This window comes from Panthera leo, chromosome A1, assembly GCF_018350215.1.
Source record: "Panthera leo isolate Ple1 chromosome A1, P.leo_Ple1_pat1.1, whole genome shotgun sequence".
NCBI classification, from domain to species: Eukaryota; Metazoa; Chordata; class Mammalia; order Carnivora; family Felidae; genus Panthera; species Panthera leo.
The window spans coordinates 85,728,046-85,800,134 of NC_056679.1; positions in this window are offsets into that span (position 1 = coordinate 85,728,046).

Sequence of the window (72,089 nt, forward strand, 5' to 3'; positions counted from 1 at the left end):
TTGGGTCCACAGTCAGACTGGTGTGTACCTTATCTTCCCCTTTTCAGGGAAACGACTCATTTTGGAGTGGTGTGGTCCCTGTCTGGGCTACTTGCACATTGCCAGGCTTGTGGTGCTGCTTCTGTGGGATCTGGCTTATTAGCTGGGGTGGACCCGCAAGGTACACAGGTGCGGGAGGGGCAGGCTCAGCTCGCTTTGCTTCAGTGGTCCCCTGTGGGAGAGGTCCTGCGGCATGGGAGGAAGACAGACCTGTCTGTGGGATGGATCCACAGAAGCACAGCACTGGGTGTTTTCACGGTGAAAGCAAGTTCCGTGAGGGCAACTGGTTCCCTTTGGGATTTTGGCTGGGGGATGGATGAGGGAGATGGTGCTTCCCAGTGCCTTTGTTCCCCGTGGAGCTGAGCTCTGTCCTCTGGGGCTCAGCAATCTCCCTCCTGTTGCCTTCTAGCCCTCCTGGTCTCTGAGCAGAGCTGTTGACTTATAACATTCCAGATGTTAAGTCCAGCCACTCCGTCTGGCCCCTCCACTTTTGCGAGTGAGAGTCAGGTGCTCTGTGTTGCCAGGCAGGCTGCCCCTCCACCGCCCAGCTCCCTCCCACTGGTCCGTGTAGAGTGCACCACCTCTCCACCCTTTCTACCCTCTTCCGTGGGCCTTTTATCTACACTTGGCTCTGGAGAGTCCGTTCTGCTAGTCTTTTGGTGGTTTTTTGGGTTATTTAGGCAGATGTGGTGGAATCTAAGTAATCAGCAGGACTCAATGAGCCCAGCGTCCTCCTATGCCACCATCTTCAATCCTCTGATCTGTAAATACCTTTTTTTTTTTCTTTTCTTCTTTATTCTTTAATCAGTCAATGCACACCTGGGCTGTTTCCATAATTAAGCTATTGTATATAATGCTGCTATGAATATTGGGTGCATGTATCCCATTGAATTAGTATTTTTGTTGTATTTGGGTAAACACCTAGTACTGCAATTGCTGGATCTTGGGGAAGTTTTTTTTTTTTTTTTAATGTTTATTTATTTTTGAGAAAGAGATAGAGCATAAGCAGGGGAGGGGCAGAGAGAGAGGGACACACAGAATCCGAAACAGGCTGCAGGCTCAAACTGTCAGCACAAAGCCTGATGCAGGGCTCAATCTTATGAACCATGAGATCATGACCTGAGCTGTGAGATAATGACGTGAGCTGAAGTCTCACGTTTAACCAACTGAGCCACCCATGCGCCCCAGGGTAGTTCTACTTTTAATTTTTTGAGGAACCCTCATATTGTTTTCCAGAGTGGCTGCACCAGTTTGCATTTCCACCAACAGTTTCAAGTTTTCCCCTTTCTCTGCATCTCACCAATGCCTATTGTTTCTTAGGTTGTTGATTTTAGCCATTCTGACAGATGCAAGGTTTTTATTTGCATTTCCCTGATATTCAGTGATATTGAGAATTTTTTCATGTGTCCGATGGCTATTTGTATGTCTTTTTTTAGAGAAACATCGGTTCCTGTCTTCTGCCCGTGTTTAATTGGATGATTCATTTTGGGGGTGTTAAGTTTTATAAGTTCTGTGAATACATTGGATGATAATGCTTTATCAGATATATCATTTTAAAGCATCTTATCCTATTTCATGGGGTGGTTTTTAATATATTTTATTATTGATTTTGTCCTTCACTGTGCAGATCCTTTTTGTTTTGATGAAGCACCAATAGTTTTGCTTTGTTTTTGTTTTTGTTTTTGTTTTGTTTTTGCTTTTATTTTTGTTATTGTTATTGTTATTGTTATTGTTATTGTTATTGTTATTGTTTTGCTTTTGCTGCCTTTGCCTCAGGAGTAATATCTAGAAAGAAGTTGCTTATGGGGCGCCTGGATGTCTCAGTCATTTGAGTGTCTGACTTTGGTTCAGGTCATGATCTTGTGGTTCATGAGTTGGACCCCTGCATCAGGCTCTGTGCTGACATCTCAGAACCTGGAACCTATTTCAGATTCTGTTTCTCCCTCTCTCTGCCCCTGTCTTGTTTATGCTCTGTTTATCTTTGTCTCTCAAAAATAAATAAACATTAAAATAACTTAGAAAAAACAAGTTGCTACAACCAAATTCAAAGAAGTTAATTTCTGTGTTTTCTTCTATAATTTTTATGGTTTCAGGTCTCAAATTAAGGTCTTTAATCTATTTAGAATTTATTTTGTGTATGGTGTATGAATGTGGTCCAGTTTTATTCTACTGCATGTTACTGTCTAGTTTTCCCATGTTTACCATTTGTTGAAAAGACCATCTTTTTCTCACTGGATATAATTTCTTGCTTTGTCAAAGCCTAATTGACCATACAATTGTGGGTTCATTTCTGGGTTTTCTTTTCTGTTCCATTGATCTATTTTTATTTTTATGCCAGTGCCATATTATTCTGATCACTAAAGCTTTGTCATATACCTTGAAGTCCAGAATTGTGATGCTTCCGGCTTTACTTTTGTTTTTCAAGGTTGTTTGGCTATTTGTGGTCTTTGTGGTTCCATATAAATTTTTGGATTGTTTCTTCTAGCTCTCTGAAACATGCTGTTGGTATTTTGATAGGGATTGCATTAAAAGTGTAGATTCTTTGTGTAGTATAGATATTTAAGTAATATTTGTTCTTCCAATCCATAAACATGGAGTGTCTTTCAATATCTTTGTGCCTTCTTCAATTTCTTTCATCAGTGTTTTATGCTTTTTTAAAAAAAATTTAAATGTTTTATTTATTTTTGATAGAGGTAGAGATAGAGCATGAGTGGAGGAGGGGCAGAGAGAGAGGGAGACACAGAATCCGAAGGAGGCTCCAGGCTCTGAGCTGTCTGAGCCCTGTAACAGGGCTCGAACTCACAGACTGCGAGACCATGACCTGAGCTGAAGTCGGGCACTCAACAGACTGAGCCACCCAGGTGCCCCCAGTGTTTTATACTTTTAAGAATACAGGTCTTTCACCTTCTTGGTTAGGTTTATTCTTAGGTATCTTATTGTTTTGGGTGCATTTGTAAATGGGATTTATTTCTTAATTTCTCTTTCTGGTGCTTCATTATTAGTGTATGTCTATAAATGAAACAGGTATCTGTGTGTTGATTTTTTGTCCTGTGTATTTTCTGAATTCATTTCTCACTTCTAGTATTTTGTTGGTGGGGCCTTTCAGGTTCTATATAGAGTATCATCCCAGCTGCAAATAGTGGAAGTTTACTTCTTCCTTGAGGATTTGAATGCACTTTTTTTGTTTTGTTTTGTTTGTTTTTGTTTTTGTTTTGTCTTGTTTTGTCTTGTTTCGTCTTGTTTTGTTTTGTTTTGTTTTGTTTTGTTTTTGGTCTGATTACTGTGGCCTGGCCCTCTACTCTTCTACTACTATGTTTAATAGCATCGATGAGAGTGGACATCCCTGTCTTGTTCCTGACTGTAGAGGAAAAGCTGTCAGGGTTTCCTTATTGAAGATGATATTTGATGTGGGATTTTTATATATGGCCTTTATGATGTTGAGATATGTTTCTTCTAACCATACATTCTTGAAGTTTTTTTTTTTTTTTTTGTCATGAATGGATGTTTTACCTTGTCAAATGCTTTGTCTGCATCTATTGAAATGCTTTTCAGTATTCTCCTTTCTTTTATTAATATAATGAAATTCATTGATAGCCTTGCAAATATTGAACCAATCTTGCAACCCAGGAGTAAATCCCATTTGATCATGGTGAATGTCTTTTTTTAATGTAATATTGGATTTGTTTTTCTAGAATTTTGTTGAGAATTTTTGCATCCATGTTCTTCAAGGATATTGGCCTGTGGTTCCCTTTTCTAATGGTATTTCTATCTGGTTTTGGTGTCAGGGTAATGCTGGCCTCACTGAATGGATTTGGAAATTTTCTTTCCTATTCTACTTTTTGAATAGTTTGAAAAGACTAGATATTAATTCTCCTTTAAATATTTAGCATAATTTGCCTGTGAAACCATCTGGCCCTGGACTTTTGTTTGTTGGTAGTGTTTTCATTAGTGATTCAATTTCTTTGCAGGCAGTTGGTCTGTTCAAGTCTTCTATTTCTTCCTGTTTCAATTTGGTAGTTTATGTTTCTATAAACTTACCTATTTCTTCAAGGATGTCTATCTTGTTGGCATATAGTTTTTCATGATATTCTCTTATAATTCTTATTTTCTGTGGTGTCAGTTGTTATTTCTCCTCTCTTAATTGTGATCTTATTTATTTAATTCCTTGTTTTGTATTTTTGATAAGTCTGGATAGAGGCTTATTATCAATTTTCTTTTTTTTTTTCCCCAAACAATCAGCTCCTGGTTTTATTGTTGTGTTCTGTTGTGTTTCTTTTTTCTTTGAAGTTTTATGCCATTTATTTATTGTTTGATCTTTTATTTATTTATTTCCTTCTGCTGGCTTTGGGCTTTGTTTTTTGTTATTTTTGTAGCTCCTTTAGGTATAAGGATAGGTTGTTTATTTGAGATTTTTCTTGCTTCTTGAGGTAGATCTATAGTGCTACATACTTCTCTCCTGATACTACTTTTGCTGCATTTCAAACTATTTCAATCATTGCTGTTTCATTTTCATTTGATTCATGTATTTTTTAAATTTACTTCTTGATTTCCCGGTTGACCCATTCATGGTTTAATATCATGTAACTTAACCTCCATGTATTTGTGGTATTTCCAATTTTTTATTGTGGTTAATTTCTAGTCATAGCATTCTGGTCAGAGAATGTGAATGGTATGACTTCAGTCTCTTTGCATTTGTTGAGGCCTGTTTTGTTACATAACATGTGATCAAATCTGGAGACTATTCCATGTGCACTTGAAAAAAAAAGTGTATTCTGCTGTTTTAAGATGGATTGTTCTGAATATAGCTGTTAGGTCCATCGGGTCCAGTGTGTCATTTAAAGCCATTGTTTCCTTGTTGATTTTCTGTTTAGATGATCTGTCCATTTCTGTATGTGGGGTGTTAAAGTTCCCTACTATTATTGTATTATAATTAATTAGTTCCTTTATATTCCTTACTAAAAATTTTATGTATTTGGGCACCTCCATGTTGAGTGTATAAATATTTATAATTGTTAGATCTTCTTGTTGTATTTTTCCCTTTATTATGATGTCATGCTCTTCTTTGTCTCTTGTCACAGTCTTTGTATTAAAGTCTAGTTTGTCTGATATAGGTGTTGCTACTCTGGCTTTCTTTGACGTCCATTTGTATGATGAATGATTCTCCATTCCCTCGTTTTCAGTCTTCAGGTGTCTTTAGGTCTAAAATGAGTTTCTTTTAGGCAGCGTATAGATGGGCCTTTTTTTTTCTTTTTTCTTTTTGCACATCTTGACACTGTATATCTTTTGACTGGAGAATGAGTCTATTTACATTCAGAGTAATTATTGATAGATATCTATTTATTGCCATTTTATTACTTGTTTTGTCATTGTTTCTGAAGATTTCCTCTGTTCCTTTCTTGTTTTTGTTGCTGTTGGTCTCTCCTTTCCACACAAATCATCCCCGTTAGTGTGTCTTGCATTGCTGCTTCAGTGGTCACAAACTATTTTAGTTTTTGTTTGTGTGGGAAGTTCTTTATCTCTCCTTTTATTCTGAATGATAGCCTTGCCGAGTAGTTTTCTTGGTTGCAGATATTTTTTTTTTCCATTCAGCACTTTGAATATATCATGCCACTCCTTTCTGGCTTGCCAAGTTTCTGCTAAGAAACCTCCAGCTAGCCTTGTAGGTCTTCCTTTATAACTTAAGGACTTATTTTGTCTTTCTGCTTTTAAGATTTTTGCTTTATCACTATATTTTTAAATTTAATTACAATATGTCTTTGTGTTAGCCTACTTTTGTTGATTTTGATGAGAGTTCTCTGTTCCTCCAGGATCTGGATGTCTATTTTCTTACCCAGATTAGGGATGTTTTGAGCTATTATTTCCTCAAATACATTTTCTGCACCATTTTCTCTCTCTTCTTATTCTGGAATTCCTATGATATGAATGTTATTACACTTGATCAAATCACTGAGTTTCCTATATCTATTCTCAAGTTCCACAATTCTTCCTCCTCACTTTTCAGCTTCATTATTTTCCATTCTTTTGTCTTCTATGTCACTTATTTCTTCCTCTGCCTTTTCCATCTTAATGTTCATTGCATCAAGCCTGTTTCCATTCATAGTTTTTGCATTCTTAATTACTGACTTATTATTTTTACCTCTTTTATCTTTGAGGTATGGGTCTCTTTAATGTATTTTATTATTTTCTTAATCCCAGTGAGTATCATTATGATTGTTGCTTTAAATTCCCCATCAAGCATGCTACTTATATCTGTTTTGCTCAGTTGTTTGGCCCTGACTTTATCTTGTTCTTTAATTGGTATGGATTTCTTTGTATTGGTGTTTTGTCTAACTCTCTGCCTTCTTCTGTGTGAAGTAAAGTCCTTTATATCTCCTGCTCCTGAGAGTAATGGCTTTATGAAGAAGAGATCGTGCAGTGTCCAGGGCCTCATTCTTCAGGGAATGTCTCTGGTGTGTGTTGTTTGCACTCTGCTATTGTGTTTTGGCTGGTGAATCATTCAGATAAGCTGTCTGCAGAGGCTTTCCTTGCCTGCAGTTTTCAGTGTTTGGTTCTTCATAAGAATGTGGTGATTTTTGACTAGACGTCCTCTGCTTATTAAATGAACCTTGCCCTGCAGACCTCTCTGGTTGGGAGATGTAGTGTGGGCAGGAGTTTGTGTTGGTCTTTACAGGAAGGGGTCTATGCACTTGGACTGAGGCAAGCTTGACTGAGAAAGACAATTCTGTCAGGGCAAAGGGGTGTGGAGTTTGATGTAACCAAGTTACATAGCCAGTGTTGTCACTGCACTATTTCCAGCAGGTGGCTCTGTGGTTGTGCTGACGGGTGCTGAAGGGAAATTGTGCTAGCCAGCTCCTTTGTCCCTGAAGAGGTGTCTCCATGAATTCTGACTTTCAGGGACGCTCTCCAAAAAAAAGCAATCTCTCTCTTGTATGTATCAGCTGATTTTCAGATTGTTGTTTCCACACTACCTGCCTCCTAGTTGTTTGCCTGCCTCTCTCTAGAGGTAGCACAGTGCCCTCCAGACTGCCTACCCCTCAATCCTACTGACTTTTAAAACCCCAGGAATTAGGGAGGTGGTGTGGAGAGGGGCTTGCCCTGGTCTTCTGGGGAAGGGTGCAGCTGCATTGAGGCTTAAATAAGCATGACCAAGAAGGGCAGTCCCAATAAAGCAGAGGAGGGTGGGGCTAAGTATATGCAAGCTAGGCAGCATGTGTAAACCCTGAGTTCCTTCCAACAGGTGGCTTTGTGCTTATTGACAAGCAGGGGAGAAAATTCTCTCCAGCCAGCTCCTTTATCTCTGGAAAGGAGTCTCCATGAATGCTGCATCTCAGGGACATGTGACAAAAAGAGTGAATAATCACCTCCCTGTGTGCCCCAGGTATTCTTTAAATTGCTGTTTCCATGATGTCTGCCCCTGGGATATTTTCCTGCCTTCTCTCCAGGAACAGCACAGTGACCTCAAGGCTCTATCCCGGTTGAACCTAGTACCTTTCAAACTCTAGATTTAAAGCCCTACTAGTTTCAAGAACTCAGGCAAATCAGCCCTTCTCATTTTCCCAACAACAAGTTTAGGAAAATGTTCTCCTTGTGTGCTTCACTTTCTCATGTCCTTCTCTGCATCCATGGCTCCTTCCACTTTTCATCATTTCTGATCTGTGCCTCCTGACCCATGTCTCCATACTTCCTAACTTCTTTGAGGTGGTTTCTTTCCCTTTAGTTGTGAAATGTGTCCTGTCATTCTTCAGGTTGGTTTCTGTGATATTTAGAATAATTTGTTAGTTACCTACTTGTATTCATGGGTTGAAAGGAGCCTAGGGTCCCTTATTCTGCTGACATCTTCCTGAAGCTCTGTATAGATGCCTTTTGCTGCCTGCCACTCTCCACTTCACCAAGGTCTGAGCCTGCAACCTTAGGATTAAAGATTTCCAGTGAGTCTCTAGCCCACACAAATGACCTGTCCAGTGCCTTTAGGCCTTCACCAGGATTTTCTGCTAAACTGCATCCAATGCTCTAGCTTCCACATTACCCACTAGAAGTGCAAACTCTGAATGATTTATTTAATATATTGGTGGATTTGGTTTGCTAATATTTTATTGAGAACTTTTGCATTCATGGTTATCAGAGATTTGGATTTGTAGTATTCTTTTTTATTGTGTTTTGTTTTTTGTCTCAGAATGATGCTTGCATAGAATATTTGGCAGTTTTCCTTCCTCTTCATTTGTTGTTAGTGTAATTTGAGAATAGGTATTAATTCTTCCTTAAATGTCTCTTAGAATTCACCTGTGAATCCATCTATTCTTCAACTTTTGTTTATTGGGTTTTTCAGTGGTCTACATGTATATATTTTTTTTCTTTTATGATTTCTTTTTTGACCCATTTATTGTTTAGTAGCATGTTACTTAGCCTCATGTATTGATGTCCTTCCAATATTTTTTCATGTGGTTTGATTTCTAATTTCATAGCATTGTGATCAGTAAAGATACATGATATAATTTCAAAGTTTTTTAATTTGTTGAGTCTTGTTTTGTGGCTTAACCTGTGATCTCTTCTGCAGACTGTTCCATGTGCATATGAAAATATATGTATTCTGTTTTGGGTTAGAAAGTTCTTAATATATTTGTTAGATTCATCTTGTCCAATGTGTCATTCAAAGCCATAGTTTCCTTTTGATTTTCTGTCATTGGGAAATCCATTGATGTTAGTGGTGTGTTAACAACTCGTACCATTATTTTATTTCTGTCACAATCTTCCTTTATGTCTGTTAATAATTCTTTTATAAGTGAGGTGCTCATGTGTGCATAAATTTTTATACTATTTATGTCTTTTTGTTGATTTTTATAATTATGTAGTGAATTTCTTTGTCTCTCTTTTTGTTAATGTTTATTTATCTTTGACAGAGAGAGAGAGACATAGCATAAGCAGGGGAGGGACAGAGAGAAAGGGAGACACAGAATCCGAGGCAGGCTTCAGGCTCTGATCTGTCAGCACAGAGCCCAACATGGGGCTGGAACTCACAGACTGCGAGATCATGACCTGAGCTGAAGTCAGATGCTCAACCAACTCAGCCACCCAGCCACCCCAGTTCGTCTCGTGGTACAGCCTTTACTTTAAAGTTGACTTCGTATGATTTCACTACTGTTTAATTACTGTTATACCCAACTCTGCTAATTTTTAATAAGGTTGGGGTGTGTGTGTTGAGTTGTACAATCTCTTTACATATATATTGAAGATTAACACTTTATCAGATATGTCATTTGTAAATATCTACTTTTTTTAGTAGGTTGTGTTTTGTTTTTGTTTTTTGTTTGTTTGCTTGCTTTCATTCACTGTGAAAAGCATTTTATTTTGATATATATTTCTTATAGTTTATTTTTGCTTTTGTTTTCACTTCCTTAAGAAGACATATATGGATAAATGTTGCCATGCCTTATGTTAAAAAAAATAATTCCTGTTTTCTATTCTAGCATTTAATGGTTTCAGGTGATACATTTAGGTCTTTAATCCATTTTGATTTTGTTTTTGTGTTTGGTATTAACAAGTGGTCCAGTTTAATTCTTTTGCATGTAGTTATACACTTGTCTCAGCATGAATTATTGAAGAAGCTGTCTTTTCCCCATTGTATATTCTTATTGTTATATTTTAATTGACCATATAATGGTGGGCTTATTTCCAGATATCTTAAAATCTGGAATTGTGATACATCCAGCTCTGTTTTTCTTTCTCAAGATTACTTTAGTATTTCAGGGTCTTTTGTGGTTCCATGCAAATTTTAGTGTTATTTCTTTTATTTTTGTGAAAAATATTGTTTATATTTTTACAGGTTTTGAATTGAATCTGCAGATTGCTTTGTGTAGTATGGACTTTTTGAAAATATTAGTTCTTCCAATCCATGAGATGAAATATCTTTCTATTTGTTTGTGTCATCTTCAATTTATTTAATTGGAGTTTTATAGTTTTCAGTGTACAGATTTTTCATCTCTTTGGGTAAGTACATTCATATCTGTTTTATATTTGGGGAAACAATTTGAATGGACTCATTTTCTAATTTCTCTTTCTCTTTAAAACATTTTTAATGTTTTATTTGCTTTTGAGAGAGAGAGAGACAGAGACAGAGACAGAGACCGAGTACAAGCAGGGAAGGGGCAGAGAGAGAGGGAGACACAGAATCCAAATCAGGCCAGGCTCTAACTGTCAACACAGAGGATGACACAGGGATTGAACTTGTGTACCCTGAGATCATGACTTGAGTTGAAGTTGGATGCTTATCCAACTGAGCCACCCAGATTCCTTTATAATTTCTCTTTCTGCTACTTCATTATTAGTAAATAGAAATGGTACAAGGAGGAGGGAGGACTTAGGGTGGCAAAGGAGAAGGGAGACTCTAAGCTTGTCTCATCTCTTGAACACAGCTAGATAGATATAAAATCATTCTGAATGTCAAATAAATCAATTGAAGGCCTGAATGAATAAGAACTGCAACACTGCATGTAGAAAAATAGGACCACTTTTTGGAAGGTACAACGTGCAGACAGTTTACCAAGGGAGATAGTGCTCTGGGTCCAAGCCACAGGGAGGTTACCACATAGTAGTATAAGCAGCAGAGCACAAAATCTGAACTTTTAGCAGTCTGTTACTATGGGGGAAGTGCCTGGCTTAAAGGTGTTCAAGTGGTGAAGAAGGGTAGAATCCCTGGAGTGACAGTGTGGTCTGAGGATCACTTCCTTAGGTGGCCACAGAAACAGGTTGTGCCAAGTGTCAAAGTTCTGTGTTGTTTCCAGGCTTCAGAGAAGAGATTTGCCCTATATGAGGGCTGCAAGCAGGGGTACTGGAATTCTGCTCTGTTTTGATATGAACTTTGAACAGCTGTATAGTCCTATCACTACTTTTTCCCACAAGCCAGTGAAAACATGGCAAGACCCTTCCCTAGATGAATATCATAGGTCCACACCATGGGATCGTTAAGATTTGTAGTTTTGAAACTCAGTGGCACACCTGAGATTAAAAAAAAAAAAAGTTTGGACAGAGTGGTGCTTAGTTGGGTAAGTTAAGTGTCTGACTTTGGCTTGGGTCATGATCTCACTGTTCATGAGTTTGAACCCTATGTCCAGCACTGCACTGACAGTATGGAGTCTGCTTGGGATTCTTTCCCTCTTTCTCTCCTCCAACCCCCATCACTTGTGCTTTCTCTCTGAAAATAAATAAATAACTTAAAAAAAAAGAAAGGACACTGGCTGGGAGAACATGGGGTTCTTATGGAAACTGGGGACAGAAGGCTGGTGACTAATTGCTCTTCTATGAGGTTTCCTTGAAGAGTGGGGGCAGTGTGCAAACTCAGCTCCTGGACTGTAGAGCAGGGTGTGGCCATATTCATTCAGCCCTGCAGAGCTGAAAGCCTTCAGGGAGCAAAACAGTACCACTTAGTGGAGGATGGAGCCACTTAAGCCAAGCCCCTCCCCCCTATACCCAGGAGATGCATTTCCTCTGAAACAGGTCAGCCTGAGAATTAGAGAACATCAGGCTCTTCTCCCCAGAAGACCAGCACAAAAATCTCCCTTCCACCTAGTGTACAGATCATAGTGCTGTAAAGCTTCAGCTCTAGGGGAAATAGTATCAAACTTCTGTTTTACTTTTATTCTTTATACTTTTTTCATTTATTTTCTTATTTTTTCTATTTATTTTTTACTTAATTTTTACTTAACGTTTACTTAGTTTTACTATTAGTATTTTCTTACCTTTTATTTTTATACATACAAATTTATATATACATGTTCTTTTATCTAGATTGCTTTAACAAGCAGACCAAAACACGTCTTTATTTTTGTTTTTTGTTTGATTTCTTTTCTTTCCTTTCTTTGCTCTTTTCTTTTCTGGACAAAATAACGAAATGGAGAACATCACCACACACACACGCACACACACACACAGGCAATGATATTCGTGACCAGTGATTTAATGAGCACAGATATAAGTAAGATGACTGAATGAGATTTGAAACCATTATTATAAGAAGACTACTAGAGATTGAAAATACCCTAGAAGACACCAAAAAAACCCTTTCTTCAGAGATGAAAGAACTAAAACCAATCAGGCTGAAATTAAAAATTATATAACCAAGATGCAATTTAGAATGGATGCTATGATGGCAAGAATGGATGAAGCAGAGTACCAAATCATTGATATAGAAGATAAAATTATGGGAAATAATAAAGCGGAAAAGAGGGAAACAAAGGGAAAAGACCATGATATGAACTTCGAGAATTCAGCAACTTATTAAAGAGAAATAACATTCATAGCATAAGGGTCCCAGAAGATGAAGAGAGAGAAAAAGGGCAGAAGTTTTATGTGAACAAATTATAGCTGAAAACTTTCCTAATCTGGGAAGTACACAGGCATCAAGATCCAAAAAAATGCAGAGAACTCTTACAAAATCCCACAAAAGTTGGCTATACTAAGGCATATCATAGGCAAATTCAAAATAAAATACACAGACAAGGAAATAATTCTGAAAGCACCAAGGTAAAAAAAAAAAAAAAAGCTTTAACCTACAAGGGAAGACATAACAGGTTTGTTGCAGATATGTCCACAGAAAAATGGCAAGCCAGAAAGAAGTGGTGGGATATATATTAGGTGCTGAATAGGAAAAAATATCCAGCCAAGAATTCTTTACCCAGAATGCCATCATTAAGAAAAAGAGATACAGAGTTTCCCAGAAAAACAAAAACTAGTAGTTCATGACCACTAAATCAACCCTGCAAGATATTTTAAGGGGAACTCTTTGAGTAAAGGAAAAAAACAAAACAAACAAAAATGACCAAAGTAACAAACACTGTAAAGGACTACAGAACATCACCAGAAATACCAACTCTATAGGCAACATAATAGCACTAAATTCATCTTTCAATAATCACTCTGAAGGTATATGGACTAAATGCTCCAATCAAAAGACACAGGTAATCAGAATGGATAAGACAAACAAACAAACAAACAAACAAGATTCATCTATATGCTGCCTACAAGAGACTCATTTTAGACCAGAGGACACCTGCAGATTGAAAGTGAGGGGCTGGAGAACCACCTATCGTGCTAATGGGCATCAAAAGAAAGCTGGAGTAGCCATACTTATATCAGACAAACTAAATTTTAAAACAAACTGTAACAAGAGATGAAAAAGAACATTATATCATATATAAGGGGTCTATCCATCAAGAATATATAACAAATTTAAATAATAATTCCCCCAACTTGGACGAAACCAAACATATAAATCAATCAGTAGCAAACATAAAGAACCCAATGATAATAATACTGTAATTGTAGGGGACTTTAAAATCCCACTTAAAGTAATAGTCACATCATCTAAGCAGAAAATCAACAAAAAACAACAGCTTTGAATGTTACACTGGACCGGATGGACTTAGCTTATATATTCAGAACATTTCATCTTAAAGCAGCAGAATACACATTCTTCCCAAGTGCACATGGAACATTCTCCAGAATAGATCACATACTGGATCACAAATTAGGCCTCAGTGAGTACAAAAATATTGAGATTATACCATGCATATTTTCACACTAGAATGCTGTGAATCTTGAAGTCAACCACAAGAAAAAAAAGGAAAAACCTCAAGTACATGGAAATTAAAAAACATCATACTAAAGATTGAATGGGTTAATCAGAAAATTAAAGAAGAAATTATATATATATATATATATATATATATATATATCCTGTCCATATTATATATATATTAATTTCTTCTTTAATACACACACACACACACACACACACAAGGAAGACAATTAAATGGAGATATATATATATATATATATATATATATATATATGGAAGACAATTAAAATGGAAAGACAAAGTCTTTCCAAAATTTTCAGATGCAGCAAAGACAGTCTTGAGAGGGAAATAGATTGCAATACAGGTATATTCAAGAAGCCAGAAAGTTCTAATACAAAACCTAACATTACACCTAAACGAGTTAGAAAAGTAACAGCAAATTAAGTCTACAGCCAGCAGAGAAAGAGTAATAACAAAGATTGGAACAGCAATAAATGATATAGAAACAAACTCTTAAACAAAAAACAGAAGAGATCAAAGAAACTAAGAACTATTTATTTGATAGAATTAATAAAATTGATAAACACTCAGCCAGACCTAACAAAAGAAAAGAAAAAGGACCCAATCAAATAAAATCATGAAGGGAAAGGAGATATCAAAACCAAAACATCAGAAATTAAAAAGGAAAATTATAAGATAACACTGTGAAAAATTATATGCCAACAAACCGGGCAATCTAGAAAAAATTGACAAATTTCTAGAAACTCACAAACTACCAGAAAATAAATAGAAAGTTTGAACACACCTATAAACAGCGAAGAAATTGAATCTGTAGTCAAAAATCTGCAAACAAAATCCAGGACCAGATGGCATCTCAGGGAAATTCTACCAGACATTTAAAGAAGAGATCATATCTATTCTCAAACTGTTTCAAAAAATAGAAATGGAAAGAAAACTTCCACTCATACTGAGGCCAGCATTGCCTTGATTCCAAATCTAGACAAATAACTCACTAAAATGGAGAATTATAGTCCAGCATCCCTGATGAACATGGATGGGAAAATTCTCAATAAGATACTATCAAATCAAATTCAACAGTACATTGAAAGAGTTATTCACCACGTTCAGTGGTATTTTTTGGTGCGTTGTAGGTTTGATTCAATAATCACAAATGTAGCCATGTGATACATCACAATAATGAAAGAAAGGATAAGACCATATGATCCTGTCCATATATGCAGAAAAATTATTTGAGAAGATGAAGCATCCTTTCTTGATAACCTTCAACAAAGTGGGGATAGACAGAACCTGCTTCGACATCAAAGAGGCCATATACAAAACACCCACATCTAATATCATCCTCAATTAGGAAAAATTGAAAGTCTTCTCCTTAAAGTCACGAACAAGACAAGAATGTCCACTCTCACCATTACTCTTAACATAATACTGAAGTCTTAGCCTCAGCAATCAGACAACAGCAACGAAATAAAAAGCATCAAATCACCAGGGAAGAAGTCAAACTTTCACTGTTTGCAGATGACATGATTCTTTATGTAGAAAACCCAAAAGACTCCCCACACAAAATTCCTGGAACTATACATAAATTCAACAAAGTTTCAGGATATAACATCAACATGTAGAAATATGTTGCATTTCTATACACTAATAAAGTAGCAGAAAAGGAATTCAGGGAATCAATCCCATTTACAATTGTACCAAAAGCAATTATATACCTAGGAATAAACCCAACTAAAGAGTTTAAAGATATATACTCATAAAACTATAGAAAGCTTATGAAATAAATTGAAGACACAAAGAAATTGCAAAAACATTACATGCTCATGGAATGGAAGAACAAACATTTTTAAAATATCTATACTATCCAAGAAATCTACACATCCGATGCAATACCTATCAAAATATCACCAGCATTCTTCAAAGAGCTAGAACAACACCAATCCTAAAATTTGTATATGGAACCACAAAAGATCCTGAACAGCAACACAATTCTGAAAAAGAAAAACAAAAATGTAGCATCATGATTTCAGATTTCAAGCTATAGTACAGAGCTGTAACCATCAAGACAACATGGTGCTGGCATAAAAATAGACACATAGATCAGTGGAACAAAATAGAAAACACAGATATGGACCCAAAACTGTATGGTCTACTCATCTTTGATAAAACAGGAAAGAATATCCAATGGAAAAAACTGTCTCTTCAGCATATGGTGTTGGAAAAACTGGTCTTTGACATGTAGAAGAATGAAACTGGACCACTTTCTTACACCATACACAAAAATAAATTCAAAATGGTTGAAATATCTAAGTGTGAGACAGAAAGCCATCAAAATCCTAGAGAAGAACAGCAGCAGCAACCTCATTAACTTTGGTTACATCAAGTTCTTAATAGACACTTTAACCAAAGCAAGGGTAACAAAAACAACAACACAAATGAACTATTGGGACTTCATCAAGATAAAAAGCTTCTGCGCAGCAAAGGAAACAATCAATAAAACTATAAGGCAAGCTGTGGAATGCAAGCAGATTTTTTTTCAAAGACATATCTGATAAAGGGTAGTATCCAAAATCTATAAAGAACTTAACAAACTTAACATCCAAAAAACAAATAACCTAATTATAAATGGGAAGAGGACATGAACACTTTTCAAGAGAAGACATTTAGATGGCTAACAAACACATGAAAAGATGCTAAACACCACTTATCATCAGGGAAATACAAATGAAAACTATGATGCGAAACCACCTCACACTTGTCAGAATGGCTAAAATGAACACAAGGAACAATAAGTTTTAGCAAGGATACATAGATAGAGGAACCATCTTACCCTGTTGGTAATTCAAATTGGTGCAACCTGTCTGGAAAGCAGTATGGAAGCTTCTAGGAAAACTAAGAATAGAACTACCCTATCATCCAGCAATTGCACTACTAGGTATTTCCCCAAAGGATATAAAACTCGATCCAAATACAGATTCAAAGCCCCCTGTTTATAGTAGCATTATCAACAATAGGAAAGGTATGAAGAGACCCCAAATGTCCACAGACTGATTAATGGAAATATAATATGTGTGTGTATACACACACACACACACACACACACACACACACACACACAATGGAATGTTACTCACCCATCAGGGAGAATGAAATTTTGACATTTGCAATAATGTGGATGGAGCTAGAATGTATTATGCTAACAGAAATAAGTCAGTCAAAGGAACACAAGTATCATATGATTTCATGCCTATGTGGAATTTAAGAAACAAAATAGATGAATGTTTAGGAAGGGGAGAAAGAGGAGAGAGGAACACAAACGACAAGAGACTCTTAATGATAGAGAACAAACTGAGCATTGATGGAGGGAGGTGGGTGTGGAATTTGCTAGATGGGTGATAGGTATTAAAGAGGGCACATGTTATGATGAGCACTTTCTCTTGTGTGTAAGTGATGAATCACTGTCTACTACTGAAGCCAATATTACACTGCATGTTAACTAAGTAAAATTTAAATAAATAATAAATAAATAAATATAAAAAATTATTACTTTGGCTATTTGGGGTCTTTGGTGGGTCCATACAAATTTTAGGATTGTTTTTTCTAGCTCTGTAAAAAACTCTACTTGTATTTTGATAGAGATCTCACTGAATGTGTACATTGCTTTGGGTAGTATGATTTATAACATTTGTTCTTCCAATCCATAAGCACTGAGTGTTTTGTTCTTTTCTATATTTTGTTCTTTTTATCATTTTATTTCTGTTTAAAAAGTTTCTATTGACCTATAAATTTGCTTATTTTCCCTGTTTTGTCCAGTCCACTGATCAGTCCATCAAAATACTCTGTATTTTACTTCATGATTTTTATTTATGGTTTTTATTATTTATTTTAAGTGTATTTATTTATTTTGAATGTGAGAAAGAAAACAAAAAAGCCTGGAAGGGGAGCAGGGAGAGTGTGGGCAGAGGATCCAAAGCAGGCTTTCTGCTGACAGCAGAGAGTCTGACATGGGCTTAAACTCATGGGGCTTAAACTCATGTAATATGACCTGAGTGGAAGTCCAATGCTTAACCAAGTGAGTCACCCAGGGATCCCTTTCTTTGTGTTTTTGATCTAAATTTACCGTTGATTTCTTCTTATACATTCTATCTCAATAATTGCATTACACATCTGATTTAGCATGTTGCCCACTTTTTCCCTTAGAGCTGTTGACATATAAATCATAGCTATTATAAATGCCCTTTCTGATAATCCAATATCTGTATTATGTCTGAATCTGCCTTTGGGTCTTATTTTTTCTCTTGAGACTCTGTTGCTGTTTTATTTTATTTCCTTTTAGCATGTCTTGTATTTTTTTTTTCTTGAAAACTGGATATATTGTACCAGGTTATAGAAACTGTTTTAGTTTGAAATGGAGGAGGGGAAATGTTCTATAATCTTACAATTAAATTTTATTTATTTTAGTGGGTCTCTTTACTGGCATGTGATCTTCGTGTTTCTTATCTTCCTTTCTTGTGTTGCTCAAATAATATAGAGATTTAATGCAAACTCAAGGAAATCAGCTTTAAAATAATGAATTAATTATTTTGTTTGTTTATTTATTTTTTAGATGGAATTTGAAAAGTGAGTAGTAAAGGCCATATCTATAATATATAAATATTAATAATATTATATTTCAGGGGCACCTGGGTGGCTTAGTGGGTTGGGCTTCCAACTTCCACTTAGGTCATGATCTCACAGTTCATGAGTTCGAGCCCCATGTCAGGCTCTGTGCTGACAGCTCAGAGCCTGGAGCCTGCTTCAGATTCTGTGTCTCCCTCTCTTTCTGCTCTTTCCCTGCTCACATGCTGTCTCTTTCTCAAAAATAAATAAAGATCAAAAAAATTAAAAAAATATTATATTTCATTAATTATAAAGTTATATATGAAAAAAGTAATTCTGACTGTGGCAACATCACAAAACAAAGGGTAGAAATATTTTTGTTTATAATAAATAAGAACTTTTTAAGACATAATTCATGAGTGCCAACCAATATGAAAAGAATATTCTTTTTAATCCATAATACTTGGATTTGCAACTAAATATAAAAGATCAAAATAATAATTCTTTGGCACACCTGGCTGGCTCAGTCCATGGAACATGTGATTCTTGATCTTGGTGTTGTAAATTCAAGCCCTACGTTGGGTGTAGAGATTACCGAAAAATAAACTCTTATAAAAATAATAATAATGTATTCAGAAGCTAATAGAGGAGAATGTATTTATGATGTCTCAATGGCAAATATCTTTATATTATTTTAAAAATATTTCTATTGAAGTTTATTTGACACACAATATTAAATTAATTGCAGTTGCACAACATAGTGACTTGACAACTGTACATTATTCTATTCCCACCACAATATAAGCAAACATTTTAAAATTTGTAAAAAGCACTAATCTTAAAAACCTTGACTACTTTCTTACATTAAAATTGAAGACATTTATAAATAAATTAGTAAAACATTCACAATGTGAAAGGATATCTGTAATAGATATAAAATAACAAAGGCTCTGTTTATGGTCTATTAAAAATAACTCCCATTAATCAACAAGAAAACAAATTCACAGATACAAACTGTGACAGTACCTTGAACATTTTACAAAGGAGATATAGAAATATGCTGATACATAAGACAATGGGCAAAGGACTATGCTAATTGATGTCTTTTTATAATTCAGTACAATGATAACCATGAATCAAACTGACAATAACAAATTTTGGCCTTTATAATTTCATTAATTAATGCTACAAATATAACAGCAGGAGAATTTTCCACGCTGACTCTCTTCAATGTATGTGAACTAAAGGATTGATTTTTTGATTTATAGAATCATAAATTATGCACTTTTTTTGTGAAAATTCACAATGTGTTAATTGGAGAGGCATATGAAAAGACAAACATAAAACAAAGCTAAGATATTCTTTTAATTAATCAAGGGCAAAGGATTTGTTTTAATATAATTACAAAATTCCAGTAATTGGGATTGTTTTCTATATGCAAAAGTGATAGACAGACTCAGGAACAAAGTAAACTGGCCATAATGAAAAACATAGATATATAGATAATTTATAACAAAAAATACACTTTATGAAAGTTGGAGGAGAAGATATTTTTCAAATAATAGTGTGAATTAGATATCTCCTTTTAAAAATAACAAATTTGATATTAATATTACCCAATTCCAAAATAATGATTTCCAGACTTGTCATAAAACATATTTGAGAGGAAAATTTGGTAAGAGGTCAAAGAGGAATAGATTTTTGACTGAAGGATATAAAATAAATTATTGGATAGTATACATGAACACTAACCTTGAAAAGGGAAGGAGTGATTAATATGACATTAATGGCAATTATAATTGTTCACATGTCTCAGCATTAAGAACATGAGAACCCAGATCAAAGAGATGGTAGTATAACTGTAACATGGGTAATCATAAAATGCTCTGTATCTAGATTCTGTAAAAATAATAAATAAATAAATATTTTAAAAAACCCTTCTAAAATCAACAACAAAACACCCAATCCAATATTTTTTAAAAGAGGCAAAGTATTTGAATGTAACTTCTAAAACAACAAACGACAATGAAAAATAAACATATTAAGTGTTGCAAAATTTTATTAGTAACCAAAGATATGCAAAGTACAAGGCGATATAGCTACACAATCATGATATAAGTAGAAATTTAATTGAAAATTAAGTATTTTTTTAAGATCATCAAATAATAGTAATTCACACAAAAATGAATTAAATGAACACAATCACTTATGAAACCATTTGGCATTACCTAGTTTAGTGGGTTAAATGATGTCTCATGATGTGTCTCCAAAACATTATGTCTCTACCCTAAAACATTAGAATGTGGTCTTTGGAAATATGTCTTGGCATATGTACTTAGTTTGGGATCTCAAGATGAAATCATCTTAGATTCAGAATGGGCCTGAAATGAGTGAGTTTTTTGTGTTTTTTGTTTTGTTTTGTTTCGTTTTGTTTTGTTTTGTTTTGTTTTGTTTTAAAGAGGAAAGGACACATAAATATATCCAGAGGGAATAAAGCCATGTTCAGATAGAGAGATTGACATTCTGCTGCAAAAGCCAGGAAACATTGAGTGCAAGCAGAGACTGGAAGAGACAAAGCATTGCCTCCCTTAGGACTGTTATAGGACCCTGTCAACCCCTTGAAGTAAAATTTCTGGACTCCAGAACTTTGAGAGAGTAAATTTACATTGTTGTAATCCACCAAATTTTCTTGTGATTTTTTATATCAGCATTAGGCAGCTAATACATCCAATAAATTTTAAAATTTTCAGACTTTCTACCTACCAATTCTACTCATACTCATACCTCAAAAAATTCACGTATATTTGTGATAGAACACATATAACAAATACTGATAGAGAAGTTATAATTATAAAAAAATTCCTCCAAATTCAGAAATATTATATATTGAAAAAATATATATATAATGAATATTATTCAAGTATGGAAGTAAACTATAAATAAGTTAGAATATTGGAAACAATGTTACAAGCAAAATGTCAGGCAAAGGAAATAAGACACAGCATAGATACATATAATAATTTTCAATTTATATTTGATTTAAAATTCAAAAATTTTACTTTATATTTTAGCATGGCAAATAATATTGCTAAATATTAAAAAAAATAAAAATGTGATTATATAAGATTCCTTGCAATCATTAATTTGGGAAGTGGGAGGTGTTTCCACCAAAAAGAAATATACAAAATATCATGTGTGGCAATATTATTCTAATGTTGTATGAGGATTGATGGTTCCAGGGGTCTTCTATTATTTTTATCTGTTTGGAAAAATATGTTCATAAGAATTATATTTATTTCTAAATAATAAATGATGTAATATATTAAACATGTAAGCTAAAAATTGTATTTTAAAATAGGATATATTGACTTAAACAGAATTGTGTTTGTCAGAAAAAGAAAGCAAAATAGAAAATTATAAAATTATGTAATTAATAAATCTGTTTTAAGCACTAAACAATATAAATAACAAGTAAGCATTTTGTATGATAATAAGTTATATTTTATTTACTACCAAGAAATATTCACAAAAAGAAACTTTATTCCAAAGAAAGACATATTTAATCAATTTTTTTAAATTTTTTTTTAATATATGAAATTTACTGTCAAATTGGTTTCCATACAACACCCAGTGCTCATCCCAAAAGGTGCCCTCCTCAATACCCATCACCCACCCTGCCCTCCCTCCCACCCCCCATCAACCCTCAGTTTGTTCTCAGTTTTTAACAGTCTCTTATGCTTTGGCTCTCTCCCACTCTAACCTCTTTTTTTTTTTTTTTCCTTCCCCTCCCCCATGGGTGTCTGTTACGTTTCTCAGGATCCACATGAGTGAAATCATATGGTATCTGTCTTTGTATGGCTTATTTCACTTAGCATCACACTCTCCAGTTCCATCCACGTTGCTACAAAAGGCCATATTTCATTTTTTCTCATTGCCACGTAGTATTCCATTGTGTATATAAACCACAATTTCTTTATCCATTCATCAGTTGATGGACATTTAGACTCTTTCCATAATTTGGCTATTGTTGAGAGTGCCGCTATAAACATTGGGGTACAAGTGCCCCTATGCATCAGTACTCCTGTATCCCTTGGATATATTCCTAGCAGTGCTATTGCTGGGTCATAGGGTAGGTCTATTTTTAATTTTCTGAGGAACCTCCACACTGCTTTCCAGAGCGGCTGCACCAATTTGCATTCCCACCAACAGTGCAAGAGGGTTCCTGTTTCTCCACATCCTCTCCAGCATCTATAGTCTCCTGATTTGTTCACTTTGGCCACTCTGGCGTGAGGTGATATCTGAGTGTGGTTTTGATTTGTATTTCCCTGATAAGGAGCGACGTTGAACATCTTTTCATGTGCCTGTTGGCCATCCGGATGTCTTCTTTAGAGAAGTGTCTATTCATGTTTTCTGCCCATTTCTTCACTGGGTTATTTGTTTTTCGGGTGTGGAGTTTGATGAGCTCTTTATAGATTTTGGATACTAGCCCTTTGTCCGATATATCATTTGCAAATATCTTTTCCCATTCCGTTGGTTGCCTTTTAGTTTTGTTGGTTGTTTCCTTTGCTGTGCAGAAGCTTTTTATCTCATAAGGTCCCAGTAATTCACTTTTGCTTTTAATTCCCTTGCCTTTGGGGATGTGCCGAGTAAGAGATTGCTACGGCTGAGGTCAGAGAGGTCTTTTCCTGCTTTCTCCTCTAAGGTTTTGATGGTTTCCTGTCTCACGTTCAGGTCCTTTATCCATTTTGAGTTTATTTTTGTGAATGGTGTGAGAAAGTGGTCTAGTTTCAACCTTCTGCATCTTGCTGTCCAGTTCTCCCAGCACCATTTGTTAAAGAGACTGTCTTTTTTCCATTGGATGTTCTTTCCTGCTTTGTCAAAGATTAGTTGGCCATACGTTTGTGGGTCTAGTTCTGGGGTTTCTATTCTATTCCATTGGTCTATGTGTCTGTTTTTATGCCAATACCATGCTGTCTTGATGATGACAGCTTTGTAGTAGAGGCTAAAGTCTGGGATTGTGATGCCTCCTGCTTTGGTCTTCTTCTTCAAAATTACTTTGGCTCTTCGGGGCCTTTTGTGGTTCCATATGAATTTTAGGATTGCTTGTTCTAGTTTCGAGAAGAATGCTGGTGCAATTTTGATTGGGATTGCATTGAATGTGTAGATAGCTTTGGGTAGTATTGACATTTTGACAATATTTATTCTTCCAATCCATGAGCAGGGGAATGTCTTTCCATTTCTTTATATCTTCTTCAATTACCTGCATAAGGTTTCTATAGTTTTCAGCATACAGATCTTTTACATCTTTGGTTAGGTTTATTCCTAGGTATTTTATGCTTCTTGGTGCAATTGTGAATGGGATCAGTTTCTTTATTTGTCTTTCTGTTGCTTCATTGTTAGTGTATAAGAATGCAACTGATTTCTGTACATTGATTTTGTATCCTTCAACTTTGCTGAATTCATGTATCAGTTCTAGCAGACTTTTGGTGGAGTCTATCGGATTTTCCATGTATAATATCATGTCATCTGCAAAAAGCGAAAGCTTGACTTCATCTTTGCCAATTTTGATGCCTTTGATTTCCTTTTGTTGTCTGATTGCTGATGCTAGAACTTCCAGCACTATGTTAAACAATAGCGGTGAGAGTGGGCATCCCTGTCATGTTCCTGATCTCAGGGAAAAAGCTCTCAGTTTTTCCCTGTTGAGGATGATGTTAGCTGTGGGCTTTTCATAAATGGCTTTTATGATCTTTAAGGATGTTCCTTCTATCCCGACTTTCTCAAGGGTTTTTATTAAGAAAGGGTGCTGGATTTTGTCAAAGGCCTTTTCTGCATCGATTGACAGGATCATATGGTTCTTCTCTTTTTTTTTTGTTAATGTGATGTATCACATTGATCGATTTGCGAATGTTGAACCAGCCCTGCATCGCAGGAATGAATCCCACTTGATCATGGTGAATAATGCTTTTTACATGCCGTTGAATTCGATTTGTTAGTATTTATTGAGAATTTTTGCATCCATATTCATCAGGGATATTGGCCTGTAGTTCTCTTTTTTTACCGGGTTTCTGTCTGGTTTAGGAATCAAAGTAATACTGGCTTCATAGAATGAGTCTGGAAGTTTTCCTTCCCTTTCTATTTCTTGGAATAGCTTGAGAAGGATAGGTATTATCTCTGCTTTAAACGTCTGGTAGAACTCCCCTGGGAAGCCATGTGGTCCTGGACTCTTATTTGTTGGGAGATTTTTGATAACCGATTCAATTTCTTGGCTGGTTATGGGTCTGTTCAAGCTTTCTATTTCCTCCTGATTGAGTTTTGGAAGAGTGTGGGTGTTTAGGAATTTGTCCATTTCTTCTGGGTTGTCCAATTTGTTGGCATATAATTTTTCATAGTATTCCCTGATAATTGTTTGTATCTCTGAGGGATTGGTTGTAATAATTCCATTTTCATTCATGATTTTATCTATTTGGGTTATCTCCCTTTTCTTTTTGAGAAGCCTGGCTAGAGGTTTGTCAATTTTGTTTATTTTTTCAAAAAACCAACTCTTGGTTTCGTTGATCTGCTCTACAGTTTTTTTAGATTCTATATTGTTTATTTCTGCTCTGATCTTTATTATTTCTCTTCTTCTGCGGGTTTAGGCTGCCTTTGCTGTTCTTCTTCTATTTCCTTTAGGTGTGCTGTTAGATTTTGTATTTGGGATTTTTCTTGTTTCTTGAGATAGGCCTGGATTGCAATGTGTTTTCCTCTCAGGACTGCCTTCGCTGCGTCCCAAAGCGTTTGGATTGTTGTATTTTCATTTTTGTTTGTTTGCATATATTTTTTAATTTCTTCTCTAATTGCCTGGTTGACCCACTCATTCTTTAGTAGGGTGTTCTTTAACCTCCATGCTTTTGGAGGTTTTCCAGACTTTTTCCTGTGATTGATTTCAAGCTTCATAGCATTGTGGTCTGAAAGTATACTTGGTATTTCAATTCTTGTAAACTTATGAAGGGCTGTTTTGTGACCCAGTATATGATCTATCTTGGAGAATGTTCCATGTGCACTCGAGAAGAAAGTGTATTCTGTTGCTTTGGGATGCAGAGTTCTAAATATATCTGTCAAGTCCATCTGATCCAATGTATCATTCAGGGCCCTTGTTTCTTTATTGACAGTGTGTCTAGATGATCTATCCATTTCTGTAAGTGGGGTGTTAAAGTCCCCCACAATTACCACATTCTTATCAATAAGGTTGCTTATGTTTATGAGTAATTGTTTTATATATCTGGGGGCTCCGGTATTCGGCGCATAGACATTTATAATTGTTAGCTCTTCCTGATGGATAGACTCTGTAATTATTATATAATGCCCTTCTTCATCTCTTGTTACACCCTTTAATTTAAAGTCTAGTTTGTCTGATATAAGTAGGGCTACTCCAGCCTTCTTTTGGCTTCCAGTAGCATGATAGATAGTTCTCCATCCCCTCACTCTCAATCTAAAGGTGTCCTCAGTTCTAAAATGAGTCTCTTGTAGACAGCAAATAGATGGGTCTTGTTTTTTTAATCCATTCTGATAGCCTATGTCTTTTGTTTGGCGCATTTAATCCATTTACATTCAGTGTTATTATAGAAAGATACGGGTTTAGAGTCATTGTGATGTCTGTATGTTTTATGCTTGTAGTGATGTCTCTGGTACTTTGTCTCACAGGATCCCCCTTAGGATCTCTTTAGGGCTGGTTTAGTGGTGACAAATTCCTTCAGTTTTCGTTTGTTTGGGAAGACCTTTATCTCTCCTTCTATTCTAAATGACAGACTTGCTGGATAAAGGATTCTCGGCTGCATATTTTTTCTGTTTAGCACACTGAAGATATCGTGCCAAGCCTTTCTGGCCTGCCAAGTTTCAAAGGAAAGATCAGTCTCGAGTCTTATAGGTCTCCCTTTATATGTGAGGGCACGTTTATCCCTTGCTGCTTTCAGAATTTTCTCTTTATCCTTGTATTTTGCCTTTAATCAATTTTTATAGTTCAGATCACAATTCTTTCAATAAACAGATACTAAACAAATAGAAACAAATGAAGATTTCTTGAGAACTAAAATTGTAAGTTTAAGTTGTCAACATCCTAAACATCCTAAACAAAAATTATCTAAAGTTTTTCCAGTAATAAAATTTAATGTAATAGTTACAAATACAAGGTCTGAAGAGTTAATTCAAAATAATATATAAAAACAAAATGGACACATTCAACCCATACCTCAGTAAATAACATTTTATAAGATGAATATAAACCATAACAAAAGCACAGGTGTCAATATTCATCTTAGAAAATTGGAATCACAAAACACAAATAATTTACCACTAAGATCTTTGAAACTAAATGAAATAAAATGCCTCTTAGATAAATGTTGTTTTGAAGATATATTATACACTGATTTTCCTGATATGATTCGGAATATAACTGAATGTAAATGGTTTTATGTAATTGAGTGCCTGCACCATTAAATATGAACGTATATACTTTTTCTGTGTTTGTCTTACAGTGTGATTTTAAACTGTTGGTTAAAATTTAGGAATCTCTTCTTGGGATTTTATATCTCATCTTTTCTATTTATTTCTAAATTCTGGATAAAGAAAACATCTTGAGGTCATATTTATTTGATATGCAGGATATCTGACTTTTCTAATAATCGGCAAATAACTTTTTGGTGGCCTAATGACCATATTTGAAGACTAACAATTTTTTCAAATCAAGTACAAATTGACACCAAACTTGAAAATTATCTGACTAGACACTATATAAGCTGTCTTAAAACAATATACATCTGAGGCAATATACATTCCATTGTTAGTTTGAAAGTTCCCAGTTCACAAACTATTTTTATATGTTAAATAAACTCTTATCACTTACTAATTTAGTGATCTGTTACTTTTACTTCTGCTATTCCTGCATTTTGACATGTGCAAAGTGATAAGGTAGCAGAAAAACTAAAAACAGTTTTATATCAGACAAAAGGATTCATACGTTCAATGTGAAAAATAATTTCCCTGTCAAAATATATAAATATAAAATATATAGATCAAGAACACAGAATAAAATTTAAGCAAACAATTTTGAAATGTAGACAGTACATTTAAAAAGTTTTCCATTATTGGTAAAATGTTACAGGAAATATATTCTTAAATTAACTAACTAAATTACGTCAGCAAAGCAAGAAAAATTCACAATGATGAATGAAATTCCAGCCTTCCTGTACATGGGCATTAAAACTTTAACATTGCATATATGTTAGCATTCAATGGTTAAACTTTATGAATTATTACTGAGGGAATACTTAATAAATATTTCTCTATTAAAGGTATAACAAACTCAGTGTCTACAGAAGACTGTTTGCTAATACACATAAATGAAAATGCATACATAAGATTGGAGGCCAGTGGTAGCCACTTCACATCCTAAGTGAAGAACACAGGGGTAGTCAGCTTGATCTGATGGCCCGTGGACAAATATAGACCCCTTATTTAAAAACCTAGGAATTTTTCCATTAGTATTTATATTTGTATGTGACAATTCATGATTTTAAATATTAATTTAATAGGTTTTCAAACACAATGATGTGCTAACAGAAGTCTTTATTAAGTTAAATAATTCACCTAAAAGAGAAATTTTAAGACCTCTTTATTTGCCTACTAGCCTAAGATACAAAAATCTAGGGGGAAGGGAATGTGTTATCCTGATTTAAAGGCATTCCCACTGCCAGGTCAGTATTTGTGACCAGTCATTTGGAGTAATATGATGTGGGACCGGGTCACATGTTAACACATACCACTGTGAGTTAGGAGAGCATGATGGAGAAAGAAGCCCACTAAGACGCCCATAATGGAAATCAAGGAGAAACATTTTCTGAAAAAGCAGATGTGTGGTAAAAAAAAATATTTCAACAAGTGTTGTATGTTCAATTTCCCCATTAGTGTCTTTTATTTTCCTAAAGTAGAGAGAGGTAAGCTATGATACAGGTTAAAAGCTCATCTATGGATGAGAGGAATTTCTAGGGATATTTAATGCATATTAGTTTATGCAGTTTTGCTTATTGTTGCCTGAAGAATACTACAGTTTTTAAGTATTGGCTAACTAGTGAAAGTGAGAAAAGAGGTAGAATTACCTAAACTAAGATAGTGGCCTAATACAAAGAAATAATTTTTCATGCATATTTTATACACATTTACATTTATTTTCACTCTACCTTTATTAAACATATCTTTTTGTCAGAGTTGCTCCATTTAAGGGTCATAACTCCAGAAAATAGCCATAATGTCAATTTTCATGCAAGTATTAAATTATAGGGTGTGTATGTCAAAACATAAGCAGAGATATAAAATGTCAAATATTAGAATATATTATAAATCTACAAAAACGGAAGCAGTGTTACTGAAAAACATAACTGTAGTTATCTTCATTGCAATGGTGAATCAGGTCTACCTGAGACCATAATATCTGAATAATTAATCTTTACAAAGTTAAAGACGATTTATTACTTATTAAGTACTACTGAGAGACTATATTTAAATACAAGAATAAAATATTTTAAGTCAAAAAGACAATAAAAAATAAACAGGAGTATAAAACAAATTATGTGAAAGTGATAAGAATTTTTAAGAATCAAACTTTCACAGTTAAATCATGTTAATTCAAATATTCAAATATAAAATTCTTTTATAAAAGAATTAATGAATGGGTGCTATTAAGTAAATTGTTAAAGGTAATATACTTGAAACTAATATAATTTTGAATGCTAGTTATACTAAATAAATAAATAAATAAATAAATAGTTAGAAGTAAGAAATAAGTCAAACATACGAGAAAATATGAACACCAGAGCTGGTAAGAGCAACATGAACACCTGGATAAGAGCAAAATGGAAAAATTCCAAAAAAGAATGTGAACATAACACCCACACATAACAAAGAGTTTCGCAATCAATTGATTTCAGAATTTTAATCAATGTTGCAATATTTATGAGGTCCCTATAACTTACTAACTTAATAAATAAAATAAAAAACAAAATAATGACACATATACTAAATTTTTATGTCTGTTTGTTATGTTACAATTTTTCATGAGTTATAAGTTTGACAAAAGTATTAACAAGAGAAATAATCTTTTCCTTAGTATATTTACTTTTGAAAATTTGTAAGGAAAAAAAAATCCTAGAAAAGGGAAACCTGCACAGAAAAACATATTTATATAAATTTGAAGAAAACAGTATAAACATTAAAGTAAAGGTGGATACTGAATGAATTAAGTCATCTACTATAGATAACTTTTTGAATGTTGTCACATCTATAATATTGTGCTTCTAGGAATTAGTAAAACAAAACAGTACAAAATTATAATATTAATTTTAACATAATGTGGCAAGAACAGGAAGGAAAAAATGTGTTTGTGGGCTGGCCACATATTGAATTTGCTTGTTAACAGACAAAAAAAAAATCAAAACTATAGTTTATCTCTAGTGACATTTGTAGATTAAAAAATAGACAGTAAAAATTAAACATCAAAATTTTAAATATTTAAAATTAAATACGTTAAAAGTTGGAAAGCTTGAGTTTTGAGCAATACATTGTACATGTTTACTTCCTAAGTGTTGATATAATACTGGTATTTAGGAAGAATTAGTATAAAATTCAGTACTGGGTCAATATTGAACAGGGTTAATTTTTTCCCTCTTGTTTAATAAATAAAGAGAGTAAAGACAGCTGTATTTTATATTGATGGCTGACTGGCAGATTTCTGACTTACAGAATTTTGCTTAATGAATTTGTAAAGATCATATAAGGCACAAGAGAAAGGAATGCTCTGCCCCAATAGCGGTTTGCCAAGGATAAGGAGAAGGGATTTGGCCATGAGTTGTCTATAGAAAAGTAGCATTTACTTACTATATATTTCCTATCTCGATTACAGTAATATTCCTTTGCAACCAAGATCCATCCTTACATGTCTCTTATCAACAGATATTAACTTATTAGTGTAATTATCTTCCCAGGACTTTCCTGAGAGCTCCAGCCACCTCTTTGTTTCACACATTATCAATGAGGGGATTAAGCATGAGTGTAAGCATGGTGTAGAAGACAGAAACCACTTTGTCCTACTTTTCAGTGTGATAGACTTTGGGGAGAAAATACTTGATGATGATTGTTTCACAGAAGAGAGTTATCACAGGGTTCCTGGGTGGCTCAGTCATTAAACAGACTCTTGATCTCAGCTCAGGTCTTGGTCTCAAGGTCATGAGTTCAAGCCCCATGTTGGGCTCTGTATGGGCAAAAAGCTTACTTTAGAAAAAAGAGAGAGAGATCACAATCATGTGGGAAGAACAGGTTGCCAAAGCTTTTCTTTTCCCTGAGTTTGATCTTTATCCCAAAACAGTGGAAAGGACCTGCCCATATGAGGCCCTGATGACAGATATTGGAAAAATAAAGCAATACAACATCACTAAATACACACACACACACACACACACACACACACACACACACATTTCAGGAGTGCTGGGATCTCACAAAAGAAATGATGGATTTCCCTGGAGGCACAGTAAGGGAGACCCAGAGTATAGATAACATGGATCAAGGCATTGAGAAGTGCACTCAGCCATGTGACAGACACCATAATGCACAGACTATGGGACACACGAGAAATGAGTAATGGACGGGATGGCATATAGCTGCATAGTGGCCATAAGCCATTACTGCCAGAAGAAGACAGTCTGCTCCCATAAGAGTCATGATAAGGAAAAGCTGAGTTCCACAACCAATATAGGAAACGCTGCTTCTTCTAGACAAAAAGTCAATGAATATCGTTGGGGTAAAAATAGAGCTATGTAAGAGATCTCCTGAGTGGAGCCACTTCTCATGAGATATCAGGCTTCATCTCATTTTGCTAAAGCACATCTTCACAGAGCTTCTCAATATAACTTCATAGCAGATCAATGATTTGTTCCATATATGTGTAAAATAATTTCATCTATCTTTATATTTGATTTCTACTTTGGCTTGGAATAAAATTCAAGGTTAATAACCAGTTTCCTTCTGAATTTGGAAGGCATTTCTCCATTGTCTTCTCATATTCATCATTCTTCGAGACATCAGATGCTCTTCAGATAGTAGCTCTTTTGCTTTTCCTTTCAAAATCTTCAACATGTATTTGTAATCTACTATATGTTTCATTCCATTCTTAAATGTCATGTTTCCCATATATATCAAGATCCTGGGTCTTTTTTAACCAGAGATATACATCTACCATTGTGATTTTGGGTACATTTATAATGTAATTATATATATTTCAAAAAAGTTTCCCTCATCATTCTAATCCCCTTTTTTTTCCTGTATTTGGAGAAATAACAGATATATAATTTTTTTTAGAAACTGAGCTTGACCTAGGAATGATACATTTGGCTAAGTTTGGGTTAACTAGGGGAAAATTAGTCATATGGTGAAGTTAGTTGGGATTGGATAACAAGGTGAGATTAATATAGTATTGATTTTAAGGTGAAAAAAAGGGATTTTTCTAGTGTGGACTTTTGTAAGATATCAAGCTAATGTTAGTATTTATTGATTATAAATCAGTGTGCCAGCCAGAGTTTTAAGTGGTTTACATAGATATTAAATCCTCACACTTGGTAATGTCCCTGGAAGTAAGGTACTGGGCATAATACTGTTTCAGTGTCTGTGATCATACCCATATTTTATAGCCATGCAACTTTAATATCGCTGAAAGTTTGTTTTTATTATATTTATTTTTTTTAAAAATTTTTTTTAACGTTTATTTATTTTTGAGACAGAGAGAGACAGAGCATGAACGGGGGAGGGGCAGAGAGAGAGGGAGACACAGAATCGGAAGCAGGCTCCAGGCTCTGAGCCATCAGCCCAGAGCCCGACGCGGGGCTCGAACTCACAGACCGCGAGATCGTGACCTGAGCTGAAGTCGGACGCTTAACCGACTGAGCCACCCAGGCGCCCCAATGTTTTTATTATATTTAGAAAAAAATAATACAGTGTTAAAATCCAAATGTAAGAATAATCAAAATTTGAGAAAGACATCAATACATTCTCAATTCATCACAACAATCATATAATTAGAAAGCAGTCCATTTCTCCTTTCACAATGGACTCATTTTGCAAAAACTATCAAAATATCAAGAAAAAAGAAAACGAGTATCAGCACTGTTACTGAATAAAAGGAAAATTGTGAAAACAATTTTGAAGTCAATTTATCCTCTTTTTCTTTTAAATTTAGCCTTATTCTTTTCGTTTCCATTGGGATTTAAATAGGATATATGTAATAATACTTCAGAATTTTCATAAAGAAAACTCAGGTTTTTATCTTGTTTCGTTACCACTGAAAATAACTGGAAATATTTTTAAGCGTATTTTTTATTGAAACCTCCCTTCCATTAAAGAAGCATAGAAGCTAAAAATCACACTTCTTCTAACCTAAATGACTATCTTAACAGTTGTCAGGTTGGTATTAACTCAAAGATCTTAGCTGCATGGCAGAAGTAAACTCGAAAATGCAACTTTCAGGATCCCATTGCTTGAACAGTTTATGACTCACATTTACCAATGATTTGGAAAATAGATGAGAACAAAAGGAGCTATACTTTGAGGAAGCAGATGTGCGTAGAAAGATGATAAAGATGTGTCTTAAATCCACTTCCGAGTGAGCCCCCAAGATATATACTACATTGATGCTAGAGATTAAGAATTTCAGTGGGAATATCACATACATTCTGAGATTTGTAGTACCCACCACATGAGTTCCCAAGACCCTTTAAAAATAGCCTTCACTCTTATGCTTTGGCTCTCTCCCACTCTAGCCTCTTTTTTTTTTTTTCCTTCCCCTCCCCCATGGGTTTCTGTTATGTTTCTCAGGATCCACATAAGAGTGAAACCATATGGTATCTGTCTTTCTCTGTATGGCTTATTTCACTTAGCATCACACTCTCCAGTTCCATCCATGTTGCTACAAAAGGCCATATTTCATTTTTTCTCATTGCCACGTAGTATTCCATTGTGTATATAAACCACAATTTCTTTATCCATTCATCAGTTGAAAAACTGAGAACAAACTGAGGGTTGATGGGGGGTGGGAGGGAGGGCAGGGTGGGAGGGAGGGCAGGGTGGGTGATGGGTATTGAGGAGGGCACCTTTTGGGATGAGCACTGGGTGTTGTATGGAAACCAATTTGACAGTAAATTTCATATATTAAAAAAAAAAAAAAAAAAGAAAGAAAGATGAAGAGAAACCTAAAAAAAAAAAAAAAAAAAAAAAAATAGCCTTCGCTCTCCCAGCCATTCTAAAGTACACGTAAACATTTAAATCACTATCATAAAATCCATTATACCTGGAAAACCATGAATGAATTTTGTTTACAAAATAATGCAAATTTACACAGTGTTTGCTGTCAGAAGATGTCCTAAGGAAGGAAAACCTCAAAGATGGGAATCTGAAATTGTTCTCCTAATCTGATTAGATGAAAAGAGAATAATAGAATAATTGCCAGTGAAAAATGGAATGCTAGTATACGAGAATGTACTGTAACCGAAAAAAAAAAAAAGTTGTTTGAATTATCACTGGCAATTGGTAAAAATCTAATGCATTAAAAATTTTGGAAGAAAAATTTACCCTTAAAGAATTTATTATGGTAGAAATAAAGAACATATTATTTATGGACTGGAGTATATTTTTTTCTGATCTCACTAAATAAATTGCAGGAAAAAAAACTCATTTTTTTTTTTTAATTCCCAACTCAAAGCAGTCAGAGAATCAATGAAATTCAATGACTGTCTTAAAAAGATTTTTTTTTTTTTTGAGGCAGGGGTCTCTTAACAAAACATAATAAAAATCTTGTGAAGATGAGATGAAATATAAAACAAATTGAATTTTCTGACTCAATATGACTTATGCTAAAATTGTATACTGATTGGAAAGAGAAATTGAAATGGAAACATCTAAGTAGATTAAAAAATCTGAATACCTTGGACACTCAAATCCCATTAACCTTTCCTTGCCAGGAAGGAAAGCCTCTGTTATCTAGACCCAGGCAGCTTCTTATCTGGATATATTGCAATGCATTCACCTCTTGCAATTGTTCTGCAGGAAAATGTCCATTATTTATAAGATCCAATTCTAGCTTCATTTTTTTGCAAAACTTGTGCTGGTTATTGAAATATAGAAAATTTGGGGGTGCGTGGGTGGTTCAGTAGACTAAGTGTCCGACTTCAGCTCAGGTAATGATCTCGTGGTTTGTAGGTTAGAGCCTCAGGTAGAGGCTCTGTGCTGACAGCTCAGAGCCTGGAGCTAAGATTCTGTGCCTCCTTCTCTCTCTACCCCGCCCCTCTCACTCTATCTCTCAAAAATAAACATTAAAAATTAAAAAAAAATAAATATAGCAAATTTTGAACAATGGGAAGAAAGATACCCTTGAGTAATATTCTTAAATGCCATCATATTTACAATATACATGCTATACATCTTCCTACTGGTTTCTCCAAAAGGACCAGGATATATATTAGTGGCCTTATTCCTATCATATCACACAGTACCTCATGGAAAACTGAATTTATCTACAAAATTATATGAGATAGATGTATAGGCTATAGAATAAATGCACACATCTGACTTTTTCCTATATGTAAAGGCATATCTGCATGGTATATTTTTTGGAACAGTACTATTTATTTAATCTTTCATGTGACCATATCATTCCCCTGTCCTCAAACAAACAAGCTAGTGTTTAAAATAACATTTAGCTTTCTGCTATCCTTAATTTTGTTAACATTGCAGAGGGGATTAAGGATGCAAAACAGCTGGGCACACATCTAGGATGTCAGTGTATCTAGTCAAAACAAAATAATTATGAGTGTTTTATAGTAGAAAGAACAGACTATTCCTTCACTATTGATATCTGCCTTGAAGACTATTGATTGTATATAAAAAAGGAAGTTTGCTGAGATTTGTAAGTAGCTGGTATTGTCATGTCAAAGTTGAGACCATCCAAGGAAGTCAATGTACAGGCAGATTCTTTCTAAATAATGGGTTTTAATTAACTGCTGAAATTGCTGTTATATTTGCATGTTGTTTCTATTTTTTTTGTCTTAATAAAAAATGAAAATATGTGATCAGAGCTAAACTTAGAGTGGATGTTGTAGAGTACTTAAATTGAACGTTGTAGTCTAGTAACTTCTTTCTCTACATTTACCCCTTTGTAGTAAAACATCTTTGCTTTAAATAAATATGGGATATTTCCAGTAGAAATATTTCTTGCAGAGAGAATTGAAATGGGGAATTAGGAGACATAGCAGTAGTGCAGTTGTTACAAGATACTGCCTTAGATAAAAGTAATAATAGTAAAGTAGCATGAAGTGACCAGTCCAGAGATTAGTAGAGAGTAGATATTTATGGCTTGTGGATAGATATGATGTAAAATATGAGGAAATCAGATGAGCAGAGAATTGTACTAAGATCTTGGAATAAAAGGACTAAATAAGAAACCATCATTATTGCTGTTGAGGAAACCCACAGAGGTGACAATTCCTTCACCCAGTTCATTTTCCTTCACTAAGAGTACCTCAACTGTACCGTGGTCATTATTCTGACTTCCATCAACATTGTATGGAAGCACTTATTGATAGAATCAAACAAAAACTTCTCTTGTGCAATGATGCTATTGTTTTTATTGCTGATTTGCACTCCATTATATGACTATATTGCTATTGTTTTATTGGATGGTTTGATATTTTCAGCTATTATAAATAAAATTGCTATAACCCTCCTCATACAAAAATTTTCTTATGGTCATATGCACTGAATTCTTTTAGTATACACTTAGGAATAAAATTGGTCATAGATGAAGTGTATGCTTAACTTTAATAACACAAATTGTGGTTTTAATATCAAATATTCCAAACAGGAATACATAAAAGTGTACTAGTGTTTAAGTGTTGGTGTATGTAATGCAATGGACTGGTGCTAAAATTAAAATATATTTGTGATGAGCACCGCATTTGGTATGGAAATGTTGAATCACTGTGTTGTACACCTGAAACTAATATTACACTGTAGGTTAACTAACGGGAATTTAAACAAAGACCTAAAAAATGTACAAAAGGAAAAATATAAAAATATTTTTTTCCAATATGTTAGCGACTCATTGATATCTGTGTTTCCATTTCCAGTGATTTTCATGACAATTTTACTTGTCTCAAGGGCATTCTTAATTTGAAATAAATTACATTATTTGGTTCATGGATATCCTTCTTTATTTAGCTTATTATTTTTATAATATAATGTTCCTACCAACAGTCCAAGAATTAAAACAGTAAAATTGTTAGATCTCTTCAGATCTTTGATCCTATCCATGTGCCTCCCCCATTGTTCCGAATTTCTAGAGTATAATTGTCTTGCTATATTATATAATTACCGAATATATATTCATGAAAAAATATACAATGTTTACCATCAGTGTTTTAAACAGTGTAAACAGTTGTTATGCTGTAATTTGTTTGTTTTACAACTTTCCTTCACTTGACATTATTTCACTGTATTAATATAGTTGAATGCAACTGGAATATACATTTTCACTGTTAGATGCAATTCTCTTTTTAACCTTATCAAATTCCTGTTTATATTTTGGTGGATGGATGATAGGCAACTTACAATTCTAAGCTTTACATATATTGAATTTATGAATATTGATGTATATGCCCCCCGTTTCCCATGGACAAGAGCCATTGCTGGTTCACAGGATATGAAAATGTTCATGGTTTTGGAATTATGCCAAGTGGTTTCTAAAATGGTAGCAACAACTTACATTTTTAAGGAAATATAAGTTTTCCTGATAATCATCTAGAAAATTCATATTTGTCAGTTAAGATATCTTAATTCTCAACAATTAATATAGATACTACTTAACCTTGACTGATGCCCATTGACTGACGAATAAATAAAGAAATGGTATATGTATAGATAATGTTCGTATTATGCGGAGTGAAAAAAGTCAGTCAGAGAAGGACAAATGCCATATGATTTTACTCACATGTGGAATTTATGAAACAACAAAAAAAATGAATGGGGTAAGTGGGGAAAAGAGGCAAACCAAGAAACAGACTGTGAACTATAGAAAATAAACTAAGGGTTACTGAAGCAGAGGTTGGCAGGGGAGTGGGATAAATATGTAATGGGTATGATACAGAGCACTTGCTGTGATGACCACTGGGTATTGCATGTAAGTGATGAATCATTAATTCTATACCTGAAACGGTTATATTATTACACTGTATGTTAATTAACTGGAATTTAAATAAAACCTTGCAGGAAAAATAAAGATTTGCAATACAGAGATTGATAACCTAAAATATGTGTATATCTTTACAGAACATCCTAGTATATAGCTTCCCAAATTGAATATCACTAAAATTTAATACTTTCAATTTTTTACTGTGGCAATCGGGGAAATGCACTTAAAAGTAGGATGTTATTGTGTTATTAGTTTCAATGATAGAATAGAGTCAATCATCTAAAAAAGGAAAAGACTTTATTCAATGTCCCTGTATTTCTTTCCTGAATTTCTATGATAGGCATCCACATCATACTGTCCATATAGTTAACAGGTTGGTAAATAGATAGATAGACTAATGTATATCTATGTATCTCATGGCATGTTGACAAAGATGGTGAATTTTCTTTGATTACTATTGTGTGTATTATGTCTTTCCTATAAATCTGTTGTACTTAAGCTTTTAAATTAAATAAACTAAAATAGATCACAATAAAAACATAAATAAATACATAAATACATAAATTAAAATTTCCCCTTTTAAAATTTAAGTTAGTTAACATACAGTGCAATATTGGTTTCAGGAGTAGAATTCAGTGGTTAATAACTTACATAAAATACCCAGTGCTCATCAAAACAAGTGCCGTCCTCTGTCAACCCGTAATTTGTTCCCTGTCTTTAAGAGTCTCTTGGAGTGCCTGGGTGGATCAGTCGGTTAAGCGTCCAGCTCTTGGTTTCGACTCAAGTCATGATCTCATAGTTTTCTGAGTCCCCTTGTAGGGCTCTGTGCTTACAGTGCAGAACCTGCTTGGGATTCTGTCTCCTCTCTGCCCCTCCTGCACTCATGCTCTCTCTCTCTCAAAATAAATAAACTTAAAAAAAAAGAGTTTCTTATGGTTTGTTTCCCTCTTTTCTCCCTCTCCCATATGTTCACCTGTTTTATTTCTTAAAATCCACAGATGAATAAAATCATATAGTATTTTTCTTTCTCTGATTAACTTATTTTGCTTAGCATACTACATTCTAACTCCATCCACGTCATTGCAAATATCAAGGTTTCATTCTTTTTGATGGCTCACTAATATTCCGTGGTATATATATGCCACATTTTCTTTATCCATTCATCAGTGGATGGACATTTGGGCTCTCTACTTAGTTTGGCTATTGTTGATAGTGCTGCTTTAAACATTGGGGTGCATTTCTCTTTCAAATCTGTATTTTTGTGTCTTTTGAGTAAATACCTAATAGTGCAATTGCTGCATCATAGAGTAGTTCTATTAGTTTCTTGAGGAAACTCCATACTGTTTTCCAGAGTGGTTGCACCAGTTTGCATTCCAACCAACAGTGTAGGAGGGTTTCCCTCTCCCTGTATCCTTACCAAAACCTGTTGTTTCTTGTGCTGTTAATTTTAGCCATTACGACAGGTCTAAGGTGGTATCTCATGAGGGTTTTGATTTGTAATTCCCTGACGATGAGTGATGTTGAGCATCTTGTGTCTGTTAGCCATCTGGATGTCTTCTTTGGAAAAGAAGTATTTGGAAAAGACTATTCATGTCTTCTGTCCATTTCATAACTGGGTTTTTTATTGTTTGGGTGTTGAGTTTGATATGCTTATGGATTTTGGATACTAACCCTTCATCTGATATATCATTTTCAAATATCTTTTCCCATTCCATCAGTTGCCTTTTAGGTTTGTTGACTGTTTCCTTCACTGTGCAGAAGCTTTTTATCTTGATGAAGCCCCAATAGATCATGTTTGCTTTTGTTTACCTTGCATTCAGTGATGTGTCTAGTAAGAAGTTGCTGTGTTCGAGGCCAGAGAGGTTACTGTTGTGTTATGCTCTAGGATTTTGATGGTTTCTTGTATCCTATTTAGGTCTTTAATCCATTTTGAAAATATTTGCATGTGTGATGTAAGAGAGTGGTCCAGTTTCATTCTCTGCATGTTGTCATCTGGTTTTCCCAATACAATTTGTTGAAGAGACTGTCTTTTTTCCATTGGATATTCTTTCCTGATTTGGCAAAGATTAGTGGATCATATAGTTGCTGGTCCATTTCTGGGTTTTCTATTCTGTTTCATTGATCTATGTGTCTGTTTTTGTACCAAGACCATAATGTCTTGATGACTACAGGTTTTTAATAGAGCTTGCAGTCTGAAATCTTGATACCTCCAGTTTTAGTTTTCTTTTTTCAGGATTGCTTTGGCTATTCAGAATGTTTTGTAGTTCCATACAAATTTTAAAATTGTTTGTTTGTTTTAGCTCTGTGAAAAGTGTTGGTGGCATATTGATAGGGATTGCATTAAATGAGTAGATTGCTTTGAGTAGTATAGATATTTTAACAATGTGTTTTCTTCCATTCCATTAGCATGTGATTTTTTTATCAGGGATATCAGCTTAGGTGTCTTGCTGTTGTTTTGTCCTGCTCTTTCATTTGGGCCATACTCATCTATTTCCTTCTTTCTTCTAACTCCCTGCATCTGTGTCTGTGGGGTACGAAAGTCAGTTCTGTCTTCTGGTCTTGAAAGGAGTGGCCTTATGAAGAAGAGATCCTGCAGTGACCCAAAGTGCAGTGTCCCATTTTTACCAGTACTTGGCCTTTCCGGGGCATTTTTCTTTGTGTGCCCTGCTGTTGTAGCTAAACCACTTTTTCCTTCATCTCAGTCATGTGGGGTATCTCTCTTTGCCTGATGTTTTGGACAGCATTTGGTCCCTGTGGTGATAGTGGGCCAGGCTGGGGCCACCTTGAACTTGAGTTGAATAAGTTCATGTATTTGCCATAGATGTCAGAGCACCTGATTACAGGGTGCTTTCCCTGTGTTGTCCACTTAGATTTCATTGGTAGGCATAGCCTACAACCAAACCAATTGCCTACTTTCAGCTCACTGTTGGGGCTGCTATCAGACTGGTATGTGTGGTTATCTTTCCATCTCCATGTGGTATGAGTCACTTTGGAGAGTTTCTGGCTCCTATCAGTGTGTGCACACTGCCACATTTCTGGCACCAGTTTGGATGGGCTCTGGCCAAGAGAGTAGGGAGGGAGTATAACTGTAACATGGGGAGGGACAGAACTCAGAGTTGGTAAGGTTTGTGTGCTGGTCTTCTGATGCCTGCCTGGCTAGAGGGGGTGGATCCACCAAGCATGGGTGGGTGGGGTGCACAGTCAGCAGGTTAAGTAATAACTGTTTCAATTTGCTGCTTCTATGCTGTATTTCTTTGGACTGTTGGTTGTGCTGTCTAAGGGCAGTGACTAAGTTCCCTCTTCCCCTCTACCTCTCCTATAATGGAGCCTACTGATTTTTAAAATTCTGGGTTTTAAGTCCTGCTGGAGTATGTACTCATGAAATCTGGCCCCTCTAGTTTTCAAAACCAAATCATATAGAGGTTTGTCGTTCCCATAGGGGCTCCTCAGTGTGATAGTTTATCTTCCCTTTTCATGCCTACATGTACCTTCCTATCATGGACAGTCCCGAGGCCCCTTTTCTCCCCACTGAATCTCTGTCTTACTGCCCTCTACAATGTGGCCCCACAGTTTAGTTGTGGGGTTTGTTTTGTCAACTTTGGGCTTTTTCTCTATTGTTTACACTGATGTGAATGTTATCAAGTTGTATCTGCAGGACAAGGTGAGCATAGGATCCTCTTACATTACCATCTTCCAAGCTGTCCACAACTTGCTGGTTTTAAAATTCACTTTTTATTATTACATTTTGTTATTTTAATTGTAATGTGTAATTTATGACATAGGTAGATGTTTAGGTCAGTGAAGAGGAAATTCTGTTCAGTGAAGCTGCCAGATCAACTGCACACTTTTGTGTAAAGAAAAAAAAAAAAACAGGGGCGCCTGGGTGGCGCAGTCGGTTAAGTGTCCGACTTCAGCCAGGTCACGATCTCGCGGTCCGTGAGTTCCAGCCCCGCATCAGGCTCTGGGCTGATGGCTCAGAGCCTGGAGCCTGTTTCCGATTCTGTGTCTCCCTCTCTCTCTGCCCCTCCCCCGTTCATGCTCTGTCTCTCTCTGTCCCAAAAATAAATAAAAAACGCTGAAAAAAAAATTAAAAAAAAAAAAACAAGAAAAAAAAAACATATGTGCTCATTCTTCCATATCATTTGTAAATTAAAAATAAATACAAATCCAGGTGGCCATAGATATAAATGTTTAAGGTAAAACAATAAAGCATAAAGAAAATAATTTAGGCAAATATTGTCATAACTTGGGAGCCAAGAAAACATTCTTCAATATGACAAAAACACAGCAATCATAATGAACAAGAATGATAAAGCATTGTCTAATAAGCACAGATTGGCAAAAGAGTTCCTTAAAAGTAATTTTTATTTCATTCTCATCGGAATATCTTGTACAAGCTCACTTTTGGCAATTTCCATGCAAAGTGATATCTGTTCTTCACAAGATCAAATTTCTACTTTATGCATTTGCAGAACTAGCACAAAATTATAGATTCAGACATTCTTGAAAAATGGGATGGTAGGTATACTTGAAGAGGATCTGTAAATCACTATGCATGTGTATGTGCTAAAAATATTCCTGTTAGCTTTCCCCAACGTGCCCTGAGTCCATTTAGATAGTTAACTGTGCTTTGAAGAAAGGGAAATACCCAGAATTAGGAACACCACTGAACTGAATCATAAATTCAGTGTATTCAAGATTGGCTCTCAAATTAGAATATCAATTTTAAGAAAACAATACACACACAAACACACACACACACACATTTACATAAGAGTGGGATATACATAGGCATTATTTCTATTATATCAGCCAGTATCTCATAAAAATAGAATTTCATCTGGAAAATCTGATGATATAAAACTATAAACTGCTTAATAAATGCACACATCTGGCTTATTCATGTATTTATAAGTTGATCATGCCTGGAATTTTATGATACAATAATTCTACTTATTTTACTTTCTCATGTATGACCATATGTTTCTCTGTGCTTAAACATGCTAGTGTCTGAAGTAACATTTACTCGTCTCCTGCCATTTATAAATTTAACTCCATGCAGTATAAATCAAGGATGCAGAACAACCAGGCAGCATCTAGAACATCAGTGTATATAGCCATAATAATATGATTATAAATATTCTATAGTGGAGAGGACATGTCTTCCTCTATATGGTTACAATAAAGACTACTAAATATAGATGAAAAAGGTAATTTGCTGAGGTATATAAGTAGGTAGTGATGTCATGTCAGAAAGACCATCTATAGGAGTCAACATATGAACAAATTATTTTCAAGGAACAAGGTTCTATTGAACTGCTAAACCATGCTTCTTGTTTGCTGTGATTCATTCTTTCTTTGTTTAATGAGAAATGGAAATATGAGAACAGAGTAAATTACTCCATAATAGAATGATTTTTATACCCTAATAACTATCTTTCCCTATATTTACTACACTGTAGTAACTCATTTTTTTATAACTGAATATGTAATATTTACAATGTTGAGTTGACAGATGCCAAGATGATAACTTTCCTGAAAATCCTTACATCTTCACTTAGCTAGGCATTCTCATAATCTTAAAGTGTCTATGTAGATTTTACGACTTCTGTTATGTTGCCCTTCTACACTTGTTTATTCCACCTCCCCTCCCTTCTCCCTCTTGCCACAACTGACAGAGTTAGATGCACTTCCTCTTGAATATAATGCATTTATACCTATCTGTTTAACTGTAATGATCTTATTATCCATCTCTTTTATTGTGGACTTCTTGAGAGAAGGGATTACATATACATCTTTGTACTTCAGGGTTTTAACATTCCCCCTGGTATTTATTTCCTAATCAGTATATTATTATGAATGAGTTAACTAACAAATAAATGAATAACTAAGATGATTTTCCCTGAAAATTAAGTAAATTACAATGTCATACTTTATTTGAAGTACAACTCAGAAAAAACAAACTGGAAGTAGTTCTTTTCAATTACATCATGGTAATACTGTTTTGCTCTTGAGCTTCGGGTTGATCCAATTCCTGAAGTTCAAATTTTCCTTGATTTTAAGGAACAAAAGTGCCCAGTCTATACACCTAAAGAAAAGCTATCTGACATAGTGATGCAATTATTCATTTTCTTCATGATATATTTGCTTAAACTAATTTTTTTTTTTTTTTACTTTGAATCAGCTACTACAGGACAATATTTTATGTTTCTTTTCCTTTCTTGTGTGGACCAAACTTAGAAATGGAGGTAAAGAAACCTTAGATCCCTCTCAGTTCACTATTTGGGGTTAAGCTCCCATGTATGGGACTAAAGTATTTCCCAGGTGGGAAAAATAGGCATTTGATGCACCTGTGATGGTGAACTGAGGAGCGGGAGTAGGTCAGCTCTGATCAGTATCAATGTGGTTGGGTTGGGCTGCACATGTAAGCAGATAAGTGGTTATACTACAGGGTTAATTTTAAGTTATTTTCTGTTGGGATAGTTTGGTCTTTTTTATGTTTGTTTGTTTTTGAGTGTTTAATAGAAGTAGGTCACACTTGGATGTGTATAAATATTGAAAAGTTTTGTGTTCATATTGGAGCAAAGCACTGGAAATGTCTCAATTCTTGGATGCATTTTAGTTTATATAGAATGATAATCAAATAAAAATAACAAAAATAGTGACCATTTTTAAAATTAGTACTTACTAACTGCTTGCAGCATGCCAGGCAACAGTGGAAGTTACTTCCAATTAAATTAAATAATTTAATTCTTAAAACTGACTCTAAGCAGTAGGTGTTACCATGATTCCCAATAAAAAGTTAGGAGTTAATCTCTGAGTAAATAAAGCAAACAATAAGTTCCTGTTCTATCTGGACAAATTAAGCCAGCCTTCCTCAGTTCTCTTCCACCCCTCCAATCCACTTCCACTGCATGGCCCAATGTATGGATTCTTAAGCATATACCTCCATCTTCATACCACAGGCACCATTTGAACTTTAATTTTCACATAACCATCCTAAGGAATTTACTTTTTATGTTACATAACTCACTTAAAATATTTTTCTGGGCAAGCCAAGATGGTGGAGCAGTATGGAAGTGTTCTGTGTGTCTTGTGGCCATGAAATACAGCGAGACCAATACTAAACCATCCTGCACACCTGGAAAACTGATCTGAGGATTAGCACAACAATCTTCACAACCTGAGCCACAGAATTCAGCAGGTACACAGCGCAGAGAGGTGAACTTGGGAAGATAGAAGCCACAGAGGGCAGGGAAGTATTTTGCCTGAGGAGAGAGGACAGAGACAGTGGGGAGAATATGAGAAAAGCACCCCTCCCCAAAAGCAGCTGAAGAAAAAGTGGAAAATTGGAAACAGCCACAGGGACTGAACTAAAAAGGGAGAAAGGAGAAAGGAGAGGGTTTAAATTCTATTAAGACTGTAAACAAAGAGAGTGCAGTCTGCAACTCCATAGCTCGATACCTGGTGGTGCTTTGGTGGGATGGGCAAATCCCCAGGAGCAGAGTGGAGTCCAGGAAGTTATTGGGCCACACAGGGAGAAGCGGTTCCACTGCTAGAAGGACATTTGGTAGAGGCTGTGAGGAAACCTGGGCCCAGCAGACTCCAAAGAATGGCCACATTGGCATGTGATGGAACAAAGTTGTTAAGGGTTAAGCCTGGTGCCAGATGTGTGTTCTGATTTTCCATAATCCCTGAAACACTGCTGCTACAGTATCTTGCAAACTTCTTCTGGAGTGGGCTGGCACCTGGCTGCACTCTCTGGGCTTCCGCAGCATCTTCAGCCGCATCTGAGACAAAACTCAGGAGAAAGGAACTACTTGGGCTTGTTCACGGACAGCATAAAAGAGGAGAGTGGACAAAAGTTGAAGCCAAAGGACAGGTGCATGATTGCTGATGAGGGAGAACAGAGTTCTGACATGAGAGACTGGGTAGCTGGGTGACACCATTTTTGCCTCTCCCGTGCATGTGCATAAGTACCTACAAGCACCACAACAATACACCCCAGTGGACTAGCAGCGCCATCTAGTGGAGAACTGAGCCTTTACACTAAGCCTCTCACACTAGGCTAACCTCACTATACAAGAACAGAAGCCTCACCACCTGCTTAGTTCATGGACTATAAGGAGCTTCATAGTCTAACTTCTAGGGGAAAACAAAGTAATTTCAGTTGTGTTTCAGTCTCAGCAAGTCCATCTATTCAATTTTCTTTCTTTCTTTATATTTTTGCTTTTTTTCTTTTTCATTTATTTTTCTTTAATTCAAAAAAGAGAAAAATTCATTTTATTTTCAATTTTTATGAAAAATATTTTTCTTTATTTTTACTATATTTTTTACTTTTTTGTAATTTTTTTTCAAATTCTATTTTATTTACATCATTTGATTTTAGTTTACTTCAGTATATTCATTTTTTTCAAATTTTCAAATGATTTCCTTTTTTCTTTTTTTCTTTTTTCTCTTTTTAGTTTCTTTTTCTTGAATACAGAAAGACAAAAAAATATCTTTATTTTTACTTTTTATTAAAAATACATTTTCTTTAATTTTTTTGCTATATTTTTTACTTTTGTGTAAATTTTTTCAAATTGTAGTTTACTTCCATCACTACTAAGAGTAGACTAATTTGGGTCTACTTCAGTGTATTCATTTTTTCAAATTTTCAAACGATTTCCTTTTTTTTCCTTCTTTCCCCTTTTTTTTTTCTAATCTTTCAAGCCACTGTGAACACCCAGACCCAAACACACATAAGGTATAGCATCATTTATTCTATTTGTGTGTGTGTGTTTAATTTTTTAATTTTAATATTTTTTTAATTTTAATTTTTTATATTAATTTTTTCTATCTCATTAATTCCTTTCTCCCCTCAAAATGATGAAATGAAGGAACTCACTCCAAAAGAAAGAGCAGGAAGAAATAACAGCCAGGGACTTGACCAACACAGATACAAACAAGATGTTTGAATCAGAATTTAGAATCACAACAATAAGAATACTAGTTGGAGTCAAAAATAGATTAGAATCCATTTCTGCAGAGATAAAAGAAGTAAGAGCTAGTCAGGATGAAATAAAAAGACTATAACTGAGCTGCAATCATTAATGGATGCCATGGCAGCAAGGATGGATGAGGCAGAACAGATAATCAGAAATATAGAGGACAAACTTATGGAGAATGACAAAGCAGAAACAAAGAGAGAGATTAAGGCAAAAGAGCACAATTTCAGAATTAGAGCAGGGGAGCCTGGGTGGCTCAGTTGGTTGAGCATCTGACATTGGCCCAGGTCGTGATCTCATGGTTCATGAGTTTGAGACTTGCATCAGGCTCTGTGCTGACAGCCTGGATCCTGCTTCAGATTCTGTGTCTCCCTCTCTTTCTGACCCTAGCCCCACTAACACTCTGTCTCTCTCTCAAAAATGAATAAATGTTTAAAAAAATTAAAAAAAAGAATTAGAGCATTAAAAAAGAACAACATCAGAATCATAGGGGTCCTAGAAGAGGAAGAGAGAGAAATAGGGGTTGAAGGGTTATGTGAGCAAATCATAGCAGAAAATTTTCCTAACCTGAGAAAAGTCACAGACATCAAAATCCAGGAAGCACAGAGGACACGCATTAGATTCAACAAAAACCGACCATCAGCAAGGCATATCATAATTCAATTCACAAAATACTCAGGCAAGGAGAGAATCATGAAAGCAGCAAGGGGGAAAAAAAAGTCCTTAACCTACAAGGGAAGACAGATCAGTTTGCAGCAGACCTATCCACAGAAACTTGACAGACCATAAAAGAGTGGCATAAAAGAGTGGCTGAATCAGAAAAATATGCAGCCAAGAATTCTTTATCCAACAAGGCTGTCATTCAAAATAGAAGGAGAGATAAAAAGTTTCCCAAACAAAAATTAAAGGAGTTTGTGACCACTAAACCAGCCCTGCAAGACATTTTAAGGGGGACTTTCTGAGGGGAGAAAAGATGAAAATATAAATAAATAAATAAATAAATAAATAAATAAATAAATACCAAAAGCAACAAAGATTAGAAAGGACCAGAGAACACCATCCGAAACTCAAACTACAAGCAACATAATGGCAATAAACTCATATCTTTCAGTACTCACTTTAAACCTCAGTGGACTCAATGCTCCAAGCAAAAGACATAGGGTAACAGAATGGATAAGAAAACAAGATCCATCTATATGCTGTTTACAATAGACCCACTTTAGACTTAAAGACACCTTCAGATTGAAAGTAAGGGGATGGAGAACAATCTATCATAGTAATGGTCAACAAAAGAAAGCCGGAGTTTTCACACTTATATCAGACAATCTAGACTTTAAAATAAACACTGTATCAAGAGATGAAGAAGGGCACTATATGATAATTAAGGGGTGCATCTACCAAGAACCTTAACAATTGTAAACATTTATGTGCCAAATGTGGGAAAACCCAAATATATAAATCAAGTAATCAGAAACATAAAGAAACTCATTGATATTAATACCATAATAGTAGGATACTTCAACACCCCACTCACAGCAATGGACAGGTTATCTCATCAAAAAATCAACAAGGAAACGATGGCTTTGAATGACACACAGAGCCAGATGGACTTAACAGATGTATTCAGATCATCTCATCAAAAAATCAACAAGGAAACAATGGCTTTGAATGACACACAGGGCCAGATGGACTTAACAGATGTATTCAGAACATTTCATCCTAAAGCAGGAGAATACACATTCTTCTCCAGTACACATGGAACGTTCTCCAGAATAGACCATATACTGGGGCACAAATCAGCCCTCAGCAAGTACAAAAATATCGAGATCATACTGTGCATATTTTGAGACCACAATGCTATAAAACTCGAAATCAATGACAAGAAAAAATTTGGAAAGGTAACAAATACTTGGAGATTTAAGAACATCCTTCTCAAGAATGAATGGGCTAACCAAGAAGTTAAAGAGGAAATTAAAAAGTTTATGCAAATCAATGAAAATGATAACACCACAACCCAAAACCTCTAGGCTTCAGCAAAGGCGGTCATAAGAGGAAAGTATATAGCAATCCAAACCTTCCTAAAGAAGGAAAAAAGATCTCAGATACACAACCTAACCTTACAGCTTAAACAGCTGGAAAAGGACAGCAAATAAAACCCCAAACCAACAGAAGACAGGAAATAATAAAGAATAGAGCAGAAATTAATGCTATTGAAACAAAACAAAACAACAATAACATACAAACAAACAAAAAAACAAACAGTAGAACCGATCAATGAAAGCAGAAGCTGGTTCTTTGGAAGATTTAACAAAATTGAAAAACCACTAGCCAGTTTTGTCAAAAAGAGAAAGGAAAGGACATATTAAATAAAATCAAGAATGAAGGAGGAGAGATCAAAACCAACATAGCAGAAATAAAAACAATAATAAGAGGATATTATGAGCAATTATATGGCAATAAAGTGGGCAAACTGGAAGAAATGGACATTCCTAGAAACATATACACGACCAAAACTGAAACAGGAAGAAATAGAAAATTTGAACAGACCCATAACCAGTAAGGAAATCGAATTAGTAATAAAAAATCCGCCAAAAAACAAGAGTCCAGGGCCAGATGGCTCTCCAGGGGAATTCTACCAAACATTTAAGGAAGAGTTAACACCTATTCTCTTAAAGCTGTTACAAATAATAGAAATGGAAGGAAAACTTCCAAACTCTTTCTATGAAGCCAGCATTACCTTGATTCCAGAACCAGACAGAGACCCCACTAAAAAGGAGAACTATACACTAATCTCCCTGATGCACATAGATGCAAAAATCCTCAATAAGATATTAGCCAACTGGCTCCAACAATACGTTAAGAAAATTATTCACCACGACCAAGTGGGATTTATACCTGGGATGCAGGGCTGGTTCAATATCCACAAAACAATTAACATGATCCATCACATCAATAAAGAAAGGACAAGAACCATATGATCCTCTCAATAGATGCAGAGAAAGCATTTGACAAAATAGAGCATCCTTTCTTGATAAAAACCCTCAAGAAAGTAAAGATAGAAGGAGCATACCTCAAGATCATAAAAGCCAGATATGAATGACCCAACATTAATATCATCCTCAATGGGGAAAAACTGAGAGCTTTCCCCCTAAGGTCAGGAACAAGACAAGGATGTCCACTCTTGCCACCATTATTCAACATAGTATTGGAAGTCTTAGCCTCTGCAATCAGACAACACAAAGAAGTAAAGACATCCAAATTGGCTAGGAGGAGGTCAAACTTTCACTCTTCTCAGATGACATGTTACTCTACTTGGAAAACCCTAAAAATTCCACCAAAAAACTGCTAGAACTGATTCATGAATTTAACAAAGTTGCAGGATATAAAATCAATGCACAGAAATAAGTTGCATTCCTATACACCAACAATGAAGCAAAAGAGAAATCAAGGAATTGATCCCATTTACACTTGCACCAAAAATCATAAAATACCTAGGAATAAATCTATACAAAGAGGTAAAAAATCTATACAATGAAAACTATAGAAAGCTTATGAAAGAAATTGAAGAAGACACAAAAAAAGGAAAAAGAATCCATGCTCCTGGATAGGAAGAACGAATATTGTTAAAATGTTGATACTACCCAAAGCAATCTACATATTCAATGCAATCCCTATCAAAATAACACCAGCATTCTTCACAGAGCTAGAACCAATAATCCTAAAATTATGGAACCAGAAAAGACCCCGAATAGCCAAAGCAATCTTGAAGAAAAACAAAACAAAACAAAACAAACAAACAAAAAAACAAAGCAGGAGGTATCACAATCCCAGACTTCAAGCTATACTACAAAGCTGTAATCATCAAGACAGTATGGTACTGGCACAAAAACAGACACTGAGATCAATGGAACATAATAGAGAACCCAGAAACGGACCCACAAATGTATGGTCACTAATATTTGACAAAGCAGGATAGACTATCCAATGGAATAAAGACTGTCTTCAGCAAGTGGTGCTAGGAAAACAGGACAGCAACGTGCAGAAGAATGAACCTGGACCACTTTCTTACACCATACACAAAAATAAACTCAAAATGGATGAAAGACTTCAATGTAAGACAGGAAGCCATCAAAATCCTTGAGGATAAAGCAGACAAAAACCTCTTTGATCTTGGCCACAGCAACTTCTTACTCAACACATCTCCTGAGGAAAGGGAATTAAAAGCAAAAATGAACTACTGAGACCTCATCAAAATAAAAATCTTCTGCACAGCGAAGGTAACAATCAGCAAAACTAATAGGCAACTGACAGAATGGGAGAAGATATTTGCAAATGACATATCAGATAAAGGCTTAGTATCCAAAATCTATAAAGAACTTATCGAACTCAACACCCAAAAAACAAACAATCCAGTGAAGAAATGGGCAAAAGACATGACTAGACACTTCTCCAAAGAATACATCCAGATGGCCACCCAACACATGAGAAAATGCTCAACATCACTCATCATCAAGGAAATATGAATCAAAATCACAATGAGATACCATCTGACACCTGTCAGAATGGCTAACATTAACAACTCAGGCAACAACAGATGTTGACGAGGATGCAGAGAAAGAGTATCTCTTTCACATTGTTGGTGGAAACAAGAGCTGGTGCAGCCACTCTGGAAAATAGTATGGAGGTTCCTCAAAAAATTAAAAATAGAACTACCCTACAACCCAACAATTGTACTACTAGGCATTTATCCAAGGGATACAGGTGTGCTGTTTCAAAGGGACATATGCATCCCCATGTTTATAGCAGCACTATCACCAATAGCCAAAGTATGGTAGGAGCCCAAATGTCCACCGATGGATAAATGGATAAAAAAGATGTGGTGCACCCCCCCCACCCACACACACACACTGGAGTATTACTTGGCAGTCAAAAAGAATGAAATTTTGCCATTTGCAACTACATGGATGGAACTGGAGGGTATTATGCTAAGTGACATTAGTCAGAGAAAGACAAAAATCATATGATTTCACACATTTGAGGACTTTAAGAGACAAAACAGATGAACATAAGGGAAGGGAAACAAAAATAATATAAAAACAGGGAGGGGGACAAAACAGAAGACTCATAAATATGGAGATCTAACTGAGGGTAACAGGAGGAGCTGTCAGAGGGGGGATGGGCTAAATGGTTAAGGGTCACTAAGGAATCTACTCCTGAAATCATTGTTGCACTTTATGCTAACTAATTGGGAAGTAAATTTAAAAAAATAAAAAATAAAACAAGTTAATTAAAAAAAAAAAAGAAAGAAAGAAAATGTGAGGGGATGGAGACACAGTTTCCATAGAAATGGTGTCAAAAAAAGCTAGAATAGCAATTTTTATATTGGACAAAAAATAAAGATTGTAAAAACAAAGAAGGACATTATATTAAGGGATATAATCCAACAACAAAATGTAACAATTGTAAGTACGTATGCACCCAACATGACAGTGTATGTATGTATGTATGTATGTGTATATATGTTAATAAAAAAGATAAAGTTTGATAGTACTACAATAGTAGGAGAGGACTTAATTTTATTTTTTCAGGTTATAATTTAAATTCTAGTTAGTTAATATATGGTAAAATTGTTTTCCAGTGTAGAATTGAGAGATTCATCACTTACATGTAACACCAAGTGCTCATCATAACAAGTGCTCTTAATACCCATCAGCCAAGTAGCCTCCCCCGCCCCAGTAAATCTCAGTATACTCTCTATAGTTAAGAGTTTCTCATGGTTTGCTTCCCTCTCTCTTTTTTTCCTTCCACTATATCTATCTGCTTTTTTCCTTGAATTCCAAATGAATGAAATCATATAGCACTGACTGACTTATTTCGCTTAGCATAACACTCTGTAGTTCCATCCACATCATTGCAGATACCAAGATTCATTCTTTTTGAAATGTACAAAACTTCTTTATCCACTTATCAGTCGATGGACATTTTTGCTCTTTCCATTGTTTGACTATTATTGATAATGCTGCTGTAAACATCAGGGGCCATGTGTCCCTTCGAATCACTATTTTTGTGTCCCTTGGGTAAATACCTAGTAGTGAAATTGCTGAGTCATAGCTTTAAAATTCTAGTTTTAACTTTTTGAGGAACTACACATTTCTTTTGACAGTGGCGACACCAGTTTGCAATCCCACCAATAGTGTAAGTGGGTTCCCCTTAGTCCACATCTTTGCCAACATCTTTTGTTTCCTGTGTTATTAATTTTAGCCATTGTGACAGGTGTGAGGTGGTATTTCAGCATGGTTTTCATTTGAATTTCCCTGATGATGAGTGATGTTGAGCATTCTTTCATGTGTCTGTTAGCCAGCTGTATGTCTTCTTTGGAAAAATGTCTGTTCATGTCTTCCACCCATTTCTTAACTGGATTATTTATTTTTTTGTTTGCTGAGTTCAATGATATTTTATAGATTTTGGATATTAACACTTTATCAAATATGTCATTTGCAAATATCTTCTCTCATTCTGTAGCTTGTCTTTTAGTTTTGTTGATTGTTTCCTTTGCTGTGCAGAAGGTTTTTATCCTGATGAGGTCCAATAGTCCATGTTTTCTTTTATTTCCCTTGCCTCCAGAGACATGTAAGAATTTGTTATGGTCAAAGTCAAATAGGTTGCTGCCTGTGTTCTACTCTAGGATTTTGATGGTTTTCTGTCTTGCATTTAGGTTTTTCATCCATTTTGAATTTATTTGTGTGCATAGTGTAATAAATTGGCCTAGTTTTATTCTTCTGCATGTCACTGTCCAGTTTTCTCAATACAATTTGTTAAGTAGACTGTCTTTTATTCCACTGGATATTTATTCCTGCTTTGCCAAAGATTAGTTGACCAAATAGCTGTGGGTACATTTCTGGGTTTTCTTTTAATATATATATACATATATATATATATATATATATATGTATATATGTATATATACATACATATATATATATATGTATATATATATACATATATATATATATATACACACATATATACATATATATATATGTGTGTGTTAGATTATATATATTAACTAATATATATATTAGTTAATATATATGAATATATGTATATATGTATAATATATATGTATATATGTATATATGTAATATATATATTAGTTAATATATATGTATATATATGTAGAATATGTATATATGTACATATGTATATATATGTTAATATATATGTATATATATCACATATACATATATGTATATATGTATATATGTATCATATGTATATATGTATATAATATATATGTATATATGTAATTCATCACTTACATACACACCCAGTGTTCATTACAAGTGCCTTCCTTGAGATACTGATATATATATTAACTAATATATATATTAGTTATATATATGTATATATGTATCAGCAATTCTTCACTTACATACAACACCCAGTGTTCATCACAAGTGCCTTCCTTGTGATATTGATCACCCATATAGCCCATCCCCCCATCAATCTTCAATTTGTTCTTTATTGTCAAGAGCCTCTTGTGGTTTGTTTCTCTTTCTTCTCTTATCCCCCTTCCCGTATGTTTATCTCTTTTGTTTCTTAAATTCCACTTATGAATGAAATCATATATTTGTCTTTCTCTGATTGACTTATTTTGCTTAGTATAATACATTCTAGCTCCATTTGTTAACATCTATTGAGAGAATAATGTGGTTCTTATCCTTTCTTTTATTAATGTTGATTGATTAATTGATTGATTTTCAAATATTGAACAACCTCTGTAACCTAGGAACAAATTCCACCTGATAATGATGAATAAGTTTTTAATGTACTGTTGGATTTGATTTGCTAGTATCTTGATGATTTTTTTCATCAAAAATCATCAGGTCTTTTGATTGGCCTGTGATTCTCCTTTTTAGTGGAGTCTTCGTCTAACTTTGGAATCTATGTAATGCTGGGCTCATAGAATGTAGTTGGGAGTTTTACTTCCGTTTCTATTTTTAATAACAGTTTGAGAAGAATAAATATTAATTATTCTATACATGTCTTAGAAATTCCCTGTGAAGCCATCTGGCCCTGGACTTTTGTTTTTTGGGAGATTTTTTATTTCTGATTCAATTTCCTTTCTGGTTACGGATCTGTTCAAATTTTCTATTAATCTTTATTTCAGTTTTGGTAGTTTGTATGTTTTGAGAAATTTATACATTTCTTTTTTATTATCATTATTTAGTTTTAGAAAGAGAGAGAGAGAGAGAGAGAGAGCAAGTACATGAGCTGGGAGAGGGGCAGAGGGAGAGAGAGACAGAATTTTTTTAAAATTTTTAATGTTATTTATTTTTGAGGGACAGAGTGCAAGCAGGGGTGAGGCAGAAAGAGATGGAGACACAGGAGCTGAAGAAGACTCTAGGTTCTGACCTGTCAGGACAGGGCCCGATGCAGGGCATGGACTCACAAACTGTTAAGATCATGACCTGAGCCAAAGTTGGATGCTTAATCAACTAAGCTACATAGGCACCCCTATGCATTTCTTTTTCATTGTCTTGTTTGTTGGCATATTTTTTTTTGTAACATTCTCTTATAATTGTTTGCATTCCTGTGTTGATGGTTGTGACCCCTCTTCTGTCATTCCTGATTTTATTTATTTGAGTCCTTTCTTTTTGATCTTTCTGACTAAGGATTTATACATTTTATTGATTTTCTCAAAGAACGAGCTCTTACTTTGTTGATCTCTTCTACTGCAATTTTATTTTTTTGGCTTTTTATATTGTTTATTTCTGCTATAATCTTTATTATTTCCCTTCCTTTGCTGGGTTTAGATTTTATTTGATCTTCCTTTCCTAGCTTCTTTACATATAAGGTTAGGTTGTATATTTGAAAATTTTCTTACTTCTTGAAGTAAACTTGTATTGCTATATACTTCCCTCTTATGGCCACCTTTGCTGCATCCCAAAGGTTTTGGACTGTCATGTTTTTATTTTCATTTTCATGTATTTTTTAAATTCCTTTCTTAATTTCCTGGATAACCCAGAAAATTCTTTAGTAGGATATTCTATTCTGTTCTATTCTATTCTATTCTATTCTAAATTTATGGAATTAGAAAGAGAGTGTATGAGAGGGAGAAAGAGGAGGAGAAGATCCTATGCAGGCCCCTCACTGTAAGCGCAGAGCTAGAAGCTTGGCTCTATCTCAAAAACCATGAAATCATGATGTGAGCCAAAATCAAGAGGAAGATACTCAACCAACTGAGACACCCAGGTTCCCCTAGTAGGATATTCTTTAATCTCCATGTATCTATGGTCTTTAAAAACTTTTTCCTGTGGTTGACTTTAAGTTTCATAGTGTTGTGGTATGGAAATATGCACGGTATGATCCCAACCTTTTTGTAATTGTTGAAGTCTGATTTGTGACCCAGTATGTAATCTATTCTGAATTATGTTCAATGTACACTTGAAAAGAATGTGTATTCTGCTGCTTTAGGATGAAATGTTCTCATATGTTTTTTAAGTCCATCTGTTCCAGTGTGCCATTCAAAGCCATTGTTTCCTTGTATATTTTGTATTTAGATGATCTGTCCACTACTGTAGATGGTAGGTTAAAGTCCTCTATTATTGCATTATTATCAATTAGTTTCTTTATATTTGATATTAATTGATTTATATATGTGTGGGTTGTATTCAGTAGGGGGCATAAATATTTACAATTGTTAGATATTTTTGTTTGACAGACCCTTTATTATGACATAGTGTTCTTCTTCATTTCTTGCTACAGTTATTTATTTTAAAATCTAGTTTGTCTGATATAAATATGGCTACCCTGGCTTTCTTTTGATGTCCTGTAGCATGATAAATGGTTCCCCATTCCTTCACTTTCAATCTGGCAGAGGCTTTAGGTCTAAGTTGAGTCTCTTGTAAGCAGTATATTGTTTGGTCTTGTTTTTTGTTTGCTTGTTTTTTTTTTTTTTTTTTAAATCATTCTGATACCCTATGGCTTTTGATTGGTGTATTTAGTCCATTTATATTTAGATAACCTTTGATAGATAAAATTTGTTGCCATTGTATTACCTGTATGGAGATTTTCTTCATTCCTTTCTCGTCTTTTTTGTTTTTTGTCTTTCTCTCCCATTCAAAGGATCCTCTTTAATATTTCTTGCCGGGCTGGTTTAGTGTCACAAATTCCTTCAGTTTTGTTTTTGTTTTTGTTTTTTTGTTTTGTTTTGTTTTGTTTTGTTTTGTTTTTTTGGTCTGGGAAACTATCTTCCTCTCTTTCTATTCTGAATGACAGTCTTGCTGGATAAAGTATTCTTGGCTTCGTATGGTTCCCCTTCAACACGTTGAATATATCATGCCACCCCCTTCTGGCCTCTGAAGTTTCTGTGGAGAGATCTGCTGCCAACTTTGTCTTTAGTTTTAGGGGAGAGATTTATCTTCCCTTGCTGTTTTCAGGATTCTTTCCTTATCTCTGTAGTTTTCAAAGTTTGCTATAATATGCCTTGGTGTTGGGTAGCTTCTGTTTGGATCTTTTTAAATTTAAATTCAAGTTAGTTAACAAACAGTGTAGTACCGGTTTCAGTAGTAGAACGCACTGATTGATCTCTTACGTATGACACACAGTGCTCATCCCGAAAAGTGCCTTCCTTAATGTCCATCACCCATTTAACCCATCACCACACCTACTTCTTTATCAACCCTCAGTCAGTTCTTTCTATTTAAGAGTGTCTTATGGCTTGCCTCCCTCTGTTTTTATCTTATTTTCCTCTCCTTCACCTATGTTCATCTGTTGTGTTTCTAAAATTCCACATATGAGTGAAATCATATGATATTTGTCTTTCTCTGACTGACTTATTTTGCTAGCATAATACACTCTCTTCCATCCAAGTTGTTGAAAATAGTAAGATTTCATTCTTTAGATCACCATGTAGTATTCCATACATATATACATATATACCATATCTTTACCATGAATGTTTCTTTACCATGAACTAATGAATGGCAACCATTCATTAGTTGATTGTCATTTGGATTATTTTCATAATTTGGCCATTATTGATAGTGCTATGTTATCAACATTGGGGTACATGTGCCCCTTTGAATCAGAATTTTTGTATACTTTGGGTAAATACTTAGTATTGCAATTTCTGGGTCATAGGGTACTTCTATTTTTAATTTTCTGAGGAACCTCCATCTGTTTTCCAGAGTGGCTGCACCAGTTTGAATTCCCATCAACAACATTGTAAAAGGTTTTTGGTTGAATTTGATGGGAATTCTCCATGCCTTCTGGATTTGGATGTCTGTTTCCTTCCCTAGATTAGAGGAGTTTTCAGCTTTTATTTGTTCAAACCTTCTGCCCCTTCTTATTTCTTTTCTTCTTCTGGGACTCCTATGACATGAATGTTATTGTCCTTTATGAATTTGTTGAGTTCACTAGGTCTACATTCAAGATACAATATTTTTATTTCCCTCTTCAGCTGCATTATTTTCCATAATTATAATCTTCTGTATCACTATTCATTCTTCTGTTTCATTCATCCTCGTTGTCACCACAGCCATTTGATTTTCATCTTGGTTATAGCATTTGCTTTATTCCAGCTTGACTAGTTTTTATTTCTTTTATTTATGTAGTAAGGGTTTCTCTAAAGTCTTCTATACTTTTGTCCAGCCCAACTAATATCCTTATGTTTGTTGTTTTAAAATCTGGTTCAGGCTTATTACTTATATCTGTTTTGATTAGATTTCTGGCCTTTACCCCTTCATTATTTATTTTGGAGTCAATTCCTCAGTCTTGTCATTTTGCCTTGGTCACGAGTGTGTGTGTGTGTTTGGAAAGCCAGTTGTATTTCCTCCTTTCAACTCATGGCTATATTAAGAGCAAGTCCTATACTGTCTAGGGCCTGGCACTTCAGGAAGCTTTTCAGAATGTGCACTTTGCTTTTATTTTTTGGCTGTCCTTTCCCTCATGTCAGTCCCCTGTGGAGTTTCTCTTTGCTTGCAGTGGGGAGTGTTGGACTTTTTTCACTGTGTGCCATTTTAACTAGATGGTCTGCTTTGGTCTGTTTGTTAAAATAAGCTTGATCCTATTTCCACTAGAATTGAAGTTTTGCGGGACTCTATCATCAATAGACTGTTGCTTGTGAGGGGTTTGTGCTGTTATTCTGGGGGAGAAGCCTGGTGTGCTGGTTCTCAGGCAAACTTACCCTCATAAAGATGCACCTGCAGGGTGCAGTGGGGCTCTGTGCAACTGGCTCTAGCTTCCACTGGGGGCGCTGTGTTGCTCACTGATGTCTATCATTGCTGATAGGTGGGGGAAATGATATCACCTTGCTCTCTCATCCCAAGACCGGGGAGTTCATGCCCACCACTATTCAGGAAACTCTCACAGAAGAATCAGAAATCTCTCTTCTTGTGTCCATAGTTTCTGTTGGATACCTGTCTTCACCTTGTATGTGCCCATGCTATCTACTCACCTGGCAGCACAGTACTCCTGTGTTTTACCTCAGGATGTGTTTCAAAACTCCAAATTTTAGGGACCTGGTGCAGTGTAAACCACCTGCCCTTATCCTTTGGTGGAGGGTCTCACCATGTTGTGGCTGGTGCCGCTTTGTCCCAGAAAAGCAGCTGCAGAATCATTCAGGGATTTGGAGTTTATGGTAAAGTACAATAAAAGCCAACACCAAGGTTTGCTGTCCTCAGAAAGTGTCTCTGTTCCTACCTTAATGAACAGGGCGGCGTGGTGGTGCCTGCCAGCTTTGTCCTCTGAAATACCATGTCAGCTCTTCCAAATGTACTCCAAGAAAGTGAACTGTCTCTCCCAGTACAACCCAGGGAATCCTTAAACCATACTGCATGCTCCTGGGCTTCTAGCCTCCTTCCCCTCAGGAGCACCATTATGCCTGGCAGTCTCCACCTAGTGGTGGAAGCTTTAAAACTTCAGATTCTGAGCTCCACTTCCTTTTTTGGTGTTTATTTATTTTTGAGAGAGAGAGAGAGAGAGAGAGAGGGCACAAGCAGCAGAGCAGCAGCAGAGAGAGAGGGAGACACAGAATCCGAAGCAGGATACAGGCTCTGAGCTGTCAGCATGAACCCACGAACTGTGAGATCATGACCTGAGCCGAAGTCAGATACACAACCAACTGAGCCATTTAGGAGCCCCAGAGCTCCACTTCTTGTAAAAACTTGAGATAATCTACCACTCTGGTTTCCCCCATCAATGGTCTTGGGGAATTGTTTCTATTGTGCAATCCCCTGCATGCTGCTTTCTCTTTTTTCTATCACTATCTTTCTCTCTTCTCTCTCTGAGATCAAGTTTCCATCCACTCCACAACACACTTCATTCTTTTCTCCCTGGAATCACATCTGTACCTTACTACCTTCCACAATGTGGCTTCTTTTCTTCCTGTAATTCTGCAGCTTGTTTTCTCAGCATTTAGACTGATTTCATGTTTGTTCAGAATTATTTGATATTTATCCAATGGCATTCAAAGGAAGAGACAAGCATAGGATTCCTGTACTGTTCTGCCACCTTAACTCCTACTCCTGATAGTAGAGGACTTTAATACCCCACTTACATTCATGGACAGATAATCCAAAAATAAAAACAAGAAGGAAATGATGGCTTTAAATCAAAACTAGAACAGATGGATTTAACAGAAATATTCAGAATTTGCCATTCTAAAACAACAGGATACACATTTTTTTGAGTGCACATTGAATACTCTCCAGAATAGGTCACATATTAGGACACAGAACAAATATCAACAAATTCAAAATGGTCAAAGTCCTATCACACATTTTTTCTGACACAATGCTATGAAACTAGAAATCAATCACAAGAAAAGTTTGGAAAGACTACAAATACATGGAGGTTAAATAATATGTCATTAAACAATGAATAGATCAAACAAGTTATCAAATAAGAAATAAAATTGTAAATGAAACAAAGAAAAATGAAGACACTAAATCCAAAAGCTATGGGATACAACAAATGCAGGTCTAATAAGGAGATATGTAGCAATAAAAGAAAAAATAAGAAAAATATCAAAAAAATAACCTAACCCCATGCTTGAAAGAGCTAGTAGAAGAACCCAAACAAGCCCCAAACCAGCAAAAATAAGGAAATAATAAAGATTAGAGTGAAAATAAATGATACAGAAACAAACAAACAAAAAAAAAAAAACACAATATAACATAGCAATGAAACCAGGAGCTGGTTCTTTGAAAACATCAACAAAATTGATAAAGCTCTAGTCAAACTCATTATAAAACAGAAAGGACAAATAAACAAAATGACAAGTGAAAGAAGAGAAGTAACAATCAATACCACAATAATACAAAAATTATTTTAAAATATAACAAACAATATGCTGACAAATTAAACAAATAGAAGAAGTGATTAAATTCTTGGAAACATATAACCTACCAAAACCTAAGTTGGAAGATATGGAACATTTGAACAGGTTGATTACCAGCAAGTTGATTGAATCAGCAATCAAGAGCTCCCAACGAACAAAATTCCAGGACCAGATGACATCACAGGTGAATTCTATGAAACATTTAAAAATGACTTAATATCAAAAAAGACTAATAATTTCAAACTATTCAAAAAACAAAAGAGGAGGAAAAACTTTCAAAAGTATTCTAGGACGCCAAATTACCTGGCTACCAAAACGAGGTAAAAACACAACTAAAAAACAGAAATACAGGGCAATACCTCTGGTAAACATAGGTGTAAAAATCCTCAGTGAAATAGTAGCAAAAAAATCCAACAGTACATTAAAAACATCATTCACCACAATGAAATAGGATTTATTTCCAAAATAAAAGTGCAGTTCAATATTAGTGAATAATTAACATGATACATCACATCAATAAGAGAAAGGATAAAAACCATGTAATTATTTCAAAGACACAGAGAAAGCATTTGACAAAGTACAACATCCATTCATGATAAAAATCTTCAATAACATTGCTTTAGAGAGAATATAAAACAACATAATAATGGTCGTATATGAAAAACTCACAGCAAATACCACAACTCAATAGGGAAAGACTAAGAATCTTTCCTGCATATTGAAGATGAAGACAGGGATGTCTACTCTCACCACTTTTATTCAGCATAATATTGCAAGTGTTAGCCACAACAATTAGAAAACAAAAAATAAAATGCATCTGAATAGGTAAGGAAGTAATAAAACTTTTGCTCTTTGCAGATGAGATGTTATTATATATAGAAACCCTGAAAGATTCCATCAAAATACTATGAGACCTGATAAATGCATTCAGTACAGTCACAAGATACAAAATCGATGTTCAGAAGTCTGTTGCATTTCTTATACTAATAATAAAGGAACATAAAGAGAAATTTTAAAAAATACCACTTACAATTACAGCAAAAATCAATAAAATACAGAAGAATGAACCTAACCAAAGATGCCTGTACAATGAAAACTATAAAACACTGATGAAAGAAATTGAAGATGGCACAAAGAAATGGAAAGACGTTCCATCCTCACGGATTTTCAAACATTGTTAAAATGTCTATAATACCCAAAGCAATGTACACATGTAATGCAATCCTAACAAAATACCAACAGAATTTTTCACAGACTGGAATAAAAAAAAATTCTAAAATTTATATGGAATCAGAATAGACCCCAAGAAGCCAAAATAGTTCTTTTTTTTTTTTTTTTTTTTAATTCAAGTTAGTTAACATACAGTGTAGTATTAGTTTCAGTAGTAGAATTCTGTGATTCATCACTTACATATAACACCCAGTGCTCATTCCTAAAAGTGCCTTCCTTAATGCCCATTGCCCATTTAGCCCATTCCCCCACCCACCTCCCTTCTAGCAACCCTCAGTTTGTTCTTTGTATTTAAGAGTATCCTATGGTTTGCCTCCCTCTCTTTTTTGTCTTAGTTTTCCTTCCCTTCTCCTGTGTTCATGTGTTGTGTTTCTTAAATTCCACACATGAGTGAAATTATATTTGTCTTTCTCTGACTTATTTCACTAAACCTAATATACTCTATTTTCATCCATGTTGTTGCAAATGGCAAGATTTCATTATTTTTGATTCAAAGTGGCTTATGCACCCCAATGTTTACAGTAGCACTATTGACAATTTCCAAATTATGGAAAGATCCCAAATGTCCATTGACTCACAATTCCAGACTCAAGTTATATTACACAGCTGGGTTAATCAAAACAGTATTGAAGTGCATTAAATGGACACATAGATAAGTAGAAAATTATAGAAAACACATAAACATTTTATGGCCAATTAATCTTCAACAAAGCAGGAAAGAATATCAATGGGCAAAAGACCATTTATTCAAGAAATGGTTCTGGGAATACCTGTCAACTACATGAGAAAGAATAAAACTGGATCACTTTTTCACATCATACACAAAAATATATTCAAAATGAATTATAGAACTAAATGTGAGGCCTGAACCATAAAAATTCTAGAAAAGAGCACAGGCAATAATGTCTCTGACATTAGCCATAACAGCATGTTTCTACATAGGTCTCCCGAGGCAAGGGAAACAAAAGCAAAAATAATATTTTGGGACATCATCAAAATGAAAAACTTCTGCACAATGAAAGAAACAATCAACAAAAATAAAACACAACCTACTGAATCAGAGAAAATATTTGCAAATGACATATCTGATAAAGGATTAGTTCCAAAATATTATAAAAAAACTTACACATCTCAACACCCACTAAACAAATAATCCATTTAAGTTGAACAGAAGACACATGAACAGACACTTCCCCAAAAAAGACATCCTCATGGAATCAGACACATGAAACAACGCTCAACATCACTCATCATCAGAGAAATGCAAGTCAAGCATACAATGAGAAAGCACCTCACACCTGTCAGAATGGCTAAAATTAATAGGTGATGGGGATTAAAGCGTGCAGTTGTGATGAGCACCGTGTGATATATGGAAATGTTAAATTACTATATAGTATACTTGTAATGAATATAATGCTATAGGTTAACTGTATTAAAATTGAAAAAGTTAAAACAAAAAACTTAAAAAATATACTGGGAATAAAGGAAAGAGAAAGGCTTATTTATTATTATTTTTATTTTTTATGTGAGTGTAGTTGTCACATATTGTTAAATTACTTTTAGGTGCACAACATAAAGATTCCACAAGTTTATATATCATGCTGCTATGCTTTCCACAAGTGTAGCTACCATCTGTCAGCATACAATAGTATTACAGTATCTGGGAGTATATTCCTTATGCTGTGCCTATTAATCAAAATGGGTTTATTTATTCTTATATTGAATAAGGAATCACCCATCATGGTTGAATCATAGGACACCTCAGGAGAAAACTGTAGAAAGAATATATAATATTTGGGTTTGTATTAGGTGATTGTACAAGAGTTTTAGGAAGTGTTGGTTTGCTTTGGATTGTTGCTGTCAATAAGCATGGGTAATTCTATGACTGTCTTAATAAATCTTACACATAGGTGAAGTATACCAGACCAAGGGTAACACAGTAATTGGTAACAAAGCTATAGTCACTCATTCTTAGGAAAGGAACATGCTTGGTAATTTTTACAACGTGGATGATGTTCATGCTATGTCTATGTTCAGACAGGATTGTGCAGCAGTCTTGTTTCTGCTTTAGTCCATCAGGGTCACAGAATGGCTGTGTTTTCTGTTGATGAAATTAGCTTCCTGCTGTAGATATAACACATTACTACACCCTTATCAGTTAAACAAACAAAAACAAAACAAAACAACAACAAAAAACCACACACACACACACACACACACACAAACCCCACCAATTTACTTCCTTAGACTTCAGGTAGTCAGAGGTCTGAAATTGGTCTCACTGAGCTAAAATATAGTCATTGTCAGGCTGCATTTCTTCCGGAAGCTCTTGAAAAGAATAGTTTCCTTGCCTTTTCACATTCTAGATGTGTTCCTTGGCTGGAGTCCTCTTCTCTGATGTTTGGTCAACAATATTGAGCTGAAAAATCATACTGTCATTTCTCTGATTCCTCCTCCTCCTCCTCCCACTTCTAAGACCTTTATGATTAGTTTGGGCTTTATTGATATCCAGAATAATCTTTCTATTTTAAAGTCAAGTGTTTAGTAAGGCACCTGGGTGGCTCAGTCAGCTAAGCATCCAACTCTTGATTTTGGCTCAGGTCATGACCTCATAGCCATGTGATTGAGCCCCATGTCAGGCTCTGTGCTGACAGCATCCAGCCTGCTTGGGATTCTCTATCTACCTCTATCTCATTCCTTCCCCACTTGTGCTCTCTCTCTCTTTCTCTCTTTCTCTCTCTGAAAATAAATGAATAAACATTCAAATAATTAAAAAAATAAAGTCAACTGTAATTCCATCTGTATCTTGGACTTTGTTTTGTCATGTAACCCAACATATGCTCTATCTCTGGACACCCACAGTGTCCAGAGATAGAACATGGACATCTTTGGGGGTCCATTTTTATAGTTACCATACGGCTTTCTGTGAATCTGTGTATATGTAAAAGGAGAACACCAAGCCCAGCTCCAGGCAATCAATACCAAGGCATAATTTATGATACCTGGTCAACCATGAATATCAGGGACTACTTATATTAGGTGAACAATATGCTGTTTTTTTACCTAAATCATTTATATAACATGTGGATTTTTGGTGTTACTTCATGTAACTGTACTGCTATAAATCTTTCATATTACTGTCCATGTATATACTTTAGTAAAATTTATATACATTTAGTAAATTTAGTAAAATTTATATGAATTTATATACTTTAGTAAAATTAAAACTGTTACTTCAATAAAAATTTAAAATGTGTTACAACTAATGAATTAAAAAAGTGCAAGATTGTAATGATTGACATTTAATCATGAAATACAGGGTTTTTCCTTAGTCATATTTATGTAGAATCATGAAAATACACATTTAGGCACAATGCAGATCACTCAGTAATTTCTCAATAAAAATAATACTCTTGATATTTGTTAGTGCTGCTATTAATATCATTATTATTCAAAATTGTTATTTTATTTTTTTCTTATTTAATTCACCAGAATTACCACCATTTGATACGTATATATATATATTTTTTTTTCTCTCACCTCATTGATTGTGCATTGGTAAATACTTGTATAAATATAAAATTAAAAAAAAAAGCTTTATATATTGGTTTGGAGAATCCCAGTAAAATGAGTTTAATTGATGTAAAGTAATACCAAACACTTATGCTTTGCTTTGATCATCAGTAAACTGTTGTAATAATCTCCAAATTTTATGAAAGCATTTCTCACCAGGTCAGGTGTTTTTTTTTTTTTTTTTTTTAATTACCTTTCCTCATTCCTATCAATCAATAAGAAAGATTTTCTGTTACAGCAAAAGCGAAGAAACAGGCAAATATTTATTTGATACATCTATTGCCTTGTATTCACTGTATAAATTAAACTCAATAAATCACACTGTGAAAGAAACATCATTTTCCCCCTTTTACAGATGATTAAACTGAAGCTTGGAGTGTATGTGTCACTCACAACAAATCATATATCTAGAAAGTTTTGAGACGACTAAGGTTAAATTTAGCCTTCCCTCTTTAGAAGATTTTTTTTCGTGGGGGAGAAGATACCTTTCTTCAACACTATGTACCCTATGCAATTACCATATTTTCTTGACATATTGATTACTACTAAAATACAGGATAGCAGGGTTGAATGCACTCTTTGGTATAAGACAAGTAGTTTACATGCTATCTTATTTAACAATATTATGAGGCAGATGTCACTTTCAAATCACTCATTTCTTAATTTTAGCATTTTTAGTTTATTTATTTATTTTGACAGAGAGAACAAGGGGGTAGGGGAAAGAGAGAGAGAGAATCTTAAGCAGGCCTTGTGCTGTCAGCATAGAGCTCCACACGGGGCTCAAACCCACAAACCATGAGATCATGACCTGAGCCCAAACCAAGAGTCAGATGCTTAACAAACTGAGGCACCCAGGTGCTCCCCCTGGATTTTAGCATTATGTGAGTCAAACAACACATTCCTTCAGGGATCAAATATCCTGAGATTTTAAAATATGTATGGAAATGATAAATGGAGAAGGTAATTGGCCTTCCGTATTCTTTCAAATGTGTTCCCATTGGCATTTGCAGAACCTAGAACCTGGGACTTCCTAGACTTTAGCCAGGTGACTTGTACTGTATACTAGTACAGAAGCATTTTTTGAGTTCCAAATAGTGATTTGCGTGTCAGAGACATGGATCACTAGGCAGCTGACCCTGAAGCAGGTGAGTTCCAGGAGTCTCAGACACGGTGCATAAAACTTAAGGTCATGTTCTCTAGTGCTTTTGGTTTTTTCTATTTACTTCCAGAAATTTAAGGACTAGTAATACATAGAAAAGCATCCATAGAAAAACAGAGAAATTAAAATATAAAGATTTCACTCAATAACATCATAACTATTCTTTTACTCTTTGCCATAAACATTTTATAAATTTTTAAAACATACGTTTGCATCTCTCCATTAACATAATATTGAACACCATTCTTGCTGTTGTCCTGTGTTGCCTAGTGGCAATTTTAATAATTTCTTGTCACAATTTCTCACTACACATTGTAAATGAATGTGAAATATCTTTTGTGTATATTGGGTGTTTTTCAATTTCTTTTGCATTATATTTTAGAATGATATCTGTAAGGACATATTAATGATTCCAAGTGATAGGGTAGTTTTAGAGTTATTTCTTAATATTTCCAAACTGATACATAAGACATTTTTTATTTTTATTCAACAATTAATTTTTACTATATTCTAACTGGTAATGCATGTTACAAAGAAAAACTTAAATCCAGTAATAAAGGTATCAAAATAGTAATTATTTTCTTTAATCTGTGTGTTTCTTTAATATCCACTGAGAGTATACATTTTCTTTTTTTTTTTTTTTTTTTTAATTTTTTTTTTAACATTTATTTATTTTTGAGACAGAGAGACAGAGCATGAACGGGGGAGGGGCAGATAGAGAGGGAGACACAGAATCGGAAGCAGGCTCCAGGCTCTGAGCCATCAGCCCAGAGCCCGACGCGGGGCTCGAACTCACGGACCGCGAGATCGTGACCCGAGCTGAAGTCGGACGCTCAACCGACTGAGCCACCCAGGCTCCCCGAGAGTATACATTTTCTATAGATATGTAAATCTGTCTTTATAAAATGTTAATTATGTACAATATATTGATGATCTTTTCCGGAGACTTGGGATTTGTTTCATGCCCCAGCCCAAAGTTAGAAGGATGCATTTGATTTCGTTATTCACCTCCTCTATTTCTCAGTTTCCTCTAGGAAAATGATGGTTTTGAGTACATGAAAGCAGTAGTGACTACTATTTATTGATAACTTGCTTATTTCCAGTAATCAGTTAAGTACTCTCTATATACTATCTTATTTTATCCTTACAACAGCCATACAATGTGATTAAGGACTGGCTCCTAAAACACAAGAATGTGCTTTACTTCACAGAATTTGCAATGTTGGAATACATCCTACAAGTGTGCTCTGTGAGAGGCACAAGCCCATACACTCAACACGCTCAATTCCCTCTGCTTGAATTGTGGATGACCTGGAATCTACCGAGAGGGTCTTTTATGTAACTTAAATGGTAGAGAGGGTGGGAATCATGTGTTCCTTTGGATCAATCAATTTTCCGATATTTATCTTATATGTGTTTTTGTGTGTTCACAAATTCACTTTAGAAATATTTATTCTGGATTTCCTGTTTGCCATGAGATTTATTTTGTAACAAAACTGAGCCTTGGAATGCATCCACCCAGAAAAGGATAAAAAATAGTTTGCATTTTTTAAATTTGTTTATCAATTACATGAAAGACAATCATTTAGTCTAGCCTGCAACTTTGAGAATCCGTTATCAATTTTATTTTGTTTGTTAATCAATGTGCCAATCTATCAATTTAATAGTTAGAAATAAAAACTGAGAAAACTAAAATGAACATGGGAACTTAACTTCCACAAACTGGGTTATGGACTGATGGTATCTCATTGGTACCTGGCTTCTCCCCTTGATTTTCCAGAGACAAATCATATTCTCACATCTCAGCTACTTCATGTACAATATCAAAATAATTGCCATATCTATGTGTTTTAGGTGTTGCAATATTGGATGAGATAATGCATATTAAGGGGTTATCATAGTGTCTGAAATATTATTTTCTACATTTTTTAACATCCTTATTTTGTCTGAGTTGTTACATTTGTAGCATAAAAATGAGAAACATGGTCATTTCAGCGTTAATATTTAGGATCAGTGTGGGAATAAGTTTAGGAATTCCCTGAGCTTGCACGAAATGGTCAACAAGTCTTAGGACAAAAGCTTAGGAATGGGAAGCCACAGGATGAAAGTGTCCAGGATAGGTAAACAGGGCGAAAGCATCCATAACATAGAACACAAGCAGAAAGCTGTTTTCACAGGAAGGAGGAGTCCAGAACAGGTCAACAGATCAACAGGTATTCAGGGCTATAGACCACTGCAGCAGGGTGAAATTGCGCAGAGTGGAACTAATTAGCAAAAGAAAGGTGTCTTGATAACCCTGAAGTAGCATGCTTGGTCTCTCTTATTCCTAGGTAATTTAAGATAAACGGACTCTGCCTGGTGCCTGCTGTAAACAGCCTTCTGCTAGGCAAAGGGATTTTCTTTTCTGTGGAGCCAAAACTCTAAGCAACATATCTTCAAAACCCATTTTCTGTCACACACAGGAGTCAACAATCACTGTTTCATCATCTCTTTCTGGATGTCCATCACACTTGTAAGCCTTCTGATCCTAATGAAAAGGGAGCTAGGACCCTTACTTGGGGCTCTTGTCTCCTCCTGGACATTAACCACTCTCACATTTAATTCTGTGTCTGCTCTCTTGCTGTATAAGAGAGAACATACTCAAAGTCTGTAGCTCAAAATATTGGTCTGTGAAGTATTTAACATAGAACAGGCATTTGGGAATGGTGAAAATTTTGCTAATTCTGAGAAAACCACATTGAAGTGTGGATAGAAATGGAACAATGAATCTGAAAGGATATTGGATTCTGTGTAATCATAGGTTTTATACAAACAGAAAATAAGAGAATGTGTTTTTTTACCCTGTTTTTAATGTGCAGAACAACACAGATGACTAGATATAATTTTGACTTTAATTTTTTAATGTTTATTTATTTTTGAGAGAGAGAGAGAGTGCATGCCCACAAGTGGAGGAGGAGTAGAGAGAGAGGGAGACAGAGGATCCTAAGCAGGTTCTGCGTTGACAGCAGAGAGTCTGACATGGGGCTCGAACTCATGAACTGCAAGATCTTAACCAAAGCTGAAGTCTGATGTTCAACTCTCTGATCCACCCAGTCGCCCAAAGTTTTGACTTTCAAAGTTGTTTATAATGTTTATTTTTCAGAGAGAGAAAGAGAGAGACAGAGAAAGAGGAGAGAGAGAGCATAAACAGGGGAGGAGCAGAGAGACAAGGAGACAGAATCAGAAGCAGACTCCAGGATCCAGGCTCCAGGCTCCCAGCTTCAGCACAGAGCCTGTAACGAGACTGGAACACAGGAGCAGGGAGGTCATCGCCTGAGGTGAAGTCAGATGCCCAACGACTGAGCCACCCAGGCACCACATAGTTTTGACTTTTAAATCTACTTCGCATTTTAAACCTGTGGACTTACAAATGAATTAAATTTTTGACAGGAAATACCACATAAGATTTTATTGTTTAATCTTTGTGCTTTTATTTATTATTTATTTATTTATTTATTTTTAATATATGAAATTTATTGTCAAACTGGTTTCCATACAACACCCAGTGCTCATCCCAAAAGATGCCCTCTTCAATACCCATCACCACCCTCTCCTCCCTCCCACCCCCCATCAGCCCTCAGTTTGTTCTCAGTTTTTAAAAGTCTCTTATGCTTTGGGTCTCTCCCACTCTAACCTCTCTTTTTTTCTTAGTGAAAGAAATTATTTATGTGTCATAAATTCCATGATACAGTAAAATATTTAAAACATAAAAAAATTCAAAATTAATAATCAAAGAACCTGTTGTCTTGGAATGATTAAACATGCTCATGGTGTTTGCTCACGTTAAAAAATTCACAAATGTTGTATTGACTGCAATGTTCAACCCAGACTTATTGTAAATATTATGTCATTTAAACTATACCTAGACTTTAACAAATTATAATTAAATCATATATTAGTTCTCAAAAAATATTCATTTACTTGAAAATATTTGTGTGGAAAATAACTATTTATAGCTAATAAATATAATAGTAAAGAAATTATTAAAGCTAATCTTTGTAGAGTTATTGTATTTTGTCATATGCTATGTACTTGTATGTATTAGCTCTTAATTCTAACAAAGAAAAATACTATATGTCATTCCATTTTGCACATAATAAAGCTGAGTTTTAAAAAGATTTAAATTATGTTACCTAAATTTATCTACTACCAATCACTTGAATAGATATTCAAACTCAAGAAGTCTAGTCCTTAAATCTGTACTTCTTTAGCTCATAAAATTAAAGAAAACCATTCTATTGAGTTACGGATCAGGGAGTACAATACTGTTATCTGTTGTCTAATTTTTAAAATGTGCGGTATTAAATGAACCACATAAGTTTCTAAACTTTAATTTCCTAATGTTTAAATGTTTATTATGAAGATATGTAACATGACTTTTCATTTGGAAATATAATATAGAATGAATAAAGTGATCTTATCACAATGATTATTTTAAAGTCCTATTAACTTTAAATAATTTCTTCTTCAATTGTAAATTCGCATAAGACCTGCAAACTCATAATTAAAGTAACTTTTCATCTCGAGAATATATTTAAAGGTGGTTTCAAGCATGGGCATTAGCTGATAATTTTCAATACAAAGACAGAGCACAAAGTGAGACATAACATACAAATGAAGCCAGTGTTAGAAAACAGTCTAGCAAAATATCAAGTACCTGAATCTAGAAACAAGGAGACTGACTTTATAGTGATGGAAACATGCACAAATCTTCCTGGTATCTATGAAGTAAGTGAGCACAATACTTTAGTGTTTTATCGCCCTTTCTTCATGTTATATAAACAATTTGTAATTCATGTCTCTATGTCCAGTATGTCCTGACTCTGGGGTTGTGTAATTGGAGAATGTTTATATCAATTTCTTGTCATTCATTAAGACACATATGTGTCTATTCACATCACATAATAAAGAGGTGAACTCCATAGAATATAGGAATTTGCGAAGTATACAAAAAATTAAAACAATGTACCTAAATAACAAAATACATATAAATTACTTAAATCTATTAATAAAATTCAAACAATCCAATAGAAAATGAGAACATAAGATGTTTACAGTGAGTTTGCAGAAGTAATATAAAGTTGAAGATTAAAAGAGTTTCTGCTAAAGTTGAGTTAACAAACTTGTAATTTAAAACAAAATTAATTTTCACTCTTCTGTGATTGGCTGTAATTATTGCACCTCAAAGTAACTAATGGTATCACATGGAAAAACTGAAGCAAAAATCAACAGTTGTTGAGAGTGTAAAAGATAGGGATTCAGTTATCTAAAAG